At 32.8% G+C, this 64,267-nt stretch overlaps 1 protein-coding gene and 2 long non-coding RNA genes across 3 annotated transcripts; 1 reads left to right on the top strand and 2 right to left on the bottom strand.

The window, feature by feature from the left end:
• The first annotated feature begins 3,656 nt into the window (after positions 1-3,656).
• On the top strand, positions 3,657-6,555 carry LOC107870626. The gene is made up of 2 exons (XR_001674215.2): positions 3,657-5,282; positions 6,191-6,555. It is a non-coding gene; the product is annotated as an uncharacterized LOC107870626 (long non-coding RNA).
• Positions 6,556-10,583: 4,028 nt separating this feature from the next.
• Positions 10,584-16,029, bottom strand: LOC107870627. The gene is made up of 2 exons (XR_001674216.2): positions 15,328-16,029; positions 10,584-10,864 (listed from the first exon to the last, which is right to left on the bottom strand). It is a non-coding gene; the product is annotated as an uncharacterized LOC107870627 (long non-coding RNA).
• Positions 16,030-17,037: 1,008 nt separating this feature from the next.
• Positions 17,038-23,090, bottom strand: LOC107870628. Its single transcript, XM_047413151.1, has 2 exons — positions 22,697-23,090; positions 17,038-17,311 (listed from the first exon to the last, which is right to left on the bottom strand). Exon 1 carries the CDS (start codon positions 22,860-22,862, stop codon positions 22,716-22,718), a length of 147 nt encoding a protein of 48 aa, XP_047269107.1. The 5' UTR covers positions 22,863-23,090; the 3' UTR covers positions 17,038-17,311; positions 22,697-22,715.
• Between the last annotated feature and the right edge of the window lie 41,177 nt (positions 23,091-64,267).

Here is a 64,267-nt window from a genome sequence, read left to right as displayed (position 1 = left end):
GTTGTTGTCGTTGTTGTCGTTGTCGTTTTCGTTGTCGTAGTCATTGTCGTTAAATAGGTTTAGTTGTTGCATTCATTTTCTTGAAAAATCTCATATAGAAAATAATCAAAAGATGTCAGATAATGTGTTATTGGTTGACATAACACAATCAAGCCATTTTCACTGTTTTTTAGAGACATGCTGCTATGTTATATCAAATTACACAGCTTAGACGTGCCTGGGCACAGGCCGTTGCTCATGATTCAAGTAGCGAAAAGGAAACAAAGAGTGATGAGGAGTTTGTTGGGGCTACTTCTTAGTGTTGTTGGACTTGACTTTTTGATAATTTTTAGTTATTCTTGAACTTAGCTTTTAACTAGTGAAAAACCTTTAGGAGTGTTTAAGTATTTTGAATGTTGTTGGATTCATTGTTAAGTGTATTGGATGTTATTGGATTAATTGTTTAAGTGTTGATTCGAATTGCTTAAATGATTTATTGATGTAGTGTGTTGTATGATTATTTTAATAATGTGTGTTGCATGAGGCTACATATGTTGAATTGCATTTTTATTTGGGAGGTGGAATGCAGAAAATGCAAATTTTTTCATCCAAAAAAAATACCGAAAAGCGACGGACATGGTCCCTTTTATCCGTCGCTTTTCTGCAAATTTTAAAATAAATTTTTTAAAAAGGCGACGCTGTCTATTGATTTTCTGAAATTTTTTAAAATAGTTTTTAAAAAATGCGACACTGTCCGTCACTTTTTGTCTTCATTATGAAGAACAGAAAGCGACGACCAACGTCGCTTTTTCTAAAAAAAAAAATCTCAAAACACGACGGACAGTGTCATTTTCTCTGGAAAAAAATAATTTCTTTCTTCAATAAAATAATGATGTCGGTCGTTTTTTGTTCATCATGTGTTCTTCATATGAAGAATAAAAAACGACGCACAACATCGCTTTATCTAAAAATAAATAATTTTTTTTGAAGAAACAACGCTATCCGTCATTTTCAAAATACAACGAGCCTTTTTGCGATGCAAGTGACAGAGTCATTTTTTCGTCAGTTTTAGCCAAAAAAATGACGCTGGCCGTCGTTTTTTGGCTATTTTTAGTAAGGATACATTTAATATAGGAAAAATTATAAAAAGTAGCATACTTAAGACTATAATTACAATAAATAGCAACACTTTTGTACAATTATAGTTTATAGCAAGAGTATCATTATTTTACTCATTAATTAAGCAAGTGCATGTTTTACTCTCACTACTTTACATTTTCCTATTTTCACTCCATTATTTCACCTCCCTCAAATATAACCATATCTTTTACCCTTTTTTTTAATTTTTTTTAATCATTTTATTTTTTTATTTTTTTATTTTCTCTCTTCTATTTCTCTTTTTTTTTTTTTTTTTTCATTTTTTAAAAAAAAAATTTCATATTTGAAGATAATTATCTTCATGATCTTCAAGATTTCAAAATAAAACATGTCTTTCACTCTCTTATATCTCTACCTTTTTCCTTGTTAGCTTTTTTTCATCTTATTTTTTTTCATTTTATTTTTTATTTTGATTTCTTTTTCTTTTTTATTTTTTCTTTCCACTTTATTTTCTCTCTTTTATTTCTTTTTTTTTCTCTTTCGTTTTCTTTTTTTTTCTTTCTCATCTATTTTTTTTATTTTCTATTTTTGTTTTCTTCTTCTTTTTTTCTATTTTATTTTGTTTCTTTTTTTCTTTTATTTTTACACTTCTATTCTCTTTTTTATTTTTTTTTATTTTTCACTTCTCTCTTCTTCTTTTTTTCATTTTTCTTACTCTTCTATCTCTAACTTTTATTTTTGAAAAGACAAATATGTATATCACATACACATGTTCAAGAAATATACAAAATACATAGTCATACAGATCTTAATATGTATTTACAGTACACAACATATATATGTATTTACGAAATACATATTATAGTCATATTAAACAGTAACAAACATAACTATACTATATATCTTCATATGTCTTTGTGAAATACAAAAGTGACTCATATAAAATAAGAATATACATATGGATCAGGTATGTATTCTGTCAATACATATACAGAGCTATATGCATTTTACACGGTGTTGGATTTGTCTTTGAACTGTACATACTATGTCATTTTAGAGGATAACATTTGTACTTATTTGTTTTCTTTTACTGTTTTGAGATATGTATATTATTTTTTTACTACCTATATGCATATGTATATAATTATCATTTTTGTTATAGAGATTTTCGGTCCTATATGTTTATATATACATGTGAGTCAGATATGTATTTTTGTAAATACATATGCAGATATATATGTGTGTGTGTGTGTTTTTACCGTAAATACATATGCAGATATGTATGTCTATTTATTTGGTATATTTTTTGAATATGTATATATGATATAGATATTTGTCTTTTAAAAATAAAAGATAGAGATAGAAGAGTAAAAAAAAATAGAAAAAAACAAAAACGAAAAATAAAAATCCCCCCCAAAAAAAGTGAAAAAGTAAAAAAAAAAAAAAAAAAGAAAGAGAAAAAGAAATAAGAAAAAGAAGTGAAAAAAAAAAAGAAAAAAAAAAAGAAGAAGAAGAAAACGAAAAAATATAAGAAAAGGAAAAAAATGAAAAAAGAAAAAAATAAATAAAAAGGAAAAAGGAAAAAAAAGAAGAGAAGTAGAAGAGAGAAAATAAAGTGGAAAGAAAAAATGATAAAGAACAAAAATTAAAATAATAAAAAATAAAAAATGAAAAAACTAACAAGAAAAAATAATTCGAGATATAAGAGAATGATATTTTTAAATTTTGAAGATCATGGAAATAATAATATTCATATTTGAGTTTGATTGAAAAAAGAATCTACTAATTTAAATAAGAAGTAATTTATGGGAATTTAATTAGATGGGATAATTATTCCTTATTTAACTCAACTAATTTGAGTAAAACCAGGGAAGTAAATCTTATTGTATATGTATTTGTATAGCAATAGTTTACTTTAAATACAAAATACAATTTGCTATTTTTTGTAATTATGAAACTATTGCTATAAAAGTTACAATTAAGACTATATAATTGTTATTTTTGAAATTTTCCCTTTAATATATTAGTTGAATTTTACGGTCAGTTTAGTTGAATGCAATTAGTTGGTTTTATTATTTTTATATTTTATATTAAATATAGTTAATTGCAGTTGATACATTGATTACGAATGATAATTTTTTAAACTTATTCTAGCGCTGCTTATTTTACTGAAATAGTGGTTACACAGTGAAAGTTTTCCTTTTTATTATTCATAAGATATAGTAAAATTATATTTTTGTTATAAACCTTATGTGATTTAATAGCAATGTTTATTTCTTGGAGAAAAAGAAAATAAAATTCTATTTGGAGTGAATGTCCAATATTTGAGAGAAAATGATCAAGTCAATTGTCCTATATATAGACACGATCAAGTCATGTCTCAATACAATATCTCAAGAGAAATAAGAAATACTTTTTCTTCTCTCTTCTTATTCTTGTCTTTTCTTTATTAATTCATAATACATTATCAACACGATTATTTTTATTAGTTGAATTTTATTGAAGAAAAATTTTTCAAGAATTGAATGTTAAATCTACCATTATGGATATATTAGTATACTATATAGAGGAGGATTTTGACATGTATGCTTGATGTCAAGAAAATTTTGTGTGAGGATATTTTTGTCATTTCACATGAAATACTGATGAGTTTGTATGGCTTTATTAGACGTCTGGCATCAGATACGTGCCATTCTCTCCCTCCATATCATCTTTATGTTGTCATCTCCATTATCTCCATTAATAAGCATGTAAAAACATTATACAAATTTTATTCCTGATGAGGTTTGGTTGTTGTAAGGAATTGGGGTTTCTCTGGGTTAGTGAAATTAGCATTTTTGTTTTGAAAAATTCTATCTATTTGTGAATTTTGACCTGTTCTTCCCAGTTGAGGAATTTTTTTGGTGGGCTTTGTTTTGTGAAAGTTGAGTAATTTTACTGCTGAATTTTGATGGTGGATTTTGTTTTTAAAGAGTTAATTAGCTTTTATGGTTGAATTTTGCTGATGGGTTTTGACTTGGGAGTCTTGGGATTGCTAGAAATTGCAGTATTTGAATATAGTTGCTTCCTTTTCCTTATCTAATTTTGTTGGTGGGTTTTAATTTGAGACCAGACCGGCTATAACAAAATAAGAGCTAACTATTTTTCTTTTGATTTTTTACTGTAGCATAAATAAAATAATAGTATTTCTTCAGTTTTTCAATAGAGAAGGGTAACCAAATTTTATCCTTCTTAATCTTATTCACATCTATTAACGTTGGTTACTGATAATTTATTGTTTTTGCCTATTGCTCTTGCCTTGCATTTTGCAGTTGTTGTATCCTAACTCTCTATCCGTGTTGCTCCAGCTAATGTTTTCTTTACCAAAATTACATTTGAGAAATGTAGTGCATTTACTATTGTATAATGTGTGGCTATATCTTACTAGTAAGTAATGTGCATATATTAATCAGTGCTAGAAATCAATGTTGTAATGTCAACTAGGAATAAAATAATAGATAAAACCTTTAATAAAGAGCATGAAGATAAAAAAACCTAGACATCACGAACTATATAAAATGATGCAAGCTAATAAGAAAGAGGATTTGTTAACGAGAGCGAGAACTAATAAAGTTGAATCATGCAGAAGATAATTTGTTGCTGGTTCAATTAGTTCAACCGACCAATCCCTCTTCTTTTAGAGGATTTGCTACTTCGGTTCGGACTAGGTTGGGAAATTACACTAACAGTTATTTGGATAGCATTAGTATTGGTATAATATTAATTGTAATTGCGTGACAGGATCAACATCAAACATTGACAAATTCTGTCATGTTAGAATTTGTTCCAAAATATAACTTCTATGGTGCGAAAAGATTTGAATACGAGTTACCTGCTTTCTATTGTGGCAAAGGTGCTACCAAGCTAATTTCTACCAAGTTTCAATAGAATTAAGAAATCTTTGTCTAGGAAATGTTGAGGAATCAAAACAGTATACTAGAGGTTTCTGGGACTTATTTTGTGCTATCAAATTCTTCCTTAGGGTTCTTATCTTCAATTATTTTTAGTTCAATCTTCGGTGAAAACCCCCTCTTATCTCGTGAACAACTGTTGGAAATCAGTGCCTAAGAAGTTTGGTCACTCTGTTAAGCAAAGCAAGTTGGGTTGGATCAAAAACATTCAGAGAGCTTGCTTATTTGGTCGGACGGGTCGGAGGATGATCATAGGTCAGTAACCGTTGAATCCAGTAGTGAATTTAGTATAATAGTACAATACTAAATTAGATATTCTTTTTCTTATATTTAAGAAGTTGATGAGTATAGTACATACCATTGGTATTTGATATTACTGCAAATCATTTCTTTTAAATTGATGTTGTGTTTGTGTAGCTTTTTGGTCTGTGTATAGTCACTATGTAGATGACTAAGTAATTACATTTTCATGATTAGTTAGATTTACTTTGTTATCCGAAGACTTAACGAGTTTATCAGGCAGATAGTTGATGATTTACTTTATTGTTGAAGGCTAATGAGTTTATGGAAAAGAGTGATTTGATGTAGGAACCAAACCAACAAAACAAATAATATTGAATAACTATTGTTTGGGTTCTATGTCTGAGTACAACCACTAAGTACCTATCAAGAAATAAAAAGATTGTTAATGACTATCCTGAGCATTTTAAATTTCTTAGGGAACAATGTCCTTCTTCTGTTCTTTACATCTAATGACCTTTTAAGAATGGGATTTTTTAAACTCAAATGAGCAGTTTTCTTAAGAAGTGTGTCCAAGTTAAGAACACCACTTATTTTGAGGTGGAGAGTATATTCTTTACATCATATATAGGAGAGCCATCTACATATTGTCATACAATGATGTGTGTGTCATGCAGCGTAATCTTCTTCTTAAACTCCTCTTCAATAGTGCAAGACTATAAACACCTAGTGTGCAGGAGAATTTTGAAGTTTCAAGGTTAGAAAATATCAAGGGACCTAATAGGATAAAACATAATAAGAGTTTATTCAATGATCTGGTACACAAGAGCACATCATGAGAAAGCATGATAGTCATCAAGAGGTATCTACATATTTGACAATTTAGAATACTAATGGACTAAATTTGCAACTGATTGTAGCAGTGATGGTTGGTCTTTAAGATTTTGACAAATTGGAAGCGTGCTCACTGCTACATAAAAGTTTACAAAGCTCAGGAAGATGTTTGCGGTAATAAATTTTGTTGTTTCAGTTTTCCACTTATCAAATTTGTCATTGGAGTAGCTGTGTGTCGTTATACCACTTATCTTGCAATATATGAAGTCTAAGACACAACATTTCTATGATTTATTTTTTATTCAGGAGTCCTGGCAAAGTGTATTTAGTGATGGGCATTTTTTTGTTGGTTACTCAATTATTCTCACTCATGAATTGTGTGATATGAATTTATGCTTATGGACATTGACAATTAATAGTTTCAATTGATACTCGATAGGAAATGTTGGCAAAATTTTACACTTAGATCATTAGCATGTTCAGAAACACTCTTCCAGAGTCTCTGTTAGATTATCTTTATTTTGTTAATCCTCCTTGCCTAATTGCATGTTTCTTGTTGCTGATAATGTATGGCAATAGAACCCAATGTTTTTATGCTTTTTTCATACTTTATTATGAGCCAATTTAGTATCTGTAGCTACGTAGAATCTCAATGGTATATGTTATAGTATATCAGCTAAATTTATTTGGTAAGAAAGGTTTATCAAGAAAAATGTTTGTCGACTAGGAAGCTGTTTATTGTTTAAATCTATGTCGGTTGATCCACGATGTAGATTTAGTAGTAACTATAGGAGGAGATGGTCCATTACTACAAGCAAGCCATTTTATGGATGACTCCATTCCTATTCTACGAGTAAATTCTGACCCAACTTAAGCAAAAGAGGTTTATCTATTTTACAATTGTCAATGGTTTGTGGATATCAAGTTCTTCAGAATCCATATTCAAGTCCACCTGTGATGACCTCTATTGCAAGTTGTTGTGTCAATTCTTATATCGATCTTTTTCTTCTACCCGATAATTGCTCAAGCCAAAAACTCCACCAAAATTCGTCAAAAGTTGTGAAAGAAAATAATGAAGACAATAAGAAAGGAGAGGGTAATTCATGATAAAAGTTAACGAGTTCATAGATCTTCATGAAATGGCAAAGTAGAGCCTTTTTTGGGTACGCCGACAGATTAGTGTTGAGCTAGTGTTCAACAACAGGGCAAATGGAGGTAGTTGAAGAAACATGAGCCACATAACCAAGAAATACTCTGCTAATACATGCAATGACTAAATTGCTCTTGATTCTAAAATGAATGACATGAAACTGAGATTGTATTTTTAAGCCTTGTATAGTTTCAATCATTTTATACAATGCCAACAATACTTCCAAGTCTCAAACTACTTGGCATTTAGTCATTTTGTTTCTCAATTAGCACACTAACTGTTTTATGACTTTATATACCAAGATTGTACAAAAGGTGGTTCGTTATTCTATACTCGATAGATAAAATGTTTTCGTCCCACCAAGTCAAATACGCAAATGAAGCATATGCATATCTATAGATTTCTTTAATATAACAATAATATAATTACATTACTATTCAATAAGATGTACATAACTCCTTGTAAAACTTGACTCCTTGATACCATGAAATAAATAGTTTATTTTACACGTTGGTGCATTGCAGCAATTTTTTTGTACGTGCACCATGTTGGATCCATGCTAACACGGGCCCATACTGGATCCATGCTAACACGGGCCCATACCCCCTAGTTAATGTAGAATGTGACTGATCATAAAAGGTAACATCAAATAATTATTATTTTTTTAGAATGTTAAGTGTCCAGATAAAAAAAGGTGCAGAGTAGATTCGTAAAACATCCAGGTATACATCCCACATGTTATTTATTCATATTTGGATCTATTTTTCATGTGATATTTCAAGATTGGGCTGGTAACAGCCATACTTTTCTCTTCATAAAGTTTTGTTTACGTCCGCAAATGTGTTATTTGACTTATATTGTTTATCACCTTTAATTTTAAGAAGCCATTAATTAAATTTATAAAATATCACTTTGAAGATGTAAATGTTGAAAGGTGAGCTCTTTTCTTGTGCTAGTAAACAAAATTGTCAATCATTAGAAGCTATTTGGTCTAATTTGCTAGTAGCTATATATTTACGTTATTAGATATTTGATCTTTGAATATATATTTGGTTATCATATCTCAAAAGGATAAGACATCCGATTAGAGTCTTGATACACCAAAATGATAAGATGTTGGGTTTAAGTTCCATCGATTTATGGATTAAAACACCATTTTATGGATAAGAGTTGAGTTTGAATCACAATACATCATATTGATGATATAATGATGGCTAAGAAAAAAATAATATCTTTTGATAAAAAATTATGAAGTCATATGTTCCATTTGAATTTGCTCCATTCCTTGAAGTGAGTGGTAGCAACCATAATATGTCTATAAGAAGATAAATGGTTGAATGAATGCACATGAACGTGGAAAAGGGATAGTAAAAATCATAACCCCTCAAACGATAATTGCTTTGAAGTATGGTATATTTTGAAAGATATGTTAGAGAAAAAATTTCTACAATCTTATGTATGTCTCGATTTGCTCCTAAAATAGCAATATCTTGAAAGATATTCTAAAATATCATAATTTGATAGGCTTAAAGTACGCATTATATTTCATTCGCAGGGAATGAGAATTCTTGTTGTTATAAGTACAAATTCATTCCTTGGGATGGATGATGTAGGAGTAATACCTCCAAAATAAGTAGAAATTGAGAATTAATATTCTGAAATTTACTCTTGAAGTAGTAAATCTGAAATTTAGTCATGAAAATAAATCTGAAAAAATTTAGTCAATATTTATATTAACAATTCCTAAGAGCCTAACGTGAAAAGAACGTAAAATTTCTTAACGTGAAAAGAAAGTAAAATTTCTTTGTAAGGGAGAATGATTAAGTATATGGTGACGGATATATTTTCAATCCTTCATATGGTCTGTGGCAATAGATAGAGATGATCTATACAGGTAATAATATTTCGAGTTTTTGTTGCCTTTTAATTTATTCTTTTCACCATTATTTACTAAAGTTACTATGTATAGTAGTATCAGTAGCTATATTTAGATACATTATAAGGAATAATATTTATTAAGACTATAAAATAGTAAATCTTGCAATCTACTCTCAAAGTAGTGGAAGTCTAAAATTTAAAGTGAATGTCTAATCCTTGGAGGAAAGTATTAAGTCAATTCTCCTCTATAAATAGATAGGTACTCTTCATTGTAATTTATTCCTCAATCCAATTCCTTAATAAAAATAAGAATCACTCTCTTTCTTCCTTTTTATTCTTCTTTTTTCTTTATTATTTCATAACACTTTTAATACTCGAAAGTTGTCGCCTCTTAAACCTTGTTGCCGCCGACTTTTGTTTGAATTTTATTTGTCGGGATGGCCTTGTCGGCTACTGCCAGCCAGATTTTATGGTTGGCCAGTCATGTTTAACTATTTCTCAAGAAGAATTCGCTTCATTACCCCAAAACCCTAGCAAAATGGCTATGGTTTCATCGACTGTTGCAACGAAGCCAGATCAATAGCGACATAATTATGCAAATTTGTTTAAATCTTGTTACAATGAACTCTCCTAAGAGTCCTAGTAAACCAAAGATTCAACCCCGGTCCAATTAGACAGTATAACTTTGTTAATGGTGTTCCTAAAGTTGTAAGGATGGAAAAAGAGTTGAGCGGACGAATATTATAGAGGAACTTCCATATGCTATCATTGATAAATTCTCTTACGATTGGCCTGAATTAGATGATCTAAGAATGCAATTGTCTAAACAACTACGGTGAAAGGAGTCTGTAAGATAGGCTATTTGAGGAGTCGTCATATCCTTATGAGATTTGAATTTATTGAAGATTTTGTGAATGTGATGGAAAAGACTCTGTACTATGTCAATGATAAAGAGGGGTATTCCTATTAGATGAGACCACTGATCTATTATGCTAAATTTAAGGTGGATGAAGAAACTACACAAGCTATGGTATGGATTTCATTTTCAGGCCTAAGCCAACCTTTTTTGTAAAGGAGTCCCTTTTTTCATTTGCTTCGGCTGTTGGTAAGCCTATTCATCTGGATATGGCTCTAGTGAATAAAACTAGACCTAGCTATGCTAGGGTCAAGGTACAAGTGGACCTACTTTTAGATTTTCCTAAGTGTCTGGAGATGGAGATTGTCAACTCCAACACTAAGGAATCAAGAATAGAAAAGGTCAAGATCAAGTGTGATTTCCTTCCTAAGTACTGCAACGAATGCAAGCTTAAAGGTCTTGATGAAATGGAGTGTAAAGTGTTACATCCACAATTGAATCCATCTCAAGAAGAAAAGAGACAAAGATATCACTCTTAAAAAGAATAAATCAAAGTCTCCGATTCGAAAGCTAATGAAAGAAGGTAGACCAAGCAGTATTAAAAGTGGAATCCTACAAGAAGAAGGTTTATTAATATGGAATATCTCAGTGAAAGAGCTTCAAGTCCAGATAAAGAGATATGTGACAATAGCCCTTTCAATATTTTGTTAGAGAAAAGGGGGATACACAGAGAAAATATAGAAGATACAACTATTATATCAACAAATAAAGTGCAAGAAATACAAAGTGACAAGGTAGAGTAGTAATCCACAAAAGATTGGGTTTCCAAATCTTTTCCACAAATAGTAGTAGTGACAGCAGCCTCAGTTGATAAAGCCCCTGCAAACAATAAGAGAATAAGCATTGAGAAGACGCACCAGCAGTAAGAGGGAATTAAGGAGTCTGGCACTTTCAACTTAGCAAATTCATCAAAAAGTGAAGATAGAGAATATGGGGTTAAGGAGTCTGGCACCTTCAATACAGCAGATCCATCCAAAAGTAAAGCTAGGGAAGAGGTGGAAAATTATACTAGCAAAGAAAAAGGGCCAGAAAATGCACTTTCACAACAGACTGAATTCACAAAGCAAAGTGAAATAGGGTCAATTGACAGAGTTCAACATTCTAATAATTCAAAAGAATACAATGGAATCAAGTCATACACGTAATGAAATGAGTACTCTGATGAAGGATCGGAGGAAGCAAGACATACAGAACTAAAGCAGAAAACAAAACCATGGCATCATAGAAGTGTATGCAATAAAAAGATGGTGAGATCAAGTGCAGATTCCTCACTACATCAACAAAAAATCAACAATGTCAGTGAGTTATCAAGGGACAGATATGCAGTAATGAAAATAATGTGGTCCCAACCAGAGATAATAAGATGGCTATAACTGATTTCCCTTTAGATGTTGATGAATCATTAGCTTGGAGTGTTGAATCTTCAAATGTTGTTCTTCATAATATTATCACTCATAATATTACAGAGGTGAATGAAGTTGAGCTGCTAGAGAATAACTCTGATAAGGAATGTAAGGAAGATGACTTCCTTAGTCAAAAGGATTTATCTCCAAGGGCTATGAAAGTTATTAAATCAAGAAATAAGAGGAAGAAATGGGGCAATGGTGAGGTTTCACTACCTATCAGGGTCCAACCAAAGAGAAGTCGAGTGTCTCAAAAGACAAAGCTTTAATGAAGGCTATAATTTGGAATATCAGATCTGTGAAAGTCACAAAAGGCCTTTCAGAGGATTCAAATGTTACACAAGTTTCAAAAGTTTTCTTTTATAGCCTTATTGGAGCCTTTTCAACATAGAAGAACAATCAACAAATATAAGAACAGAATTCAGATGTCTCTAGTGCTTCACAATTATTTAGGAAAAATTTGGTTCTTTGTCAATCATGGTTTTATAGTCAATATAATTACTGATACAGAACAACAAATTTCATGACAATTGTGTGAAATATCTAGTGGTGTATGCTTCATGGTGACAATTATCTATAGAAAATATGATAAAAATCAAAGGTTGGAGATTTGGGATGATATTTATTCTATCTCCTATGGCCAGCCTGATCCTTGACTAATAGGGTTTGATTTCAATGTTGTTCTTAATAGAGATAAGAATATGGGTGAAATTCTAATTACTAGTGGTGATGTAGAAGATTTTTAAAATTGTATATAGTCTTATGATATTTTACAGGTGCAGTGCAATGGTAGCCCCTTTACTTGGTGAATGGAAGAGGAGGAGTTGATTGTATATTAGAGAGGCTTAATAGAGTGTTGATTAATACTGAATTCCAAAACATATTTTCACATGTTGAGATTGAACACTTACCAAGAGATGGATTGGATCATTGATCCTTTGTTTCTTAAATGCGAAAATCGATCTATCAAAGTCCAAAGACCTTTTAAATTTTTAAAGTTTTGGATAAATCATGTATAATTAAAAGAGGTTATTAGAAGAAATTGGGATACTAGTTTCTCAGAAAATCCTTTTTTGGACTTTAAAAGAAAGATCAAATAGATGAAGCAAGCTCTTACTATGTGGAGTAGGCAAGTCTATGGAGATATTTTTTAGCAACTTCTCATTAGAGAGGAAATTTCCAGAATATAGGAAAAGTTCTTTGAAGATAACCGTATAAAAGATAACAGGGTTGTAATGCAATAAGCAAATGGCTGAATACACCAGGTATTTAGATCTAGAGGAGAGCTATTGGCAATAGAAGATTGGTTATGACTGGTTTGAAAGTAGGATAAAAATACAAAGTTCTTTCATAGCATTGTTAAAGGTGGGAGAAAAATAGGCTTAAGATTTCCAGAATATTAAATGCTTGGGGTTGTTGACTGGAAGATGAAGATCAAATTACTATCGAGGTTGCTAACTTCTATCACAAACAGTTTTCTCAACAGAGAGATGTTACTGCATTTTCTTTAATAGAACATATCCCTGAGTTAGTTTCTGATACGGACAATGTGGCATTAGGGGCTCCTCCTGATGGTGAAGAGGTTAAAAAGGTTGTATTTAACTTAAGTGAAGATAGTGCTTGTAGACCTGATGGTTTATTTGGGAGGTTATTTCAGTCTTATTGGGATATTATTGGTAGTGATATTTTAGACTGGTGTAGAGTTTTTTTTGCAGGAAATTCCCTCCCTAAATCTATTACTCACACTAATTTGGTGCTCATTTCTAAAAAAGATAATGTACAATTTTTTTTAGATTTGAGACCAATTAGTCTTGGTAAGTTTGTGAATAAAATCCTCTCAAGAATTATGCATGATAGGATGAAAAACATTCTACCTAGATTGATATCTCCTAATTAATCAGGTTTTGTTAAAGGAAGAAATATAAGTTTGTGAATAAAATCCTCTCAAGAATTATGCATAATAGGATGAAAAACATTCTACCTAGATTGATTTCTCCTAATTAATCAGGTTTTTTTTAAAGGAAGAAGTATTAGTGAAAATGTTTTATTAGCTCAAGAACTGATAGAAGATATTGAAAAGAGAGGGAACCCTTCTAATATTTTGATGAAACTGGATATGGCTAAAGTATATGATAGGGTTTCTTGATACTTCTTGATGAAGATTATAAGGAAAATACGCTTCTCTAATAGGGCGGTTATGTGATATGGAGATTGATCTCTAATAATTACTGCTCAATACTATTAAACGGTCAATCTGTGGGCTTTTTTCACTCTACTAGAGGAGTGAAGCAGGGGGATCCTTTGTCTCCTGCTCTTTTTACATTGTCTGCAGAAGTGATGACAAAGGCTCTTAATTAGTTGTTTAAAGATGATTGCTTTATAGGTTATGGAATGCCTAAGTGGAGTTCTAATTTGAATCATTTAACATATGCTGATGATACAATAATTTTTTTCTTTTCTAATAGGTATTCTATGTAGAACATCAGAAAGATTTCGCAAGAATATGAGCTAGAATCTGATTAAAAGGTGAATAGGGACAAACTTTTTCTACATGTATCATAATGCACCTAGTGGAGAGATACTACAGGAATGATCAAAGGCTCTTTTCCTTTCTCAAATACCTTAGCTTCCCCTTATCACATTCAAAGAATAAAAAAGAGTATTATGCAAATTTAATAGACAAAATTAAGAGTAGGCTATTATCCTGTGGAGGTAAAGAAATTCTTATTAAAAGAGTACTACAGAGTATTCCTATTTATATCCTTCCAGCAATAGTTCCTCCTAAAAGTGTTGTCAAAGACTTCCAAAAAAAATTTGCTAAATTCTTTTGGAACAACAAAGAGGCAGGAAGAGGCAAACACTGGGTTGCTTGGAATAAGGTTTGTTTACCCAAACAGGAAGGGGGCTTAGGTTTAGGTCTCTTAATAATGTGTCTCAAGCTTTGAATGCTAAGTTATGGTGGAGGTTTAGGACACAAAGTAACCTGTGGAATGATTTTCTTTGAAATAAGTACGGCAAAAAACAGTTACCTACCTTGGTACAATGGAGAGGGGGATCTCAAATGTGGAAGGCTATGTACAATATCAGAGACAAAGCAGACCAATATTTATGGTGGGAACCTAAAAGTGAAACCTCTACAATCTGATTTGATAATTGAACCAATACTGGTCCATTATTTAAACAACAATCTAACATTCAGAAATTTCACCCTTTGACAGATATTGCAGAATTTACTAGGGAAGAGGGTTGGAACTATAAAAGTATGAAGAATGAGGTCCCTAATCATATAGTAATCATGTTAGAGATAATATGGGATTTTTATTCTATAAAGATGTGATGGATAAATCTTAGTATATCAAGAATAGTAGAGGTTGCTTAGGATTTATTAAGGCAAAGAACTGATGACAATGAAGAGCTAAAGGCTATTTGGATCAAGGGGTTGCCTTTTAAATTTTCCTTTTTTAACCTGGAGGATATGGCATGCATTAACTCCAGTTGCTGCATAATGCATGGATGAAATCCAAACATTGATGAAAGATGTAGTTGTTGCAGCAATCCTAAAAAGAAACCATCCAACATCTCTTTCTTAAAAGTGAGACAACTGAAAAGGTGTGGAATTACTATTGTGGTGAAGCTGGTTTGTTAGAACAGAGAATTAATTTGAAGCAGAGTGCAAAATGTGGAGAAATCATGAAGGTGATTATAAAATAAAAACTGTTTTCATTCTAGTTTAGCATATCATATCAGAAATAATCTCAACTTCACACAACTAGAAATAGGAGCTCCATCAAGTAGATTAGTATCTAAAACATGGTAATAATAAGTGAAAATAGGGTTTACAGTGCTTCCAGATGTGAATGAACATAGAAACGACATTACCTGGTGCTGGAAGTGATTTCTTTTGAATAGCAACACCTACATTCAGTAAGAGTTTGGGATGTTATTGGGTCGAGTATTCAAACAACAGTAACATCAGATCTATTTTGGACATTCTGATTCGGAGGTTGGACCATCCTATTTCACAAATAAATGAATTACTTAAGGAACCTTTAATCTTCTTGATTTGTTTTTTCTCGCTTAGGTGGTGGTATTAGCTTCAATCGAAGCTAAACCCACCGAGCTAAGAAAATCATGAAAGAAAGAAAGAAGGTCTGTTACTTAGATGATTCGTGAAGGTGGCGAGCTTCTTCTAAGGACCTTAACAAATTCACTTTGCGTATTCACCATGGGAACAATTTTCAAGTTTGGAGAAGACAAATTGGCTGCTAGGTTATAGAGGAGGATAAAGAGTTTCTATAAATCTCTTATTAGTTTATTTCCTAATTGATATTTCGAGATAGGGTGGTTGTTTGATTAATTTTATCGGGTTTGGGCCGGGCCACTTTTGGGCCTGGCTTTGTAAATATTTTTGGATTTGTTTTGTTAATAAAAGGAAAATGACACTCTATAGCACTTTTTAAAACAAATAGCCCTAGTTTGAAAACTTTATAAAAAGTGTTCATTCGGATGTACTATTTCCACTTTATAGTCATTTCCTAATTTGGATTATTTTGACTTACGTAATCCATATACAGTCCATATACAATACTGATACAGTCTATATACAATACTGATACAGTATTCAACTTGGGAAATTCGACCATTTTAAAAATATTTTAATTTTTTTTTGCTATAAATTTTGGAGCTGATCAAATATTCTGTTTTTTTCTATTGTTTAGAAATAATAATTAAATTATATAAAAATGATATAATTGTTAAATAGAATATGTTTTTATATAAGATATGTGTATATAAATTGTATAGTTTTATCAAATATGTATATGTATAAAATACATATAAAAAATATATAGAAAGTATATGAAAATTATATAATTTTTGTATAAAACATATAAAAAAATATACAGTTATCATATAAATTATGTATCAAAACTATATAATTTTCGTATAGATGTTTATATATATAAGATTTGTATAGAAATTGTATAGAAGGTGTGTAGAAACGGTATAAAATAAACCACTAAATTGAAATGGCTAGAAAGTGAAATTTAAATTCCATAGCTATTTTTATGAAAATAATTTAATTTGAAGTGTCGTTTTTTTCCTTTCCAATTAACAGGGCTACATGCTCGGGTTTAATTCAAAATAAAAAAAATCATAACACTTTTTATTTATTACTCCCTCCGTTTCATAATAAATGAAATTTAGGAAAAAACATTAAAGACATAAATTTAACACAACTTTTCATTTTTACCCCAAAAAAAGCAAAAATTAACCTTGTAATATTTTTTCAAAAGTTAATTGGTTGTCAAATCATAAGGGCAAATTTGAAAAAAAATTCAATGCTTCACTTATTTTGAAACACCAATAAATATCCCAACAATTCACTTATTCCGAAACGGATGGAGTAGTATTTTTCTCAGGATGTGCCAAGTCAAATATAAATAAATAAAGATTGATAAAGGGAGTATAATTTTCTAGCGTGGACATGGAAATTCGAAGGTGCAACATGAGAATACTCATACGCTTGCCACTATCATTTGTCGTAATTGGAATTAGCAAGTGCAACCACATGGCTGCTAAACAAGTTTCTTAAAATAAAAACTATATATATAGCAGAAGGGAAACAGCAGTCTCAAAACTGCAAATTCATTACACTTGAACAAATGCCTTTTTTTCTCTAATGGTACATAATTCTCTCTACCTATTACAAACAACAAAAGAGTTAAATGGGCACTGCATTAGTTCAGTTCATCTCTCCATGCAGTTCCTGGCTTAAAAACAACTAGAGTGGCAGATTCATGTAGGAGATTTACACCAGATAAAGTAGACGGATAGTGGAAGAAACCCCTTTTTATTTCTTACCCTGCATAAATTAAGGCAAAACTCGATTATTTTGTGTACTGGGAAAGTACCAATAACTACAGAAGGAATAGCAATAGCCAATAAAACGCTACCAACTTCTTCAAAGTGGACTCAAATGCAAACAGATACAACAACACAAACAATAGTGTACGCAATGTAATCCCACAAGTGAGGCCTGGAGAAGGTAGGATGTGCACAGACTTTACCTTTTGTGGGGTAGAGAGACCATTTCTGATAGAACCTCCGCTCAAATGCAAACAGATGCATACAATGTATATGGATAATATTAGTAGCCTGGTGAAACTATGATTCATTTAAATGGTTTATTCAAAAGATGCAGGACTAGAATAGAACTCTAAGCTAAGGTCTTCCTTTCTTTTCTTTTTAATCTAACTTGGGAAAGAACAAAGGTTTAATTGACAACAATTTACCCTAGAAAAACACAATACAGAAAACTCTCGTCTGAAAAAGAAGTACCAGAACTTTGCCTGTTCTTACTTTCTTTCAGCCAGAGGAAACTCTCACTAATTTCACAGAACTCCTCTGTCCTTTGATTAAAGAGATTTACTGTTTGTTCTTTCTTGGAGGAGTCCGGAACCAAAATAGTTCATGTTTTTTAAAAAAGTACCAAAATATGTCATGTTTTTAAAATAGTAAAAAAATATGCTTTAACTCAAAAAAATGTGAGTTATGCACTTTTTACTTAACGGCAGATCAACAAACGGAGTTAACTCTTTTGGAAAGTGCATAAAAGGACAGGCCGGTGCACTGAAGCTACCACTATGCGCGATGTCCGGGGAAGGGCCCCACCACAAGGGTGTATTGTACGCAGCCTTATCTTGCATTTCTGCCAGAGGTTGTTTTCAAAGCTTGAACCCGTGACTTTCTGGTCACATGACAACAAATTTACCAATTGAGTTATCCATTTTGTTTTAACATAACTCACAAAAAATGTGAGTTATCCATTTTGTTTTTACATTAACTCACATTTTTTGTGAGTTATTTGCATAACTCACAAAAAATAACTCACGAAAAATGTGAGTTATCCATTTTGTTTTCACATAAAAAAAGGGTAGCCCGGTGCACTAAAGCTATCGCTATGCACGGTGTTTGGGAAAGGGCCCCACCACAAGGGCATATCGTACGCAACCTTACCTTGCATTTCTGCCAGAGGCTATTTCCAAGACTTGAACTCGTGACCTCCTGGTCACATGGCAGCAACTTTACCAGTTACTCCAAAGCTCCCCTTCGCTATTATGTTTTCACATAACTCACAAAAAATGTGAGTTATGTCAAAACAAAATAGCTCACAAAAAATGTAAGTTATATGCTACACAATAAACCTTCCCGGGTCTTCTATTTGTTTGACATATAACTCACAAAAAATATAACATATAATATAACATATGACGTAAGAAATAGACAAAAAATCATTGAAAATATATAATATTAATAATAACACAAATTGAGAGAAATTTTCGGTCACTTTCATTCAAAGTTTCGTTCAAATTAGGTATTGAAAATTGTGTTGACATGTTACTCGACATGATGAATTGGGGAACATTCATGTCAAAAAAAATTATTATACCGAGTTAAATGAGCATTAACAACACTTGTTGGATCATCAAATTGCGTATGCACATTTGTCTTTTCGGAAACTGCACAGGACGATTTTTACGCTCCTTCTTAACATAAACTTGGAGAATGTTCAGCTTTATTTGACTAGCATAGTCACAAGGAGCCGTTAGAAATTCAGTCAAAGACTGATCGTCACTGATAATCCATTCTCCATAATTTACCATTCCTTGTGATGAGAAGGAATTTCGATACTGTTCGATTATAAATAAATCAAAATCATTACTTTTTATTTTCGTTCTTCTAAAAATTGATTCTACAAATTCTCTGTAACCAATTGAAATTCGATACTTCGCGTTGGACTAGGGGGACATACTATAATATATTTTAGTTCCCTCGTGAATAATTTTGCCATCCCAAAAAAATGTAACTTTAACACGTTCAGAATTCATCCTTCAAGATTTGATAAGATAAATTGAGTTTGAACAAAATTAAAAAAGAGGAAATGAAGTTGAAGACGAAGAACTCAATATAAAGAAGAAGAATTAGAAAAACTTGTATAAAGAATGAATGTATATAGCTGTTGAAATAGGAGAATTTGAAAATTGTATAACTCATTTTTTTTGTGAGTTATTAAAATAAAATAAATAACTCACGTTTTTTGTGAGTTATATGTCAAATAAATAGAAGACCGGGGAAGGTTTATTGTGTAACATATAACTCACCATTTTTTGTGAGCCATTTTGTTTTGACATAACTCACATTTTTTATGAGTTATGTTAAAACAAAATGGATAACTCACATTTTTTGTGGGGAAAAGGCATCGTTTCCACCTCAAACTATACCCGAAAAGTTGAAGCCACACCTAAACTATACTAGTGACCTATTACACACCTAAATTATAAAAAAATGAAACTATTTACACCCTGTCAGGCTACCACCACTTGCATGTGGTGTAGTGTTTTACACGCTCTGCCACATCAGCATCACGTCAGTAAAAAGTATCATTTTTTTATAGTTAAGGTGTGTTAATAGATCACTTATATAGTTTAGTTGTGGATTCGACTTTTCGACTATAGTTTGGGGTGGAAACGATGTCTTTTTTCTTAATGTTTTTAGTCGTTTACTTTTGTTATTTAATAGGCTGGACGCGCCTAAAGTAAGTGTAACACACGCGCCTTAAAATGGGGATCGCAGGGAGGTAATAATATCACTTTTATATAGTTAAGATGTGTAATAGGTCACTTATATAATTTAGATGTAGCTTAGACTTTTCTTGTATAGTATGGGGTGGAAATGATGTTTTTTCCCTTTTTTGTGAGTTATATTAAAATAAAATGGACAACTCACAATTTTTGTGAGTTATGCACTTTCCAAAAAAAGTTGACTCCGTTTGTTGATTTGCCGTTAAGTAAAAAATGCACAACTCACATTTTTGTGAGTTCGGCATATTTTTGTACCATTTTAAAAACATGGCATATTTTGGTACTTTTTAAAAAAGCATGGCCTATTTTGGTTCCGGACTCTTCTTGGAGTGGGCGAGGGTGAGGAAGGGACATTTCCTTTTGGAAGTCCGGGAAATTCGATTTACAGTTGACTGAACTACAGACTACAAACTCCTATAGGTAAAGATCTTGCATTAGGCGTATAAGCCCAAACTGATTGTCCTATTCTTTTGTTCACTAAATACTGTTCACTCTGGAAAGAAAGGTTCCTCATTCTAAACAACACTTTCCAATTACAGAATATGTACTACGAGAACCACTTCTACGTAGTTCCAAGAGAAGAGGTACTACAAGAACCACTTCTATATAGTTCCAAGTTCTATTTATCAAATCATAACTTCATGCACATTTATCAATCCACTCAGTACAAACAGCTGTGTACAATTCTATCTTAATTGTCATGCCCAGTGAAATTATAAAACCTGCACCATGGTGGAGCTTATCTACCTCATATAAGAGCTCTCATGGTCATTGTTTATGTCATTAGCATCTAAAGGCTATGTTACAGTTCATAATTGAAAACGGAGAAGGGACTACCAACTTGTCTTAAACTAACCAAAGACACTGGCCTTATTAGCTTAATACTCTAGTTTGCTCGATTATTGTACCATTTAAAAGGCTACTTAATGCTAATGACAATGGGAATCTAGGCACTTTAGGTGACTGATATAAGATATCTTTTCATAAACCTCATATTACATATCCTTTCATAAACCTCATATTTGACTGTAGACTACAAAACTAGGAGCACCGTGATTCAACAGCATATTTTGCAATACTTCTAGCATCTTATGTAGATCTTAACATCACCACGGAGAAGTTGAAAGCAAAATCCGCCCGGAGTGTTTGAGCAATCTCATAAAGGCATTGTATGGTCAAAACATGCAGCCAAGTACATAACGATAACAGGATTCTAGTTCAGCAAATTGTGGTTCACTTGTTAAAACATGAAAAGTTCCTTATCAATATTACATCCTTATCTATCTTCCCCTACATACTAGCTATCACATGGAGGCAACCTATAGCTGAATAAATAATGGGAACAAACTGTAAAGGTAGAATAAGTTCGACTCCAAGATGTCAAAAAATCATATTTGCAAAGAAGAAATACCATGGAATTTCACACTCTTCTTTTACAACAACCGTATATTCAACACCTTGAAGGGTACTTTGCATCATCCTGATCTAAATTTTGGTCCATAAGCAATATATATGACCTTATCCATTAAAAATGGGATTCTAGATCAAATTTGCCGTCATTTGGTAATTTATTAAATGGTAAGAACTTAGAGTAGTCAATGAATATTACCTAACAGTTGTTCATTGGTTCATAAAATGAGCCAAAAAAATTTAGAGTTTGAAGAATCATGAAACCAAGGCCTTTTTCCAGAAATATTTCAAATGAAGTGTTGCTGCTCATCTTCATCAGGGGAAAGTATAGTTATATAAACAACAACAATAAGACCAACTCAGACCAAAACTATTTTGGGTTGGCTATTCCTGTAATCATTCCACAGAAGTCAACAACAACAACAGCATACCCAGTGTAGCCCCACAAATTGGGGTCGGGGAGGGTAGAGTGTACACAGACCTTACCATACCTCAAAGGAGAGGAAGAGAGGTTGTTTCCAATATACCCTCAGCTCAAGATGGAAAACGGTCTTAAGAAAACGTGTAACGGAAGTCCATGAGACGACAGATAGTAGCAAAACAGTACCACAACAAAACATTACTACAACCAAAATATTACTACAATTGAACTACACGAAACAATAGATCAAAGAGCAAGAAACTACAAGAGTAGTCCTTCGACTACTAGTGATGGAAAAAAACAATGCACTCCTACCTACTACTATGGACACACTCGTATTACCAACCTTATATCCTAGTTCATGTCTTTGACACCTTACTATCTAAGGTCATGTCCTCCGTAAGGAACAACTGCGCCATGTCCTTTCTGACTACCTCTCCCCAATAACCATTCGCACAAATAATCCCACAAATTAATGGAAACCTATAATACTGATCAATATCTACAACAACATAAAACCCAGTGTATTCCCACAAAGTGGGGTGTGGGGAGGGTAAAATGTACGCAGTCCATACCACTACCTCCAAAGAATATTGATCATTATCTATTTCACTCAATTTGGAGGCTCGATTGGATCAACTTAATTCAGTATTAGGACCGAGGGAAACAATTTTTTACCAAGAAAAGTAAAATTCTGAACACCCAAATTAATAAAGCAAGAAAAGTTTCACAAATCTTTGCAAGAAAAGTTTCACAAATCTTTACACGGACATACCTAAATCCATAAGGGGGTATCAAGAAAGTTGCTTGGCGTTCTGGTAAAAAGCAGCAGAGCATAAAATAGAAGCAATAAAAGCGAAAATCCCCAACCCAATCATGAGCGAAAATCCAGCTACCACCAAGTCCATCAAGCATTGCAAGCTTATTCCCATTACGAACATTTTCTCTATATCTTTCAGAAATTCAGAAAAACAATGTTAAAACAACATGGGCTATTTTGTCCAACACTTTATTGGTATTTTTATAGAGAGAAGATAGTGATGGATAAGAATGGGTCTTTTGGCACCCCGAGAAGGAAGACAACAAGCATGTGACGAATAGCGGCAGAAAACGCATTGGGAAGGTTGACAAAGAATTAGTGATTCCTGATTCCTATGTGCATCACCTTAGCAGGGTCAGGAAATTAATAGCCTGACGTTGTTTTTGCTTAAAATAAAAATTTTTTGGGGGAAAAATATATATATTTTTAAATTGATATTAGCTAAATTTGTAAAAGTATTTTTAAAAAAAGCGGTAGAAATAATTTTTTTGTTTTCGTCAAGAAGCAAAAAATTTTGGCTTTTTCAAAAAATTAAAAAAGTAAAACAGACAATTATTTTTTTACATCACAGAAATATTTCTTTCGCTTATATACACATACCCTTCCCACACGCATATATATATATATATATTTTTTTTAAAATGTTATACTTTATATTTATATCATAATTTTTTATTTCATTCTATTATTTATATATTATTATTTTATTCTTTACTCGTTTTCTTTAAATGAAATCAAAATATCATTAATGATGGTCGAAGAATAACTTTTTATTTTTTATTAATAGTGATAAAAGTGACCGACGAATCACATTGTAAGATCAAATGTTATTTTGCTAGCACTTATAAATTTATTTGTGTGAATTTTGTATATCTAGCAGTTTAATTTAGGAAATAATTTTTAGATTTATTTTATTTAATATTTTAAGTAATATTTAAATTATTTTAGTAACATTATATCATTATTTAATATTTTTAAATGTCTCTATTTCTATATATAAGAAGAGTTGCCTTTGACATAACAGTTTAATGTCATTAAAGAAGAGTTGCCTTTGACATAACAGTTTAATGTCATTAGTAAGGATGTGAATTGGTCGGCTCTATTCGATTTTATATATTATCGGTTCGGTTTATCAGTTTTCGATTTTTAAATATGCTAAATTAATAATCAAATCAATAAAATATTTTTTTTATTGGTTTTCTATTTATCGGTTTCTAATTCTTACGGTTCAATTTTCGGTTTAACCAAAAAAAAATACTCATAAAATATAAATAGTAATAACTAACATAAAAAAAAAAAATTGAATCGTAGTTGCAACCAAAAATCCTACATGATGTGTTTTAGTTTACAAAATTTATCAAGTTTTGACTAAATGTTGTTAGGAGAAATTAAGAGTTTGTATTATTGAAATAATAAGTTTGTTATATATATATATATATATATATATATATATATATATATATATATATATATATATATATATATATTCTTATTGGGTTATCGGTTTAACTAATAACCCAATAAGAAAAAATTAAACCGAACCAATAACCCAATATTTTTTTTTATAAAACCATTAAAAAATCGTTAACCCAATAACAATAAACTAATAACATTTTTATCGATTCGATTTATCGGTCGGTTCGATTTTTACACAAGTCATTAGAGAAGAGATTGAGGACATTATGATTTTTAAAATATTTTACAAGATAAGGTTGGCTAAGTAGAGTTGTTGTTTGTATTTCCTTATTTGGACTTCAGCAACAATTTCAAGAAAAAGCTCAGTCTTTTCCTTTAAATTATGTAAATGAAAAAAATATATAAAATATCATATTTAATTATTAAATTATAAAAAATAATAATATTTTTATCAAATTACATTTTATAGCATATATATTTGTATGTATTTGTATTTTTGTAGCAATAATTTATAAAAATATAAAATACATATCGATCATAAGGGCAGTAAAAATCATATGTATTTATATTTTTGTACCAACAGTTTATAAAAATACAAAATACAATTTGTTATATTATGTAATTTTGAAACTATTTTTATGAAACTCATAATTAAGGGGATAAGTATATTATTTCTGAATTTTGCCCGTTATAAATCATATCCTAATAAATTACCTTCCTTTTCTATTAAATTACAAATCATATCTTAATAGAATATCAACGGATGTAGGGGCCCATTGAACTTTTCTAAATTTAAATACTAAGAAATGGTTAAGTAATTTTAAAAAAACATAATTTATTTTAATTAATTATGATTAGGTTTTAAAATTAAACAAAATGATATATACTATATCTTTTTATTTGGCTCTTATACTACAAACTCTTCTAATATATAGAATAATTTTGCTTTTTACTTACTTATTTTCGCAAATTAAGAAAATTTTGTTATTTCTTCTAATGTTATATCAAATTAGATTTTTAAAATTTATTAATAAAAATAATTATCAAATCAATATGGACCAAATAAAAAATTTAAATAATATTTATTATGTTTGACATAAACTGCTAAAAGATTTTACCTTCGTAAGGGATAAACATAATCAAACATGTATTAATAAAATTTATTAACATTAAAAGATACAAATTTATAACATGTTTATTTTATTTTTTATAATTAAGATGGCATTAAAAGAAAAAGAAAAAAGCAAGAGCACAAATACATGTAAGTATTTCCCTCATTTAAATTTATGTCATGCACTTTGATTAAAAATATACCTTTTTCATTTAAATTTATATATCATAGGTTGATAACGTATTTGCGTTTACAACTCTAGGTTCCAACATATAAGATATTTATAAATAAAATCAAACTTTAATTATTTTTAAATATGAATATGAACAATAGACTTTTTTTTAATAAAATTTGAAGAATAATATAATATAAAATTAAATTTAAAATGATAATAAATTGAAATTTTTACTCTTAGAAAAGAATCAAATTAAGGCGAAACATCTTTTTCTTGCTCTACTACTTTTGATAATTGAAAATATAGAATTTAATAATAAATTATGTATTTATTTGAGTCAAAATTAAACAACATATTTTTATTCTGATATTTGTTATTTTTGACAAAAATATTAACATCCTTACTTTTCATTATTGAGCCCATGCTAGAACGGGCATTCCTCTCTAGTATGTATATAAATATTGATTAACTTTTATAGTATGTACTTTTTAATTAAATAAAAATAAAAAATTTAATCTAAAATATTATAATAAATAATTAAAATAAATTTTTCCTATAAAATAATTTAAGTTCGTCATTTACCTCTCAAAAGCACTTCTTGAGAAAGATTATCCAAATATAATATGTTTATCAGCAACACTTTTTAAATAAATGTATCAAATATCAATTATTATTTTTCAAAAGCACTTTTCTGAAAAGCTAATTTATAAAAGTATTTCTCAAGTAAGCATTTTTTAACAGTAATTCTAAACAGGCTTTAAAAAATATAGAACAAGCACTCTCTCCGTCTTATATAATTTGGCATGTTTGTCAAAAAGAATTATCTCAAAATAATGGACATATTTAAAGAATCAAGAAATAACTCATATCTTTTTCCAACTTTATCCTTAATAATTTAATGAGTAATTAACTCAAATAGGTAATGACAATATTTAATGTGAATTTTAATAGGGTCATATTAGTCAATTTATAACCCTTATAAATTTCTCCTTAAGATTTACGCAAAAGACAAATATGCCGAGTAGTATGAGACAGGAGGAGCATATTTTTAACTTTCTAAATCTTAAATATTTTTATATTTTTCATGCCCTTTCATCTCTTTTTTTATTCCTTAATTTTTCATTTTTATTTTTTTATTTTATTAATTTATTTGACTCAATCTTTATCATTTTTTTTTCTTTTTCTTTTTTCTCTCAAACATTATTTATTTTTTATATATCTTTTTTTTTTAATTTATTTGTCTCAACTTTTATTATTATTATTTTTTTTTAATCTTTTGTCATTTTTTTCTTTTTCTCAAACTTAATTTTTATTTTTTCTCAATCTTTATTTTTCTCTATTATTTTTTGTATTTTATTCTTTAATTTTTTCTTTTTTACTTAACCTTTAGTTTTTTCTTATTTTTTTCATTTCTTTTTTCTCAATCTTTATTTTTTTTCTCTTTTTTTCTTCTCAACTTCTATTGTATTTTGCTAAAATAAACAGAAAGTTGGATAATCCACAAAGAGAATCTTAAAGTTGGATAATCGACAAAGAGAATCTTCTTGTTTTGACATTGAAGTAACTTTAAGGGAGTGACTTGTTGTTTGAAAGTCCTTGGTGATAAGTCTTGCTTCTAAGGCAGGAGTTAGACAACATCTCATAAATTAAGACACTTTATGATAGTGTCAACTCTTGCCCTTGGAGGTTAACTTGATGTTTGAAAGTCCTTGGTCTAAGTCTTGTCTCTAAGGCAAGAGTGTAGAACATCTTATAAATCAAGATACAATATAGTAGTATCAACTCTTTCCAATGAGGCGTAACTTGTTGTTTGAAAGTTCTTAGGCTAAGTCTTTCCTCTAAGGCAAGAGTTATAGAACATCTCATAAGTCAAAACACAATATGGTAGTGTCAACTTTTTCTCGTGGGACATAACTTGTTATTTGAAAGTCCTTGGGTTGTGTCTTGCCTCTAAGGCAAGAGCTGTAGAGCATTTCACAAATCAAGACACAATGTGGTAGTGTCAATTCTTGCCTATACAACGTAACTTATTAATTTAAAAGTTCTTAGGTTAAGTCTTGTCTCTAAGGTAAGAATTATGAAATATCTCATACATCAAAACACAATGTTGTAGTGTCAACTCTTGCCCATGAGGCGCAACTTGTTGTTTGGAAGCCCTTGTTCTAAGTCTTGCGTCTAAGGCAAGAGTTATAGAACATCTCATAATTAAATCAAGACATAATGTGGTAGTGTCAACTCTTGCTCTTAGGGCATAACTTGTTATTTGAAAATTATTGGGCTAATTCTAGCATCTAATGCAAGAGCTATAGAACATCTCCTAAATCAAGACACAATGTGATGGTGTCAACTCTTGTCCGTAGGACATAACTTATTGTGTAAAAGTCATTGGGCTAAGTCTTGTCTCTAAAAAAAAGTTGCAGAACATCTCATAAATAAAAACACAATGTAATAGTGTCAACTCTTGTCTATGAGATGTAACTTGTTGTTTTGAAATTTCTTAAGCTAAGTCTTGCCTCTAAAGCAATATTTATAGAACATCTCATAAATTAAGACACAATATGGCAGTGTCAATTTTTGCCCATGGAATGTAATTTGTTGTTTGGATAGAATCAAAGAAAAAAAGAAAAAAAATAATAATAGTTGAGGAGAAAGAAGAAAAATAATTTTATCCAAAAAAAATCAAGGCAAATAAAAAAGAAAACAAAAATAGAAGTTGGGGGTGAAAAGAAAAAAAATAAAGATTGAGAAAAAAAAATAAAAAATAAAAAATAAAAGAAAAGTAAAGGTTGAGAAAAATAAAAAAGAGAAAAGAAAAGTAAAAATCAAAGAAAAATAAAAGAGAAAAAAATAAAGAGAAAATACCCAATTACCCCCCTGAACTATACCCAAAAAAGTTATGACATACCCCAACTTAAAGGGGGTCCTATTACCCCCTGAACTAATTAAAAGTGTAATTTTGACACCCTTAGTGCCTACGTCGCACATACGTGACACAACACACTGAATTCAGGGGGGTAATAGGACCCCCTTTAAGTTGAGGTGTGTCATAACTTTTTTGGGTATAGTTCAGGGGGGTAATTGGGTATTATCTCAAAAATAAAAAAAAATAGAAGTTGAGAAGAGAAAAGAAAAAAAAAGTAAATGCTGAGAATTTTTCTACAAAAAAATAGAAAAGAAAAATAAAAATCAAGGTAAAATAAAAAAAGAGAAAAACAATAGAAGGTAAATGATAAATAAGTATGAACAAGCTATAGATTATGTCATGCTTTAGCTATTGCTCATTCTCAAGATAAATTATCTTTAGGCCAATGAATATGCTACTAATGGGCCGTTGTTTATGATATCACTTATGGTTATGCCCATGGTCTAATTGACTAGATTATAAATTGTGTAATGATGAGTCCTTGATTAAACTTTTGATCAAGCCATTGATTAGGTTAGTTTTTGTACCGTTAGCTATGCTATTGCCCAAGTGATATCATGCTTAATAATTACACTAATAACCATATTGAAAAATCTTTCTTATTGTCGATATTGGAAACGGTGATGTTAATGGTGCTAGCAGGCACGCTTATTGACTATATGTAAAGATATTCTATAAATTATGCTTGGACTCATGATATATCATTATATGACTAATTATGTTAATATTTTTGCCACTTATTATACATATCTATATCCCCATCTCTCTGGTATGAGACGAAGAAAGATGTTGGTATTAAAGATATAAGTTTTGGGGAAAGACCCGATGATAGTTTATATTATTCATGTTACATATACATATATCTATTGATAAAGTCACATTGATGATGAACGTTGGATTATGAAAGTATGCCCTTCTTCGCTTCTCCTTTATATCTATTTATTTTAGCCCTCGTGGGCGTGAGACTTGTTATTTACTTTAGCCCTTGTTGAGCTTGTCATTTACTTTAGTCATCTTGGAGCTTGACACGTTCAAGCTACCTATTATGATGTTCTTTTAAGGGGGTCTTCGAGTTGACTTTTGAAGATCTCTCAAATTTTCTAGATTTACCTTAGCCCTCTTGAGGCTTGTTCTTTATTAATGTTATAAATTTACGTACTGTGATGATATGATGATACCCAGCAAGGCATGAGGATATCATGATTATATGATGATACCCAATAAGGCCAGGGGATATTGTGATGATGTGTTGATACTCAAGAAGGTCGGGGGATACTACGATGATATGATGATACTCGGTCCGGCTGGATAATATTGTGATGATACCTGATTCCGCCGGATAATGTTGTGATGATATGATGATACCTGATGTGGTTAGATGATATTTTGGTGAAATAATGATACCCGGAGCGGCCGAATGATGTTGTGATGATATGTTGATACCCGACAAGGCTGGAGGATGATTATTGATGTGCTTATGTAAATCTACCGGTTCGAATCCAGCTAGCCCTATGTATGCAATTATATATTTATTTATGCTCTTGGGTAGTCGGGTGTATTCTTGATATTAGAGACGTCGGTTATAGTCTTCTAATGAGTTAAGGTATAAAGTGGTATAGTTGTTGATTTAAGGAAGAAAGTATAGACACGTGGTTTTTGATCCTCCTCGAATTTTAATTTATTTTTCGATATTAAATATTTATATTTGATCCGATATTATTTTAATTCTTATTTTATTTATAATAAATTTTTAGTTAAAAAATAAATAACTAAATGAAGTTAATTTTAGGATATTTAATTTTATTTTTATTCTAATTTTTAAAAATAATACAAAAATTAAAAAATATTTTTCTTTTTAAATTTTAAATAAATAAGCTAGTAGTTTTAGTACTATCTTAATTATATTTATTTTCGGCTATTTATAAACATTTATTGTATTTTCTTAAATATAAAAATCAATTATTAATTATTATATTACTATTATTATTATTATTATTTTATTTATTTATTTATTATTTCTATTTGTTATTATTATTATCTTCTATAAAAAAAAGATTAAAAATTTTAAAATTTTTTATCCTATCTAATGTTTACCGTTCCCCTCAAATTCCCTGTACATAAGGACTCTCTCAACCCCCCCAAAAAAGACATACGTACATTCTATCACATTGCATCAGACAACAGAGAGAAAAATAGAGAAGAAAATAAGGAAGAGAAAAAGAAGAGAATATCGGGTACAAATTTGAAGTTCTATTTGAAGTTTTCGGTCACGGGTTTCTTTGTTTTAATCCATTACAGGTTCTTATCCCATTTTGTATTATGCTTTTCATGAGTTTTATTGTTATGAATCAAAGAACGAAATATTTTGTATTATTCTTTACATTAGTTTTATTGTTATGAATCAAAGTACGAAACTAAAATATTTAAATGGTCTCATGCACTGTTTAATATGATTAGAGGATTGATTATATGAATTATCTGTTATTGCATATTATAGAATTAAGTTACCGAATCTTTATATTTGTACACATTAGAACACACTAACACACACACACTCAAGCACAGATTAAGAAAAAAATAGTGAGGGATGCACATTCTCTCATCACACACATGTATCATATTCTCCATGGAAAAAATACATGGATGCAGAGAATACCACACTACATCATGGACACACACAATTATCTATACACAGATGCACAAAAGAGAAGAAAAAATTGAATAAAAAAGTCCGCGATAGAGAAAACAGTTGAGAACAGAGAAAAATGAAAACCATCAATCTTTTCTTTAAATTTTCCGGCAAGTTTTTCATCGGAAATCCATCGAAAAACAACATCACCGGCGAAATCTGGCAGAATACAAAATACTAGCCGTCTTGCCTCCATCTTCCCAGGCAAAACCCACCGGAATCGCCAAAATATTCACCAAAATAACTCCGGCAGAGCCAACAAAACCAGATCCAAACCAAATTCGCCATATTCGTCACTATGGACGTTGCCAGTCACACCTCCGACCACCCCCCAATGCTCCTCCTGTCATCCTTTAGAGAGACTCACTATCGCAGTCGACGCGCCGCCCCTCTCCCAAATCCCGTCGACTACCATCCCCAAAAAACCATAGGCCTGCCGCCCTTCTTCTCTCTTAATTCTCTTCTGTCCAACCACACACGCATATTACAAGTACAATGCTGGCCTTTTTCGACCAACCCTTCACTGAAAATTCCTTCTATCACTGCCACAACGCCAAAAATACAAGAAAAAACGTTATTTACAAATTGTTGGAGTAAAAAATTGTTTACTATTATTTATTTATATATGTGTTTTAATTTATTATTATTATTATTTATTTATTTAAATTAAATAATAGTAGATTTAGAGATTATAATAAAATTAGTATTATATAGTTAGTTTTTGTATATTTGTATTATTTTTATTATTATTTTATTTTATTTTTATTTGATTTTATTTTTATTACATTATCATTAACAAATCTTAATAATTATTTGTTAAAAATGAACCTTGGTCAAGTTAATTGTTATAAGTTTATAAGTGAGTAATCAATATTTTTAACGATAGGTAAATTTTAGATGTGTTTTAAAATTTTCATCTCAATTAAGAATGCAGCATACACATCTTTCTGAGATATTTAAAAAATCAAGGATACAATAATGCACCATGACAAATATTTTTCTCAGAATAATATATTTTACAAATTTAATACGAGAGTTTCAAATAATTTTAATATAATAAAAAATGAGTGACTTTAGGCTTTAACATAATTTATCAAAAATAATTTAAGTCAAAATAAGTCTATAAAGCGATCGTACTAGAACCACGGTACTCGAGGGGTTCCTCACACCTTCCCCTCGATCAACAGAATTCCTTACCCGGTCTTCTATTTTTGCAGACCAAAATAAAAGAGTCATTTCTTTTTGATTAGGAATTCAAAAAAGTGACTTGGAACACCATAATTTAATTCCAAGTGGCGACTCTGAAAATGATAAAAATAATTCCTATTTAATACCATCACTTTAATTGAAAAAACCCTTCGTGTTTGACCCTTGTGGGCGAAAAATGGGTGTGACATCTCCGGTGACTCTGTTGGGGAATAATAAGAATTCAAGCTTTAAATATTGACTTTTACCTACTTTAATTATTTTTATATTGTGTTTGTGGGCCTTATGTGCTACTTGTCAGTCATTTACTACTTTGATATTATTGAACTGTATTGTAAACTGTCTTCTCTTGTGCACCCTCTTCGAGTTTCTGAAAGAGGATAGAAGGAATGCAGTGTATGCATCCTATGTTCGTTTTGAGATAGCTGGAGTGTCAAGGCACCTGGTGCAAGATTATAGTCACACATGTTAGGTGGAGTTTGGATCGGCAACGAAGGCAGAGTAGAACTGCTACCAAACAAGTTGTCCCTCCCCGACTCGAGTGTCCACTCGGGTAAGCCAGTCTAGACACCTATCCCTATTAGGCTAAACTTAGAAGAACTGAAACTCAGAATCTGGTAATCCATATTAGGTTCCGCTTTATTTAACTCATGTGCATTTGACTTAGCGGGACTCGGCACAGGGGTCGGGTCTGTCTAGGACAGGTGACCCACTTTATAATGACCAACATGTGCATCCTACATACTCTTTGACATTTGTTTGGAAGGCTATTTGATTGTTGACTGGCTTTTAGGCAACTTTGAAATGCAAGAGATTATATTATTCTCAAATTTAGTGAATCATTTTTCAAAGAAAACATTTATTTTTAAAAGAAAGGAATTTTTTTAAATATATAGTGACATAGTTTTACGGTCTTCATGAACTATGAGGGTCTGATTCTCACTCTTTAGTGGGATACGTAGGAAGTCCTTCCTAGGATACGACCCTATTTTTTGAAAAATTACTCATAGATTTATCGAGAAATATTTTAAAAATATGAGTACTTTCATAATTATTTGTTTCTTATCTTTAGGTCTAATTTTTATATATATCTTAATAACCCTGAATCTGTAGGGATTATGAGACTAAGTTTTTACAAAATAAATAAAAAATATATATAAATTTTAACAGCCCTGAATCTTTAGAGATCATGATGCTAAGTTTTTACAAAATAATATATATATAAATCTTAACATTACTGAACCTTTAGGGGTCTTGAGGCTGAGTTTTGTATGACATATATTTTGAGAACTACGCACACCTGATTCTCAGCTTAGTGAGATACATAGGCAGCCCTTTTGGGGTTCAGTGATCTTTTCAAAAAGAAGATAAAGGGAAAAGAGTTTTTGAAAAAAAATGTTGCATTCTGACACCTTTCTTATTTCTTATCATAGTTAGTCTAAGGTGGTTGGTTTGTGGTATTTTGATTGGTCCTCCATATTACATCAAGTCCAGGGAAGAGAGTCATGTCAAACAAGAATATAAAGAATGATATCATATATCAGACAAAGAGTCAGGAAAATGAGATTTTAAAGCAAGAGATTGTGAGTTTGAGGCAACAAATGATGGAAATGTATCGAGCTTGGGCCAGTGAGCTACCTTCTCCTCCATTTTCCACTATTGACCCTACCAATACCTTAAGTTCTTTTACCAAAATTGTAAGGTCAATTTTCTGCTGTTGGTTATGCGCCACAACATACCTCAAAATCTACTCCATGCCAAAAGCATCCCAATGTTTCCATCACTCATTTTCTAGATCTTCAGTAGTAATCTATCACATTGATAGCACCACCTATAGTCTCTGGTTCTGTTGCTCAACCCTCTACTGAGGTTTACACCTTGGCTTTTGGTCCGACAATTGTGCTTCCTCAATCTGCTAGTGAGTCGATGTTCAACACTCTTGATGATCACTATTATACTCCTGAGCCCACATCTATGTTAGTTGGACCACCAAAATTTCTTACTAAGAAGTCTGACATGGCAGAAAAGCAAGAGAAAATGGCTAGGAAAATGAAGAGCACAAAAAAGACTATGAAAAATTCTTAGGAAGTTATGAATTATGAAGATGTTGCATACAAAGAGTGGGGCATGTCTGCAAGTGTTAACCTTCCTTCAAGTCTTGAGATATCAAAATTTAAGGAACATGATGGGTACGAGGATTCTGTAAAACACTTGGGACGATATTGCTATCAGTTGAGAGGGACTGAAGGGACGAAGGAGGAAAACGTACCTATTGTCATTCCAGGGGCAAAGCAGAGCTCAAGAGGTCCAACTAAGTAATATTTTCAGTCTCAATCCCGAGCTTGCACATCAAATCTACGTGCTCATCTGCAATAAGGTTCCTCTTTGCAAAATCCAAGATATTTTATTCTGCTTCCTCAGTATCCTTTGAACATTACACAGTTGTATTCTTATTCGTTTTCTTATTCACAATGGCATGCACCGGTCCCTCAACATCATCCTCGATCCCCACATATTTATCAAGGAACTTCTAAGTTCAAGTTTCAATCGAGGTCGGAGTTTGTAAAGAGAAAAAAGTCAAAGGATAATTTTACACTAATTGAGGAGTCGTATGCCACTTTATTCCAGAGATTGAGAGACTCGGGCTAATCACTCCTCTCCTTGAGTGTACTTCTGATCCACATTCAAGAAAGTTTGATCCTCATTTATGATGTGCATATCATTTTGGTATTTAGGGTAATAGTATTGAGAATTGTCGTGACTCAAAAAGAGAAATAGAAAGGATGATTCAAGAAAAATTAATTGTAGTGCAAAACATTGACACTACGAGCATCACATGAAATCCTTCACCTACACAGGGTAATGCACAATACATGGGAAGCAATGAGTTAAGCATGGGGATCTAAAACTTATTTGTTAAAAGAAATATGTTGGATAGTGGTGAAAGTTCTAGTCATGCTGATATGCAAACCAGTGTCTAAGATGTCAAGCTTAACAATTGGGAGGCCACTCCTCTCCCTACTATGAAAGAGTCTTAGTAGTTTATTTATTTGTCTTTCTGCAATTTGAATCGTTCTAGGGTTGTAATTAAGATTTTTACCTTGGAATTTTAGGTTAAAACTTTGTCTATCTTTGATTTGAATGAAACATAATTTCCCTTTATTTTATTTTGTGTCTACTATTTACTTATTTTATTTTATATTATACAGTTATTTCTATGCTGATTCTAATGATATGACATGTATAAAGAATTATCAACCAGATTTTAAAATCCAATCTAATTATGAAATAATGAATAAAGAGGTTGAACACGATGAAGAGGAAGTATTTGAGGAAATAAGAAAAGATTTCGAACAGTTTGAAAATAAGTCAAATCCCAATTTTTATGAAACTGAGGCGATCAATTTAGGGGATCATCAAAATATTAGGGAGACTAAGATAAGTGTACATGCTCGACCACAATAAAAGAAAGCTATAATTGAATCTTTGCATGAGTACAAAGACATCTTTGAATGGTCTTATGATGATATGCCCAATTCGAGCACTGATTTGGTAGTTCATAAGTTGCCAATTGATCCTACTTTCCCTCCTGTCAAGAAAAAGTTAAGGAAGCTTAAAATCAAAATGAGTGTAAAAATCAAAGAGGAAATCACGAAGCAGCTTGAGGCTAAAGTCATTCGAGTGACCTAATATCCTACTTGGTTGGCAAATATTGTCCCCATTTCAAAGAAAGACGATAAAATTTGGATGTGTGTTGATTATAGTGATCTAAATAAAGTAAGTCCGAAGGATGATTTTTCACTTCCTAATATCCATATTTTGTTGGATAATTGTTCCAAACATGATCTTTCATCTTTTGTGGATTGTTAGTGGGGTATCACCAGATCATTATGGATCCAGAAGATGCAGAAAAGACATCATTTATCACGTCATGGGGGACATATTATTATCGAGTTATGCCATTCCAACTAAAGAATGTTGGAAAAACTTACATGAGGGCAATGACCACAATGTTTCATGACATGATGCACAAAGAGATTGAAGTTTATATGGATGATGTGGTTATTAAATCAAAAGAGAGAGTTTGAACATGTCAAAGATCTGAGGAAATTCTTTAAAATGCTTCGAATAAGCCTATGCCTAAAGGCAGACTCACGAAATGGAAGATGTTGCTCACAAATTTTGATATTATCTATGTGATGCGAACTGCAATAAAATCTCAAGCCTTAGCGGATTATTTGGATGAAAATCCAATTGATGAGGAGTATGAGCCATTGAAAACTTACTTTTTCGATGAAGAGGTATTATGTGTTGATAAAATTATTTCTGATGATTTCCACTCAGGTTGGAAGTTGTTCTTCGATGGAGATGCTAATGTAAAAGGAGCAGGGATAGGGGCAGTTCTTATTTCTAAATCAGGACAAATACTATCCTGTAATAGCCCAACTTTGATTCTACTATACCAATAATATGGCAAAATACGAAGCTTGCATTCTGGGTTTGAGACTAGCCATTGACATGAGAATTTAAGAACTGTTAGTGTTAGGAGACTCACATTTGTTAGTCCACAAAATCTAAGGATATTGGGAGACTCGTGATTCAAAACTCCTACCATATCGAGGTTGTTTGCAAGATCTTTATCAGCGATTTGTATCAGTAAAGTTCAAACATATTCTCAGAGCTCATAATCAGATTGCTGATGCTTTGGCGACCTTATCTTCATTGTTCCAACATCCCAACAAGACTCATATTAATCCCTTGTATATACAGACTCGTGATTAATATGCATATTATAATGTGGTTTAGGAAGAACTTGATAGGGAGCCTTAGTTCTATGACATTAAAGAATATATTCAGGCAGGAAAATATCCAATACATGTTGGTGGTAACCAAAAGAGAGCCATTCAACGACTGGCTCATGGATTTTTATTGAGTGGGGGAATCTTATACAAAAGGACTCTAGATTTAGGACTTTTAATGTCCATAGATGCTAAAGAGGTTTCAAAAATTACGACTGAAGTACATTTTGGGATTTGTGGCTTCAAAAATCATGACTGAAGTACATTCTGGGATTTGTGGACCTCATATGAACGGATATGTTTTGGCAAAGAAAATGCTTTGAGCAGGTTACTATTAGCTCACCTTGGAGCAAGATTCCATCCATTTCATTCGTAAATGTCATGAATGCCAGGTACGTGGGGATTTGATATATTCCCCTCTATCTGAGTTACATATAATGACTGCTTCATGGCCTTTTGTGGCTTGAGGAATGGACAAAATTGGACCAATTGAACCAAAGGCCTCGAATGGATATAGGTTCATCTTGGTGGCCATTGATTATTTCACGAAGTGGGTGGAAGCAGTGACTTTCAAGTCAGTGAACAAGAAAGCAATGGTTGATTTTATTCACTCCAACATCATTTGTCAGCTTGGCATTCCAAAGATAATTATCACGGATAATGCTGCAAATCTCAACAGTCACTTGGTGCAAGAAATATGCCAACAATTAAGATTATGCATTGGAATTCAACTTCTTATTTGCCAAAAGCAAACGAGATTGTAGAAGATGCCAACAGGAACCTAAAGAAAATACTCTGCAAGATGGTTCAAGGTTCCCGACAGTGGCATGAAAAGTTATCTTTTTCTTTTTTGGGTTATCGTACTACAGTTTGGACTTCAATTGGTGCAACTCCTTACTCGTTGGTATACGGAACTGAAGTAGTTATACCTGCAGAAATTGAGATTCCATCTCTTTGAATAGTTATGAAAGATAAAATTGATAATGATCAATGGGTTAAGACTCGATTGGAGCAATTAAGCTTGATTGATGAAAAAAGATTGACATCAGTATGTCATGGACGACTATACCTGAAGAGAATGGCACGAGCATATAATAGAAAGGCGCATCACAGACATTTTGAAGCTGGTTAGTTAGTACTAAGATGCATTCTCCCCCATCAGATTGAAGCCAAAGGCAAATTTTCTCCTAATTGGCAGGATAGTTCATGGTGAAGAAAGTGTTACCTAATGGTGCATTATATCTGACTGGTGTAGAAGGCAGAATAAAAGAAATGGAGTCAATGCTGATGCAGTTAAGAGATATTATGTATGATATTCATGTACTATTATGTCATGTATGTTTTGTACTTACATTTTTAAAAGATTGAAATGATGAAGGCATTTTGTTCTACTATTCAAATATTAAGTCAACCTTTGCTTGACCCTTTAAGCTTTGATTCAATTTTTCTTTCATAACCCTCTTTTGGAATCAATTAAAGTCAAAAGTTCAAAATGAAAAAATGAAAATGATGATGATAAAAAAATACTGAAAAAAAAATTAATCAAAAAATCAGAACCAAGCAAAAGAATGATTCTCCTAAACTACGTTTGACCTAATTCTTGCTATGACAAGATACGTAGGCAGCCCTACTCTAGGGTTCGATCCAACCAAAAGAAAATTCAAGTAACCTAGAATAAAATAAAACTTGGGCAAAAGTTTATTTTCTTAAAAAATCGATTCCAAAAGTTGTATGCTTCACCCAATGTTACATAAATTTTTGAGCCTAATGCCATCCTTTCTTTCTAACCTTTTCCAAAAGCCAAGTTACAACCAAAGAAAGACTTTCATATCGATCTTTGAGAATGACATGGCTAAATATGTTATGGGGGCATGATGTTTTGTATGTTGGGCATTATTTTTGAAATAAATAAATAAGAAAAAATAAAAAATAAAAAATTATAATAAAAAAAGAATAAAAATGAGAGTCTTACTGGTGAAAACCCTTTTAGGCACCATAAGACGACGGTGAGCTGAGAAAGAAATGAAAATGAGATAGGCTCGTTGACAAAAACCCATTGAGGTGCCATTAACCGTATGAGGATTTTAATCTAGAGGGAGTATATTCAAGATTGATTCCATTTCAAACTCAATAAGTGGACAAAAGTTGTAATGACTAGTGTGGGTAGATCAGGTTGTTTAATTCAAAATGCATGTCATAATTGCTGGAATCGGCTACCACAACCAGATAAGTTTTCTTTTGTCGTTTCGAAAAAAGAGATGCCTATTGTCTTTTCCTTTTCTTTTTATTTTATTTCTATTTTTGGTATCTTTGTCATCAAATAAAAATTATTGTCATCTTTCGCGTGTCTTTGAGTCAAATTCATGTCAAGTCAAAGTGAGAAAAGACTTCAAAACTTGCTACCAACTCCAACAATGGTACAAAGCAACACAAAGGGTCGACGCATAAAGACAACATTTCAAAGTAAAGTAAGGTACTCAAAATGATTGTGATCTGACAGTTTTGGACTCGTAGAAAGGTAAAAGATGTATTGGAAATTGAACTCAGAGGCATCATACAAGAGAGATATGATTCGAATCAAGAGTTTCAGTAGTCAGAATTTGGGGTCAGAAGTACGACGAGTCAACAAATATTTATCAATAATTTAAAAGGAGTTGAGCATGGCAAGTGCAAAAGCAGTCACCTCAAAAGTCAAATGCCACAAACTAACCACATATTTTAAAACTGATAATTTTTCTTTGTTTGAAGTAGAGAAGGGTTGTTGTTTTCACATTAAAGTTTTCAAATAAAGGATACAATTTCACATTTCTGTCAATGCAAGAAGCATGGTTACAACACACGATGCTGGATCTAGGTTATGGTAAATTTTATTCGTTGTGAATGTACTTACCAAAGTTATTCCAGACTTTGATTTATCCTTTCACTATATTTTTCAAAACATTAAGATCCGATGACACAGAAAAAATTTTCCAGTACAAAATGGGGCAAATTTTTTTTTTTATGTGTGTCGTATGAGAATTTATTTTATGCTCAGGATCCTCTTTAAAAATGGGATGTTATTTTTCTATTTCACTATTTACTTTGAGTCTAGGAGTCTGCCTGAAGAACAGGGTGAATAAAAAGTAAGTCTAGGAGCCCGCCTGAAGAACAAGGTGAAGAAAAAGTAAGTTTAGGATCCCGCCTGAAGAATAAGGTGAAGATAAAATAAGTTTAGGAGCCTGTCTGAAGAACAGGGTGAAGAAAAAGAAAGTCCAAAAGCCCGCCTGAAGAATAGGGTGAAGAAAAAGAAGTGAATTTTCAAGTTCAAGCCATGAAGATTCGAATCAAGATTCTAGAGAAATTGCATCTTTCATTTGTATTTTTCATTTTAGTTAGTCTTTTGGATGTAAAAAGCAGAAGTCGTGAATCAGAAACTTGATGAAACCTCACTCGATCTTTAGCTCTTTCTTTCAGCTTTTTATCTTTGAACTACATGTGACCTGATTCCCTTATAACCCTGGATAGGTAGGAGGTCTAAAACCAAGACTCGGTCACATCGTTTCTTTTCTTTTCTTTTATCATTACCTTTCAAATAATCGGAGGGTCAAAAATCATATCTTGTCTACGTCTTGGTATGAAAACTCTTCGAGATTTCACACAAAAGAGGGGCAAAATATAGACACGTAATTTTTTATCCTCCTCGAATTCTAACTTATTTTTCGATAGTAAATATTTATATTTGATCCGATATTATTTTAATTCTTATTTTATTTTTAGTTAAAAAATAAATAACTTAGTGAAGTTAATTTTAGAATATTTTATTTTATTTTTATTCTCATTTTTAAAAATAATATAAAAATTAAAAAATATTTTTCTTTTTAAATTTTAAATAAATAAGCTAGTAGTTTTAGTACTATCTTAATTATATTTATTTTCGGCTATTTATAAACTTTTATTGTATTTTCTAAAATATAAAAATTAATTAGTTATTATTAAATTATTTTTATTATTTTATTTATTTATTTATTATTTTTATTTGTTATTATTATCTTTTATAAAAAAGAAAAAAATTCAAAATTTAAAAAATTCTTATCCTATCTGATGTTAACCAATTCCCCCAAATTTCATGTACATAAGGACTCCCTCAATCCCCAAAAAAAGGGCATACGTACATTCTATCACGCTGCATCAGACAACAGAGAAAAAACAGAGAAGAAAATAAGGAAGAGAAAAAAGAGAATATCGGGTTGAAATTTAAAGTTTTGTTTGAAGTTTCTGATCACGAGTTTCTTTTTTTTAATCTATTATAGGTTCTTGTCGCATTTTGTATTATACTTTTCATGAGTTTTATTGTTATGAATCAAAGAACGAAATATTTTGTATTATGCTTTTCATTAGTTTTATTGTTATGAATCAAAGTACGAAAATAAAATATTTAAATGGTCTCATGTACTGTTTGATATGATTAGAGGATTGATTATATGAATTATCTGTTATTGCATATTATAGAATTAAGTTACTGAATCTTTATATTTGTGCACAGTAGAACACACTAACACACACTCACACACAGATTAAGGAAAAACAGTGAGGGATGCACATTCTCTCATCACACACAGGTATCATCTTCTCCACAACAAAAATACACGAATGCAGAGAATACCACACTACATCACGCACACACTCAATTATCTCCACCGTATTCGTCACCATGGAAGTCACCTGTCGCACCTCCGACCACCCCCCAATGCTCCTCCTGTCAGCTACCGGTAAGACTCACCATCGCAACAGAAGCGCCACCCCTCTCCCAAATCCCGTCGACTACCAACCCAAAAAATCGCCGGCCTGCCGCCCCTCTTCTCTCTTAAATCTCTTCTGTCTAACCACACACACATATTACAAGTACAGCACCGGCCTTTTCCGACCAACCCTTCACCGAAAATTCCTTCCATCACTGCTACGACACCAAAAATACTAAAAAAATATTATTTATAGATTGTTAGAGTCTAAAATTGTTTACTATTATTTATTTATATATGTGTTTTAATTTATTATTATTATTATTATTTATTTATTTAAATTAAATAATAGTAGATTTAGAGATCATAATAAAATTTGTATTACATAGTTAGTTCTTGTATATTTGTATTATTTTTATCATTATTTTTATTTTATTTTATTTTTATTATATTATAATTAACAAATCTTAATAAATATTTGTTAAAAATGAATCTTGGTCAAGTTAATTGTTACAAGTTTATAAGTGACTTATCAACATTTTTAACGATAGGTAAATTTTAGATGTGTTTTAAAATTTTCATCTTAATTAAGAATGCGGCATACACATCTTTCTGAGATTTTAAAAGACTCAAGGATGCAATAATGCACCTTGACAAATATTTTTCTCAGAATTAATTTTTTTACGAATTTAATACAAGAGTTTTAAATAATTTTAATATAATAAAAAATGAGTGACGTTAGGCTTTAACATAATTTATCAAAAATAATTTAAGTCAAGATAAGTCAATAAAACGACCGTGCTAGAACCACAGAACTCGAGGGATGCCTCACACCTTCCCCCGATCAATAGAATTTCTTACCAGTCTTCTATTTTCGCAGGCTAAAATAAAAGAGTCATTTTCTTTTGATTAGAGATTAAAAAAGGTGACTTGGAACACCATAATTCAATTCCAAGTGGCAACTCTCAAAATGATAAAAATAATCCCTATTTAAAACCGTCACTTTAATTAGACAAACCCTTCGACTTTGAGCCTCGTGGGCGAAAAAGGGGTGTGACAGAAAGATTCTTAGTGATGGATATTGCTTAAGTGGCTAATAGTGACTAATGGATTAGTGAGCCTTAGTTATAAAGAGGACTAGTGGCATTGATCGCTATTAATAGTGATGATTAACTTATTATGAAGGTTAGTAATAATGGGTTTAGCAATGGTGGTGATTAGTTATTGACTAAGTTTATGATATTGATTAGTTATTAAATAGGCATTTGTGGATTGATGATGCTAGTTAATAAAGGATATTAGTTGATAGATGGATAATGAATAAATGGTGATTGGTGGACTTTTGTTAGACGGTGGCTAGTTGAATTATGACGGCTATAAATAAATATTGGTTAATTGGCGAATATGGTCTAGTTGTTAATCTTGACTAGATGGTAGATACTGGCTATGTAACGCCCTGAAAGTATGATGTTTTGGCTGATGAAACATTTTAGGCCTTTTTCTTAGGATAATTGTGTGTTTTCAAGCAACCAATGTTGTATTTAACATGGTATTTTAGTGTTTTCAGGATAAGAACTGAGAATGAAGAATAACTTGAACAATCTGAGCAAAACAAAGAAAAATGAGCAGCGACAGTTTATGCGATGGACCAACAAACTTGCAACGAACCGTTGGTCTAAACCATCAGCCAAAAGCAGAAGGCAAAGACTCTAGACATCCCATGATGAAACAGGATGGACCATCGACCTTACGATGGACCATCAATCTAACCATCGCTAAGAAGCAGAGAATGGATTCACTGGAAACCAGCGCCGGTGCAGTCGACGGACCATCGGACCTGCGATAAACCGTCGCTTGATCCATCGACTATAAAGCGAAAAATTTGAGTTTAAATTTTTAAATCCCAGTTATGGAATCATATAAATACAAAGTATTAGGGTTTAGCCCGTATCTTTCATTATTAGTTTCATACTTACTCTTCTATTGAGAGATGTGTAATACTTTTCATTGAGATTTTAATCTAGAGATTGAGATCTGATTATTAGTTTTTATATTTTCCATTGAAGATTGAGAAGAACGATATTGTAATTTTTCTAAGTGCCCTCTTGAAGCTATTTATGAACATCAATATATCTTTGATTTCTTATATGAAGATGAGTAGCTAAACTTCTATAACTAGGGTTATGGGATCCTTCATGGAGAGAACTATTTTGGGGTTGTGAATTGGTTTGATTTCTAACATCTATCAAAATTGCATGAATCTTTCTTCATTATAATGATATCTCTTGGTTGCAAACTTGACAAGTGAGCCCATGAACTCCACCTGTCTGACAAGAAATTGGATATTGGGAAAAGAAATGATTCACAATAACTCCATAGGTTTAACCTTTGGGTTAATGGGTTGATGCCTTAGCAGGATCAACCCTCGTGAGTGGGTTTTTGAATAATGCATGAATCCTTTAAGTCTGAGAGAAGTAAAGGTTGAAATACTCATTAGGTTGAGAAATATGTGGGTAATCATTAGAATTCAATAATTCTTGCAATGGAATACTTAAGTTAGAATTCAAACACAAACTCACAACCTTAATTGTTTGAATATCTTGGTGAACGTAACTCTAGTTAATTCATCCTCATTGAAATTACATCTACATTAACTCTCAGTAGCTGTACTTTTGTGTGACACAAATACGAAAGAATACTGTTAACATTTCAAAACCCCCTTTATTTTGAAACCTTTGATCAACAGTCTAATAATAGTCATAATACTTAGTCAACATGGTATTCCCTGTGGGATTCGATACCTAACCCAGTTGGGTTCTATATTTGACATCGACCACTTACTCTCTCATAAGAGAGGTGTAATTTGAGCGTATAAAAGTTTAGCGCCGTTGCTAGGGAATACAGTTGTCATTTAAGTTTATGTTTGTTAATTGACCTTTGGTCAAGTTTCCCAAATTTTATGTTTGTTTGTTGTTTTTGTTTTATGCAAGGGAGTTGTTGTGTATGCCAAGTAAACGGAGATTGGATGCACCGTTATTACCAGTACATCCAAAAATGCAACTAATTGGTAGAATAGCAAAACCCCAAGATGCTGACAGACTAGCCGTGTTGGCTAGAGCTCAACTAAATTAGCAGAATAATGGTCAGCAGGCACGTAATATTAATCCTGATGATGATGATTTGGGGGATGACGACTTGTTAGATCCTGTTAATTGAAGGCGTGCAGAGAATGTAGCTACACCAGTGAACAAAAATGTAAACGAAAACCATCCTTTCAGGGTGAGACCTGATTGCCAAGCTATTCAATTTGATCTTAATGATGATGAAGATAGAATGGATGGAGATGGTGCCACTGAAGCTATTGTTCCTCCACCACTAGCACCAAAAGCAAAGTTCAATATTACTAGTACAATGATTCAGCTCTTTCATCTGAAGGGGTTATGTGTTGGACTCTCGGGAGATGATCCCAATATGTATTTAGTGAAATTTGTCACTAGTTGCAAGTCCTATGATAACCCGGGAGTGGGACAGAATACCATCTGTCTAGATTTATTTCCATTGTATCTGTCTGGAGAGGCAACATTATGGCTTAATAAGCTGACGCCCGATTCTATAACCAAATAAAGGCAATTGAAAGAGGATTTCCTAGAAAGGTTCTTTTCGCCTTCCAGGAGGGTACAGTTGAGGGATAAGATCAACAACTTTATATAGCTCCCAGTCGAAGCTCTTCACGAGATATGAGAGAGGTTAAAAAAGAAGATGACACAGTGTCTGAACTATAATATGATAGATATTCATTTGATGGAGACTCTTTATTGGGCATTGACCTCTATTACGAAGCCAGTTGTTGATAATGCTGCAGGGGGATCATTTATGGATCTCACTTTTTAGGAGGGCTTAGAGATTCTTGATCGGATGACCAAACAAAGTAGAACTGGGAATACTAGGGATTCTGTAGTAGCAAGCCCTACTGTGTCTATTGGCATGACTGTAGAATAATGTAAGAAAGAAGAAGAACGTGATTAATACATGGCACATTTAAAGACTCAGATGGATTTGTTGACCAAGCAATTATTATATGTAAAGACTAAGAAAGTGAAAGCTGTTGCAGCAAAAGGTAGAGATGATTCTGATTCAGAAGAAGAGGCTAACTATTTGAATAACCAAGGGGTTTCCGAGGCAATATCCAAGGAAATTAAGGTCGGAACTACTACGACAAGGCTGGTTACAATAATAGGGATCAAGGAACCTGGAAAGGTAAGAATGATAGGAGTGGGATATATGTACCTCTAGGAAGCAGAGATAATGCTGCAACTAGCTCTGGAAAGATGTCCATAGAGGACATAATGGAGAAAATATTAAAGGGAGTTGAAGCTACCAACTCTGGGGTGACTACCATGAAGAGCAATTTGTCTTCTATGAGTCAGCTGATAAACTTGCACTCTACCTTTATCAAGCATTTGGAGTAATAAATGAGCCAACTCTCGACAATATTAAATAAGAGAAAGACTGGTACATTGCCTAGTGATACCATTCTAAATCTGAGAAATGATGGCTCTTGCATGGCAATCACTACTAGAAGTGGTAAGGTATTGGCAAGTCCTTCTCTGGGCAAGTCTGTGGGTGATATTGTAGCAGATGATATTGAAGAAGTAGAGATTTATCATCTGATGGAGTATCAGAAATTAGATGAGGTTATTGATGACACACCATCCAACAGTCAGCAGGTTGATAAGTTGGAGAAGAATAAGGGAAAGGAGGCTGAAGTGGTGGTTACCATTGTTCCAAGACCCCCCCTCCCATTTTCTTATCGATTGAAGAATAAGGCCGACGACATAAAGTTCAAAAAATTCATGGCTATGCTTAAGCAGATGATTAATCTACCATTGGCGGAGGCATTAGAGCAAATGCCTGGGTATGCAAAGTTCATAAAAGACCTCATCACAAAGAAGCGGTCAGTTAGTTTTGAGCTGATGGGCAATCTTTATCATTGCGGTGCTATTTCCACAAGATCTCTGATGTAGAAAAAGGCAGATCTAGGAGCATTTACTATCCCATGCACTATTGGACCTCTTGACTTTGTAAAAGCTTTGTGCAACTTAGGAGCTCGCATCAATCTGATGCCGCTAGCTATTTACAAAAAGTTGGGGTTTGGGAGACCCCACACCCATTAAATGGGACTTGTGATGGCAGATAGGTCGGTCAAATGACCTATTGGTATTTTGTATGATGTGCTGGTGAAGGTTGCTAGTTTTATATTTCCTGTGGATTTCATCATTCTGGATTGCGAGGTGGATTTTGAGGTGCCCATAATCTTGGGTCGACCTTTTCTTACAATCGAAAGTGTGCTACTTGATTTGTAAGCTAATGAGCTCTTATTTAGGTTGAATAATGAATTTCTATGATTTTATATGTGCCAATCAATGAAGCAGCAAAAAAAAATGAGTGTGTTTTCCATTGTGGATGTCTATTATAAGGAGGAGCAGGAAGTGCCGATTGAAGAGAAATTTACTGTTAAGACATTAGCTGCCGTATTGATGAATTTTGATCAGGATGATATACAAGATTATAAGGAAATAGTATGTGCCTTAACGGGTATGGGTTCTTACTTATATACACCCAAGAAATTAGATTTGGACTTGAAAAATCATCCAAGTCCACCTGCTAAGCCTTCTATAGAAGAACCACCTATCCTAGAGCTGAAAGAGTTACCCAGTCATTTGAGGTATGTGTTCCTGGGTAGTGGTAATATACTACCTGTTATTATTGCAGCTGATCTGGGTGAGCAGCAGGTGGAAGCACTTATTTCAGTACTTCAAAGATACAAAAGAGCAATAGGCTGGACCATTGCTGATATTATTGGTATTCCCCCTGGCATCTGCACTCATAAGATACAACTTAAGGAAGAATATACTCCTACCATTGAGCATCAACGCCGAATTTACCCACCAATATAGGAGGTGGTTAAGAAGGAAATTATTAAGTAGTTGGACGCAAAAGTGGTTTATCCTATTTTTGACAGTAAATGGGCAAGTCCAGTTCAATATGTTCCCAAGAAAGGGGGCATGGCTGTTGTTGCAAATAAAAAGAATGAGTTGATTTCTCTCAGGCCTATGAATGGTTGGAGAGTTTGCATGGACTACCGCAAACTAAAATCATGAACTTTAAAGGACCACTTCCCAATGCCCTTCATGGATTAAATGCTTGATCGATTGGTAGGAAGGAGGTGGTATTGTTTCTTGGATAGATATTGTGGCTGTAATAAAATATGTATTGCTCCTAAAGATCAGGAGAAGACGACGTTCACATACTCGTATGGAACTTTTGGCATTCAAGAGGATACCGTTTGGATTATGTAATGCATCCACCACCTTCTCAGATATGGTTGAGGACACCTTGGAGGTGTTCTTGGATGATTTTTATATTGTTAGAGATTCATTTGAGCTGTGTCTGGTGAACTAGAGTAGGGCTTTACAAAGGTGTGTGGAATTTAATCTTGTGCTTAATTAGGAGAAATGCCACTTCATGGTGAAGGAAGGCATTGTTCTCGGGCACAAAATTTCAACAAAAGGGAGAAAGGTCGATCAAGCCAAGGTAGAGGTTATTGAGAAGCTATAACCTCCCATCTCAGTGAAAAGGGTGCGTAGTTTCCTTGGGCATGCTGGCTTTTACCGAACATTTATAAAAGACTTCTCTAAAATTGCAAATCTACTTTTCAAACTTTTAGAGAAAGAAACTAAGTTCTTTTTTGATGCTAAATGCATTAAGGCATTCGAATGCCTTAAGAGAAAGCTAGTTGAGGCCCCTATCATTGTTGCACCAGACTGGTCAAAACCATTTGAGATAATGTGTGATGCAAGCGGTGTTACCATTGGAGCTGTGCTGGGCAAAAAAAGGATAAATTATTTCATCCAGTTTATTATTCTAGCAAAGCACTGAATGAAGCTCAGAAAAACTACACTGTTACAAAGAAAGAACTTCTAGTAGTGGTGTATGCCTTTAAGAAGTTTCGGGCATATTTGCTAGGTACCAAAGTAGTGGTATGCACTAACCATACTACCTTCAGGTACCTAATGGAAAAGAAGGATGCTAAACTAAGGTTGATCCGATGGGTATTGCTACTTTAGAAATTCGACTTTGAGGTTAAGGATCGTCAGGGATGTGAGAATCAGGTTGTTGATTACTTATCCAGACTCGAAGGTGAGCAGGCAGCAAAAGACGAGCTTGAGATTGATGATTCCCTTCCTGATGAGAAAGTATTGGCTGCAGTGCTCATAAAAGTACCTTGGTATGCTGACTTCGTGAATTATGTGGTAAGTGAGGTGATACCAGAGAATCTTTCCTTTCATCATAGGAAAAAGTTTCTCCATGATGTGACCCATTACTTCTGGGGTGAGCCATATATTTTTTTGGTGATGTGCGGATGGTATTATTAGACGGTGCATCCCAGAAGTAGATATGCTGAGTATATTGGAAACAAGCCATGCTTCCCCAGTCATAGGTCACCATGCAGGTGATTGGACTGCAAGGAAAGTGCTTCAGAGTGGCTACTATTGGCCCTCTTTATTCAAGGATGCTAATGAGTTCGTGAAGAGATGTGACCAATGACAAAGGAAAGGGTCCATATCAAAGCTTCATGAGATGCCGATGTCTAAAATGATGGAGGTAGAATTGTTTGATATGTGAGGCATAGATTTCATGGGGCCTTTCGTGAGATCATTTGGGATGAAGTACATACTAGATGTTGTTGACTACGTGTCAAAATGGGTTGAGGCTGTGGCTCTGGCAGACAATAAAGGAAAATGGGTTGTTGTATTTTTAAAGAGAAATATCTTCTCTCACTTTGGGGTACCACGTGCCATCATAAATGATAGAGGATCACACTTTTGCAATAAAATATTTAGAGCCGCCTTGGTAAAATATGGGGTTAAGGTGGCTACTCCATACCACCCACAGACCAGTGGGTAGGTGGAGATCTCTAATTGGGAAATCAAAGCTATCCTTACCAAGACTGTAAATGCTAGCCAGAAGGATTGGTCTAGAAAGTTAGACGATGCCTTATGGGAATATCGAACTGCTTTCAAGATACCCATTGGCATGTTACCATACCAATTGGTGTATGGCAAGGCGTTCCATTTATAGATTGAGCTAGAGCATAAAGTATTGTGGGCACTGAAGTGGCTTAATCTGAATTGGAATGAGGCAGCAAATATGAGATTGGGGCAGCTAAATGAGATGGATGAGTTCCGTCTTGGATCTTATGATCGGGCTGATCTATACATGGAAAAAATAAAAAAATACCACGACAACAGGATTGAAAAATGAGATTTCCAGAAGGGTGACTTGGTGCTTTTATTCAACTCCAGACTCAAACTGTTTCTAGGTAAGCTCAAATCCAAATGGTCCGGCCCATTTAAAGTTAGTCAAGTCTACTCATCTGGAGTAGTCGAACTTTAAAATGAAGATGAAAGTGTCTTCAAAGTCAACGGACAATGAATCAAGTTTTATATCAGTCCAAAAGACACGATAAAAAGTATTGCTACTTTTTATCTCAATGAAGTCTGAGTAATTAAGATAACTAAGTCGTGTCGCGATGATAAATCAGGCGCTAGTAGGAGGCAACCCACATTGTGTTATTGTATAACATTAACTTAAGCTATTTTGTTGTTTGTTTTGTTAATTTATGAAGGCTAAAGGGTTTGTGGAAGTGTACAGGTACAATAGTGTAGGGAAAATAGAAGCTGAAGGAATTTTAGGTGACCGATGGATCACTCAATGGACCATCACGGTCTCGACGTACAGTCGTGGTAACAGTCGTAACAGTGTCCAGAACCTAGGAGCTGGAAAAGTAGCAACGGGTTGACCGATGGACCGTCGCATGAACCATTGCTAATGTGTCATAAGGTAGGTTCACTGGACTGGGACGACGGTTTGATCGATGAACCGTCGCACAAGTGATGGACCGTCATACTAATCATCGCATTTAACCCTATTTCAGTGGGTCGGGTCGGATCGAGTTAAATGGTCAAATTTTTCATTCTTATCTAACCCAAATGGTTTTAAATAGGTAATTTGAAGTGGTTGAGTAACTCTAGAACTATTCAACATACCTGAATTCTTTTATTCTCTCTGAAAAATTTCCACCTACTTTTTCCCATCTATTTAAAGCCTATCTTCTCCTTGTTCTTTCAATCACAAACAATAAGAGTTCTCTATAAAAACAAAGTGTCATACTGTGTCCTGTGTTTAGAGTACAAGGCAAGAGAATAATCAAGTGCAACAAAGTAAGGTATGAATTCTTCTTTACTCTTTATGTTACTCAACACTAAGTATCAAGAAAGAATATGAAGGTTGTAATAGTTAAAGTAATTTTCTTTGATCTTGAGTTCTTCTGTGTGTGGGTCTGAACTAAGTTAAAACCTTACAAAATCTTGGGTGAAGTTTGATTATCCCATGGATCAAGAAAGGCAAAATGAGTAGTGGATTATTGGTGAAAATACCATGAATAATCGTTCTTGAATTGAAAGTGTGCAAGGTATTTAACAAAACCCCAAAATGAAGCCTGAAAATAAAAATGGCAGGCAATGGACCATGAATACTCGATGATCCGTCGTTTGAATTGTCGCCAATTGCTCAGAATTAAAGCTACTGGAGTGACCCCGATGGTTTGGTCGATAGACCATCGCAGGACCGATGGACCATCGCCCTATCCGTCGTTGGTCCATAATTGTTTCTCTTTCTAGTTTAAGTTTGTGAACTAATAACGTATCACTTGTAGGTACCATGGTAAGAAAATTACCAACTATCAGAGGTAGAGGTAGAGGCCAAGGGGCCAGACAAGGGCATGCACAAGTTGAGAACACACCGGTACGCAACACCCAATGCAATCGCCAGGTCATTTCTTCATCTTCCCAGTCTGATGAGGAGGGTAAAAGTACTAGCAGCTGCAGTTCAAGTTCAATTCTGATTGAGGAAGGAGTTAAAGTACCTAACCCCATCTAAGAGGGGAGTCCTGAACAAGTGGATCCAAATTTGGTTCGATGCAAAGATCCGCAAGTTTAGGAAGCTATACGGTGGCAGATTGAGGGAGCCTGAGAGCATTTCTACAATGGGCTGGCACCAACAAAAGAGGGTTATTTTTGAAGAGCATTAAATTATGACCATGACCTTGCACGAATACCCAGAGCTTGAGCGCCGATTCAACGAGTACGATCTAGCATGGATAAGTAGGCCGCTGGGGACTTATCAACTGAATCTGGTTCATGAATTTTACACTAATTACTTTACGTTGCTTGAGAAAAACTGTCCTCCAGGTGCATCAGCGGCTGACATGAACAAGCAGGATACCATTCCTGTTCGTGAAGTTAATATAGATATTTCAGAGTGCACACTGAATAGATTCTTGTTTGCACCAGAATATCAGATACCAGGGCAATTCCAGAATTGGAGCATCGACTGTTCATACGAACACAGTAAAATCAATGGTTAGCCAGAATACTAACAGATGGAGGAGAGCCTTCGTGGATACACAATCCACATAAAAAAATATCTAAGTCGTCCCTAAATTTTAGGGACAAGTTCTGATAGGCGATTATGAGGCTGAGACTGATTCCAACAAGTGGTGATGACCGCTTATAACTTACTAGAACCGTGATTGTAGCTACTTTGATTGAGGGACTAACAGTGGATTTTGGCCATATTATTTTTGATGAATTATTCTTTCGTGCCCACAAGACTTAGACTGTGCTACCTTTCCCATGCCTTATTACAGAATTATGCAAGCAAGTGAAGGTACCTTTGATTAGCGGAGTTGATAATGAGATACATGCGATACATAAGAAAGATATTAAAAAGATGAGGGATGACTCGAAGTTTGATATGCGAGTCAATTGGCCTCCGGCTCAGCAAACTCAGTCAGCACAGTTCCCTAATCAGTAAGGGTCCTTCAGGTATGCCATTACCACTTGCTATATACGTACCTCCTACTACTTCTGCAGGTTCAACTTTGATGCCCATGGGTGGAACTGCAAATTTTGCATCAGTTTCGCCCCAATATTCAGAATACAGGCTGAACTAGGAAAATTTTGCAAAGTATGTACGAGCGCAGAAAAGGATTGAAAAGTAATTGGCTATATGGGGGGCAGATTTTAAACCCTTCATTAAGAGAATTGTGGAGGAGGCAAACCGGCCTTTCAGGAACATCCAGATACAAATGGATAACATGGAGGAGCATATCTACAAGAGGATAGATACTCTGTCTATTCTGGATTTTGCAATGTTTCTTGAGATAGTTAGAAAACTCCAGGCTGACGTGGATAGGATAAATCAACAACCACAACAGCCCACTTTGATCCTATTCAAATTACAGGCGATAAAGATAAAGGCCGTGTTAATTTAATAGGGCGACTAATCAAAGATAAGGGTAAGAAAATAGCTGAAAAAGATGAAAAAGATGAGAGAGTTGCAAAGAGAGCAGAGAAGAAAAAAATGTGCAGCCATGACACCAGAAGAACTGGAAGAATACCAGATGCAGAAGGAAATAAAAAAGTCAAAGAAATCAGAGGAGAAGAGAAAGAAGAGAATGCAGGTGTTTCCACAAGCTCTGCCCTAATTAGGGGGATAATTTCAGAACGGTTAGACAAGTGATACCTCTAATTCTGGAGGGAGAGATTTTGAGTATCCCTACCACCATAAGGGCCAATATTTCACCTGGTGAGGATGTTAGAGCATTGTCATACTTCACCGATGCCTCAGATGAATAAGAGGCACTGCAAGTATTTCCATTCTCTTGTACTTAAATTGGATGCATTAAGGATAAAACATTATTTTCTGTGGAGATGGGATATGCTTATACCATGGGGGGTTATGTTACCGATATTCTTTTCCTCCCATGTTCTATCTAGGAGAATCGGCATGTCTAGGTTGTTATTAAGTTGTTGCATTTTCATTTCTTGTCTAGGATTAACTGTAGGATTGAAATTTCTTTTCCTCAAGACATGTTCTATTGGTAATGTTGTTGCATGAAATTAAAGTTCCGTTCTTATTAGCACCTTGTTGTATATATATATGGATGGCAACTAATTGTGGAAAAATTTTGTTTTTTATTTTTGTATAATTAATTCCTCTTACTAAGTGATAAAGTGTTGTGCAACTATATGTGACTTTGATAATGGCATTAGAAGTTAGTAATGAAGCAATGCATAAATATGTGATCTGGATCCCAAGAATTAGTAGGATAGAAACTAACTCAGTGCCTGTGTGGGTGAGTGTTTGTGTAGTTCTAACATAAGTGTGACACCTAGAACTTGCCTGATTCATTAGACGTTGTCGTGTGTTTTGACCTAATAAGAAAGGATAGTAGGACTCCTTATGTTGTTAGTCCACTTAGCCAAATGATTGACCCACCAAAAATATTGTGTTTCCGTTGTCAACCCTGTTGAGCTGTGTTAGTGTTTTTCTATCCAAATAAGTTTGATTCACTCTGTAGAAGGTGTTAACCACTTAGCTTTGGCCCTGGTCTAATTATGGACATTGTGCACTTTAACTTAGGTAAAACACCTAAGTTGAGGGTGGCTACTGCTGGATTATTGGCAGCCTAGGAGGTTGAGTTGAAATTGATTTGAGAGGTAGCATCCGACCCTGGTCTAGTTAGCAATCTAAATAGATATTGTGCACCTCAACTTTCTGCATCAGCATAAGTTGAGGGTGGCTGATGCTATGTTATCTTCTTATAAAAAATAAATAAATAAATAAAAAAATAAAAAATATATATATTTGGGTTATGACAAGAGCACCGATGAATAACTGTAAATGAATGAAATGGTCTTTAGTTCTGGTAAGAATCTATTAAAAAGGGTAAAGAGAGTGAAGTCTTATTCTTTAAGTCACTTATCCAAATGAACAACCCTCATTACAACCCTTAGTAAGTCCTACTTGATCTTGGCGAGTTAATCATGAGAGAATATTAGATGACAAGGGCAAGTTTATAGGTGTATACTGTGTTGGTAACTTCTTTTCTGAGGGTGAGAAGCTTAGTTTCATCCACGATTTAACTGTCTGATGTAAGGTGGACTTCTTTGGCTGCGAAGGAATGTTGAGTTATATCTGTTCTATTTATTTCCTTAGGGTGTTGTATCTATAGCTGCGAATATGCTAATTAGTAGTTAATGCCATTAGTAGATCCATGTGTGTTGAGACAACATAGTCAAATAGGTAGTGGAATGATTGTATGATTGTGTTGGTTTCATGGTAAAATGCCCATCATAATGTTATTCATATATATATATATATATATATATATATCTTGGTGTTGAGTTGCTTGAGGATAAGAAATTACCTTAAGTTGAGGGTGTTGATGTTCTGACTTTTGATGGAATATTTTAGGCCTTTTTCTTACGATAATTGTGTGTTTTCAAGCAACCGGTATTGTATTAACATGGTATTGTAGTGTTTTTAGGATAAGAACTAAGAATGAAAAATAACATGGACAATCTGAGCAAAATAAAGAAAAATGAGCAGCGACAGTTTATGCGACGGACCATCGTTCTTGCGATGAACCGTCGGTCTAAAACGTTGGCCAAAAGTAGAAGGCAAGGACTCTGGACATCCCGTGATAGAACAGGCTATGGACCATCGGCTATGCAATGAATCGTCGGTCAAAACCATTACCGAGATACAGAACACACAATCAGTGGAAGTCTTGCGATGGTCTAGGCAATAGGCCATCGACCTTGCGATGGATCGTCGATCTAACAGTCGCCAAGAAGAGAGAATGGAGTCACTGGAGTCCGTTGGACCTGCGATGAACCATCGCTCGATCCGTCACCATAAATAGGAAAATTTGATTTTGAATTTCTAAATCCAGTTCTGGAATCATATAAATATGAAGTATTAGGGTTTAGTCCGTATCTTTCATCATTAGTTTCATACTTACTCTTCTATTGAGAGTTGTGTAACACTTTTCATTGAGATTTGAATCTAGAGATTGAGATCTGATTATTAGTTTTTATATTTTCCATTGAAGATTGAGAAGAACAATATTGTGATTTTTGTAAGTGCCCTCTTAAAGCCATTTATGAACATCAATATATCTTTGATTTCTTATATGTAGATAAGTAGCTAAACTCCCATAACTAGGGTTATGGGAGCCTTGATGTAGAGAACTATTTTGGGGTTGTGAATTTATTTGATTTGTAACACCTATCGAAATTGCATGAATCTTTCTTCATTATAATGATATCTCTTGGTTGCAAACTTAAGAGGTGAGCCCATGAACTCCACTTGTCTAACAAGAAATTGGATGTTGGGGAAAAAAGTGATTCACATGAACTCCATAGGTTTAACCTTTGGGTTAATGAGTTGATGTCTTAACAGGATCAACCCTCGTGAGAGAATTATTGAATAATGCATGAATCCTTTAAGTTCAAGAGAAGTAAAGGGTGAAATACTCATTAGGTTGAGAAACACGTGGGTAATCATTAGAATTCAATAATTCTTGCAATTGAATACATAAGTTAGAATTCAAGAACAAACTCACAACCCTAATTGTTTGAATATCTTGGTGAACATAACTCTAGTTAATTCATCCTCATTGAAATTACATCTACATTAACTCTCAGTAGCTGGACTTTTGTTTGACATAAATAAAAAAGAACACTGTTAACATTTCAAAACCCACTTTATTTTGGAACCTCAGATCAACAGTCTAATAACAGTCATAATACATAGTGAACACGGTATTCCCTGTGAGATTTGACACCCAACCCAGTTGGGTTCTATATTTGACATCGACCGCTTATTCTCTCATAAGAGAGGTGTAATTTAGGCGTATCAGAGTACACCTTGGGTGCCACACGGTGCTTACAGTTATAAGTGACCACACGCTAACCCATGAGCTACTACGTACTGTGAGCACTGAACTAAACTACTAATAAAAAATACACATATGTGAAAAAACTGAATATTCCATAAGGTTTTATAATACTAAGAAATTACTGAAATCTTAAATCTAAAACAACTATTTGAAAGTAATGACGTAAAGACTGACAATCAACTGAAAACTGGATAACTGTCTGAAAGTGTTTGAAAGCCTCTAACTGAATGACCGTGGAGTTGATGGGATATGTCCCCAACTAAATTCGACTGACTACTAGACTAAAGTACTAAAATAAACATAATCGACCCTTGAAATATGAGAAATCAGCACTGCTGCTACTGCTGATGCACTGGAATGTCTAAGTGCGATCGAGAACCTGAGAGTCCGAACCTATGATATGACACATGATAGCACAAAAAATGAGTATGCGGTCAGTACTTTGAGTATACTGGTATGCTAGATAAGGTTAGGCTGATATACATAGGCTCATGTGTATGAATAAAAACTTACTGAATGAATAGCATGAGATAATTGGATATAAATGCACGAGTGCTGTAAAATCTGAGAACGCATGACCAAGCATATAACATGATTCTAAAATAATCTATAAATTAAAATACTAAAATCTGATAATTGAATAACTGCTGAACTGTATACTATGGTCAAGAAAAATAGAACTGAATTCTTAAATAAATGCTGAAACTGAAACTGAAACTGTAGAGTACTATGCTTATGAGGTAAGGACTATCAAAACCACATGAGATCACTGAGAATAATTGCGTGTAAACTGTAATATCTAAGAATACAAGACTAAGTGTATATCTGTTATAGTACTGAGAAAATCTATAATCTAAAAGAAAAAAAACTGTTAAACTGAATATCTAAAAGTTTGGACACTTAGTCACGCAAACTTGAACTGAAGAGACACTAAATACTGTACTGAGATTGTGAGAGGTATCATTTAACTGACATGCCCCAAACTGAACTGATTGGGGTCCAACCTATGACTCCAATTGGAAGGGTGCTAGTACTGTGCCACGGGTACTAACAATGGATGTGGAGTCAGTTCTAATCTGGCGGGTAACCCATGAGATTAGTCCTAAACCAGTGGGTGATCCCTGAGAGTATCAGTCCTAAACTGGCAGGTGACATCTCATAACTTATGCTGGCTACGTAATTCTAGAACTTAGGGATTGCTTATAAGGACCCAGTCCTAACTGATGGGTGAGCCCCCTTCCCTAGGTTTGCTAGGTGCTAAATTCTACTCCTAACTGAACTGGCAGTGATTACTAGACGGAACTAAGCTTATCTGAACCCACAACTTTCCGTATTAACTAACTGAATGATATTGCTTATGGTATGACTGAAATCATTTTGTAGATACTAAAAACTAGGTAAACAACTAAATTTTGGGTATTCATAACCCCCAAGACTTGACCACTATAACAATAGGGACATATGAAAGCTTTAAAACCATGGAAGAGAAATCATTGTTCACTATTATTCACTTAAGCATTTCATAAAACACATGGGAGACATGCATTTAAACATGGGAATACCTTTAAATACGATGATATAGCACGATCACATGACAAGATCATAAACTGAGGATTTATTATGATTTCACATGAACATGATATGGAAACCACCATATTTAAAATATTCTATAATGCATTCCACTTGAAACAATTTATAATCTTAACTTGAAATTTAAATGGTAAGAAATTCATGGACTTAAGCATGGGAATGAGTGAAACATGTGGGAATAGCACAATTGCAATACTAAAACCATACTTAGGGATTTAACAATGAAATTTCTTACTTCAAACGTGTAATGGCTGCTTTCAACGAAAATAGATTGTAAGCATCATGTATAATTGAAATTCATAAAATCTTCATGGAGATAAATCATTATAAACGTGTAATTTCATAATTTAAAACATAAAAGATGGATTGTTGGACTCCATGGGTGAAAAGGGCTCATGGATGAATATCTAACATACCTCTTAAGATTAAATCCTGAAGAGTATCATAAGCTTGAATGTTCTTGGCTTGGAAATCCCAATTCTTGATCTTTCTTGGAGGAGGGAAGGTTTAGCTTGATGAATAATTAGATAGTTTAGGGTTTCTTGTTGAATGAAATTAGGAAATGTGGGCAAAATATGGCCTTTCAGCTGTTTAATTTCGTATTTTCACGATTTGGGAGAGGTGAAAAAAGACTAAACTACCCCTGGAAATTAAAATTCGCAACTGGAATGCCATTTGGGCTCTCACCACGATGCGCCAAGGATTCCACCGCTATAGCCACCGTGATGTGGTGTAATCGCGGTGAGCTGCTATTTTGCAAATCCAAACGTGGTTCAAACCTCGTTTAAAAAATTCGAAACTCACCCGAGACATGCTACTTATACTCTTGAACATGAATCAACTAAAAAACTTACGTCTCGAGGTCGGGAAGGTCAATTTAAAAATCATCAAAGTTAAGTAGCCAAAAAATAAAATTAACTCTCCACACTTTGCTAAATTTTCAGGTTCAAAGCCTCTTGTGTATGTACTAAAAGCTGAACTGAACTAAGAAAAGTACGGGGTATTATAGGCTAGTTAGTGAATAATGATTAAATATTGAACCATGAATAGTGACTATGCGATGAATAGTAAATAGATAATAAATAATGGTTATATGATGACTAATGAGTAAATGGTTGAGTATTAAGCATTGGCTAGCTAATAATGTCTGAATAGGGTGTATTGACGAGGTAGATGCCTATATGATGATATGGTTACTATTATAAGTATATTGGTATATGTTATTCCATTATGATTATAGATGATGATTACGCATGTTGGCAAATGATCGTTTGATGAAAATTGAGGAAAACTATGGATAATGAGAAAGCTTGAACATATTGTTGATTTGATTCCTTTATGTTTCTCTTGGGTGTACTCTCCAGTGGCATGGAACACCGTGATGAGTTCTTTACTTTATGACCTAGTTGGTGTATGTGCACCAACTCTGTACTTGTGTTTGCTTGTGATTGTACTCGGGTTACTTTATGATTTCGAATTGTTTATTTCTTAAGCACGAGAGTGTTAACATGCGCTGATGCCTTATGCTATATTGTTATTCTGATATTTAATACTTGTTATGTATGTCGATATCGACATGCGTTGATGCCTTATGTAATATTGTTACTCCGATATTTAATGCTTATTATGTACAACTATATTGGCATGTGTTGATAGCTTATTTTACACTGTTATTCTAATTTATTTACTTATTATATACAATGATAATGGAGATGATTCAGATTCAATTCTGTACCTTGACTTAGTTATGATTATCTTGCACTTTATCATTCTTATATCATAATTTAGCTCAGTCGATCGATGATGTCTACTGAGTACCCATTGTTTTGATACTCATACTACACTTATGTACCTTTTTGGTGCAGTTTCAAGTATTAGCTGTCGCCATTGATCATGGTTCGTGCAGAGATTGATTTCTGGAGATAGGGTGAGATCTTGGAGTTCGATTCACCCAATTTTCTTCTATCTCTTGTATTCTGTCATTAGTATTCGAGACAGATGTATTAACTATTCTAAACATGGAGTTTATTATTCTATTAGTTGCTCTTGTACTAACTCTACCAGATTTTGGGATTGGTAACTTGTTTGACTATTTATTCAATCTAAAACCCTTATGTTTATAATTGATGTTCTTGAAAATTTTGCCTATTTTGGGTCATTTTTATCGGATTAACCCATTGCGTTAGCTTCGGGTTATAGTATTGGCTTACCTATTGGTAAAAATTGATAGGTTCCATCATGACTCGCAAATCGAATCGTGATAAAAATACATCATCATAAATACTTGATTGAATTTATTATAGCTTAAGGCATGCTATTGTCACTATCCTCAAGGGTGTTTCACCCATTACCGATGTATTTTCTAGGATTCAACAAACTCTTGTAGTATTAGACTAGGAGCTAGAATATCACCAAGGTTAAAAATAGAAAGAAACCTTGCATTGAAAAATGAGGAAAATGAAGAATGACTCAGTTTTTTCATCCCAACTCCAAGTCTAAATCAAGAGCATAGGATGATATTTATATCTCAAAGGTGATGACTGCCAACGTTCCAATAAAAGGAATTAAGATATAGAGTAAAAGCTAGTTAAGATAATTGTTATCAAAAATTGAACTGGAACGTTGGGTAACTTCTTTTTTAAATGGTCAAAGGAACATTATAATTCAACCAAATTAATAGCCAATTTATGGCATAGCAAATGTCATTCAAACACATAATAAAAGGTCAATCAAAATATATAAAATCATCAATTATGTTTTTGAAAATTTTTGAATTAAATTGAATAGTAAAAAACGTTTTGGCAACAGTCGTATTTGACCAACATTAATATTATAAAATAATTAACATATTAATACTTATTCTTTTTTAAATATCCAACAAATAATACGTAAATATTCCTATTGTACTTTTGGATTATTTGTACCCTTACCGTTTAACTTTGGAAACATATATACCCACAAATTATTAAAAATAATACGTATACACCACTCAGTTAGACGACGTGCCACTGTCTTCTTCTAAAAATACTAACCCATTTTTCCTTTAACAATTTCTACCCTGATAGCAAAAATCCTAATGACCCAGAAGACTATTTTAGCTAAAAGATGTACACAACTAGTAGCAAATACATCGATTTACATAGTAGTAAAATTTCAGTGGCCCAAGGATTGGTTTTGGTTCGCCAAGAAATTTGCGTGGGCAAAATTCTCTTCCAACTCCAGCCTCAGAACATTTTGCTGGTAGGTCAGGAGAGAAATTGCTAAGTGAAAATGGGTTAATTTCTTTAAGATGAGGACACGTGGCGTGTTGTCTAACTGAAGAGTATATACGTACCATTTTCAATAGTTTGGGGGTATATATATACCAAATATAAATGATAAGGATAGTAATAACCCAAAAGTATAAGGGAAGGTATTTGCATACCATTTTCAATAATTTCGGGGAATATATGAACTTCCGAAAGTTAATCGTATGTACAATATAAATGTATTAGAAGTATATTAAAATGTATTATACTTGTTTTGGTAAGAAAAATGCATTATGTATTAAAAATAAATTATGCATGCAATATAGATGTATTACACTATGTATTAAAAGTGAATTATGTATGCAATATAGATGTATTATAAGTGTCCTAAACATATTATGCTTATTTTGGTAAAATTTCTACACTATGTATTAAAGTGAATTAATGCATATATTAAAACTATATAGCTATAAATGTTGAATATTTCTAAATATGATACATTTAGGTAGGTTTCCTTTTTCACTTTTTGTTCTTTAATTTTGTTCTTAAATGAATTGATCTTTAATTTTTATATTTTGAAATTGAATTTATGTCCAAAGCGACATAAGTTTCTTTGAAGTCACAAACCACAACTTATGAAATATTATTATTACTATACAAATATAAACTTAAATCTCGTAACTTTTTATTAAAATTTAAGGAGCAGAAATTAAAGACCAATGTTGTAGGTCAAAAGTGCAAATGACCGGAGGAGAAACTTATGTATACGTACCCTTAAACCATCTAATTACTAAACATGATTGAAGTACATACTATCTACAAACTTCAATCGTATAGGTTGTGCATAGTAAGCCTGGCAATGGATCAAGTCGAAAATCATCAGATTCATTTTTTTGATAACAGATCGAAATCAAGTTTGCGTAGATTGATTCTCTAGCCGAAACTGAGTTATCGGATCTACCGGTTTAAATCGAAGGTTTGTCCTACTCCACTAATAAATAGTATGGAATAGGGTCGAACTGATTCCAAAATCGGTTCCAATCGAAATTGTATTTTATTTTTATTTTTATTTTTAAAATTCTTTATATTATATTTTTAACAAATCCGTTTTAAAAATGTTATTAAAGTTTTATACTTTTTTTTTTTGTAAGTTATCCTTCATAATTTTTAAAATAGTTGTTAGTTAGTACTAAACATTTTAAATTTATAAAGTTAGTATTTAAAAAGTTCTTTTTTATAAAACTTCAAATTTTTAAAAAGTTATTGAATTAATTTTCAATTTTGAACTTGAAAGATGTAAAAATAATAAGTTTAGTAAACATTAAACAATAAAGTAAAATAGTAAATAGTGATAAATTTCTGAAGTAAGTTAGCTAAGTAAGAAATATAAATTCAATTTTAAGTAAGTTATGTATAAAGTGACTTGCATTTAACAAAAGACAACTTTGAAAAAAAAATCAAAGGCGAATAACCTATAAATTTATTTAAATAAATAAAGTAGTACATGTATTACAAATATTAGAAGTGTACCTAATTTACCAGCCACCTCCTAATAAGAGTTCTGTTTGAATTAGGTCTTGATTATTATACTAATATCTGTAATTTCTAGAATATTTTTGCGTAACCAACAATTTTCCATAAACACTGTTTGAAACTTATTTTTTGTTGTTGTTCCTCCATTGCGTTTGTGTTATCATCATTATTTGCTTTAAGTACTTCATGTATTTGTTCTTCGACTTGGAACACCAATTTTGGCAGCCTATAATTTCTTCGTTCGACATTAATTCAATCTTTGAACAAAAATGATATTTTCAAACTATATTTTTTTAATGAATACCTATGGTCCAATAAAAAATCTCACCGTGCTGAAAGCTTGCTCCGAAACTATTGAAGACGCTTGAATATAGCCTATCTCGAACCACCATTGCAAGTTTTGAATATTGTTCGCCACGGATCCTCCACCATGCTAAAAGTTGAGGTTCTCCACTTACATCCTAATACTATCCTGAGTAATATATTATCAAAATCATTACTGTTAGAAGTTTCAATCCCAAGATAATCACCCATCATATCGTCAAAATCATTTGTTCTAGGTTTGCAATGGAGGTCGTGCCGGTGAAATATTTTCTTTCATGGCTTTATATATGTTATAAAAGTTTCTGGAATTAGTTACTATGCTACTCTTACAAGTATCAATACATGAAAATTCATCAGGTTTGATGTCTAAATTTATATAAATCTTTCCAATCATTTTCTCTACATTTTGTACTTTGTAAAATGAGTTAAATAAAGTAGCAGTCAAATAAATTTAAGGAATAGAAAAAAAATTATTTTTAAATTTTCCAATCATATATTCAACTAGCTCTTTAAACATTTCGATTTGCTTATAGTTGGCAAATTTAGATGAAATAGCACAAATATTTACTAAAATTGAAGAAATAGTTGGATAAGATTGACCAGATACTGTATTTGTATATTTATAAAACATTTTAAAAAAACTTAATAAGTTCATATACTTCTTTCCAATCATCATTACAAAGTTTCAAAAATCGGGTACAAATTATGAGCATTAAAAGCTAATTGTACGGGCATGCGATAAAAAAAAACAACTTCAAGCATTTTAAATAAATAATTTCATCTAGTAGTCACTTATTTTAAAGCTTTTTTTTTTTTTATATATAGTCACATTCTCTACAATGATTTTCATATTAAGTAATTCTAGACTTTATTTTAATTAATTATTTTCAATTCCACCCCACACTCACTTCTTTTATTTTTC

Source organism: Capsicum annuum, chromosome 5, assembly GCF_002878395.1.
Source record: "Capsicum annuum cultivar UCD-10X-F1 chromosome 5, UCD10Xv1.1, whole genome shotgun sequence".
In the NCBI taxonomy this organism is placed as follows: Eukaryota; Viridiplantae; Streptophyta; class Magnoliopsida; order Solanales; family Solanaceae; genus Capsicum; species Capsicum annuum.
This window is presented reverse-complemented; position numbering and strand designations above follow the sequence as displayed.

Coding starts and splice junctions, on each gene's coding strand:
- LOC107870628 (XM_047413151.1), bottom strand. CDS start 22,862: ATGTTCGTAATGGGAATAAGCTTGCAATGCTTGATGGACTTGGTGGTA.